The sequence below is a fragment of the Dioscorea cayenensis genome, chromosome 13 (assembly GCF_009730915.1).
Source record: "Dioscorea cayenensis subsp. rotundata cultivar TDr96_F1 chromosome 13, TDr96_F1_v2_PseudoChromosome.rev07_lg8_w22 25.fasta, whole genome shotgun sequence".
NCBI classification, from domain to species: domain Eukaryota; kingdom Viridiplantae; phylum Streptophyta; class Magnoliopsida; order Dioscoreales; family Dioscoreaceae; genus Dioscorea; species Dioscorea cayenensis.
Genome location: NC_052483.1, coordinates 7,968,313 through 8,040,401, shown reverse-complemented (window position 1 = coordinate 8,040,401; position 72,089 = coordinate 7,968,313). Strand labels below are relative to the sequence as shown.

Sequence of the window (72,089 nt, the reverse complement as noted above, 5' to 3'; positions counted from 1 at the left end):
GTCCCCAACAATGCCATTAGGTATTGGTTATCTTTGAATTCCTCCTCGACCATAAATACATGGGAGCCCTTCCATTAAGCCATCGACTCATTCCAAAATAGAGTCTCTGCTCCTCGTATTGATTCCATGCGAATGCATCCTCTTAGAGCTAGCAAACAACTAGAAACTCCTTTTCTTAAAAAGAAATCTTGCTTTGTTTGTCTAGGGAACATGTTCCATATGGATACGCCATAATTGAATTGGACCACCTCCACACCAAAACCAATTAGGATCCGCTATAAATTTCTACCACAATTTCCCCAGTAGCGCCTGATTGAAATTATGCAGATCCAAAATGCCTCAATCCCTAGTCATGAGACAGACAGATGTTCTTCCAATAAACTAACTGACAGCTTGGATGGTTAATATCCAATCATGACCACAATAAATCTCTTCTAACATGATCCATTTCCTTGATGACCTAGCACGGAAACCTAAAGGTGGACATCCAGTAAGTTGGGAGAGCAGATAGCACCGAGTTCACCAGAGTAAAATGACCTCCTAAAGAGAGATGTTGCATTTTCCAAGAAGATAGTCTTCTTCTCACTTTTAGAGCAAACCCCTCCCAGTCTTGCCTTCTGGGCCTTCTACCGTAGATTGGGATACCCGTAATTTCATCGGAAGGGAGCCAATCATGCAATTTAAAGTTTCAGCAGCCATCCGCTCCGAAAACTCTCCCAAATTACTTGAATACCTACAAGTTTTTGAGAAGTTAGTCTCTAGGCTTGTCATGTCTTCAAACAATTATAAGATCAATTTCACAATCCTAAGGTTTTCTAGACCTCCCGCGGTTAACACCAAAAGGTCATTAGTGTAGTAAAGATTGCATATACTACCAAACCTTCCAAGCCGCACACCGACCAAGACCTTTGGACCTTAGCGCTGTGAGAACATCGAACTCAACACATCTCAGAATTAACACAAACAACAAAGGCGATAACGGATCCCCTTATCTCAACTCTTTTGATAGAGAACATAGCCATTCAGGGAACCATTAATATGTATTGTTGCCTTAGAGGAAACAAAATGCTCTGAATCCATCCCACCCATCTTTCGCCGAAGCCCCTTGCTTTCAAAAGGTCAAAAAGGAAATCCCAATCAACCAGATCAAAGCCTTGGCAAAGTCGATTTTCAAAATGTGCCCTCAAGAATCGGTAGATCATCGGTGGTCAAACAGCTCAGAGCATAACTATGGGCTACACATTTTTAGACGATGTGCACGAAAGCTGTCTCCGTCACACTCATGGCCATAATTTCATGTCTGGGGTTGTTTCCGCGAAGGTGCCGAGGTGGCCAATTATAGAGCCATCCACGCCGGACGCCACCTCAAAGACCTTCACGGAAACAGCCCCCAAAACATGAAATCAGGCCATGAGTGCACTGCGAGACAAGTTTCGTGGCCACATCAGTATAACGATGTGGCACAAAGTTATACTTACGAAAACATTTAGTGGCCACCAAAGCTGATACTTTTCACCCCTCAAAGAACTCTATGCTTATGGATATTGAAAATTAGTTCTTCAAAGAATGGCTATGTTATACCGGATGCATCTTCTTTTCAAGAAAGTCGACTATTCATTGTCCACCATGGAATTTATGACGTTGCACGTACCACTCTGCCAACAGCCTTTTGAAATAATTTTTAGAGCGGAATTGACTCGACTAATGTGTCTGTAATCTCCTGGTAACTCAGAGGTATCCACCTTAAGAATGAGAGCAATACTAACCCAGTTAATTCTTTACAAGTTAACTCTCCTAAAATAGAAATCCTCACAAAGCTTTGGTGTTCTTGTGTCTGCAACTTTTATTTTTTTTATTTTTTAGTGAAAAGTTGGTGTGTGCTCTTGCATGCATTATGACCTACATGTTTCTCACCCCTAAAGCAAACTTGATCTTTCGAAAAAACCATGCCAGATTTTTGTTGGCCATATATATATATATATATATAAGGGCAAGAACCCACCAATCAAGTGCTATGCTACGTAGGGGTGTAATTGGTCAAGTTCAAACCGAGCAGCAAGCTACTCCAACTCGAGCTCGCTTGAAAACTCACTGCTTGATGCCTCGGCTCAAGCTCGATCGAACTCGAGTAGCTTTAGCAGTAGCAGCATGTATTATTTTACACCCTTAATGCTGGGTAGGAAAAGTGATTTCTTTCTTCTTTTCATTTAAATAATCTTGTATTTTTTTTTATTTTTCTATATATTTTCATATATTTTTAATTTTGTTGATGTGTGACTTTTTGCAAAATAAGTTTATTATACATCAAATTATGCAGTATTAACTTCGAAATTTCCATAAGTATTATCGGATGAAATTATGCGAGTTTTTATATTTATCCAAAAAGTCATCATTTGTTTAGTTGTAAACGTAGATTTTTTTATTTATAAATTTCTCAAAAACTATTTAATGTATAAACTGATTGACTGACAAGCAAACTACAACAACAAACAACAGAAGCGGACATAGAAAAAAAATAAAGACAAAACAAAATAACAAAATACCATGAGAGGCCACTAGGGATAGGGATGGAGAGCACAAGACTTTTAATTTCATGGAGTCTAGTTGCTTCTTTGGTCATCAGTAAATTTTTGTCCTACGTATAGAACTTCTCCAGTTTCTTTTCATTTTCCTTCTCAAATCCAAACATTTTATTGAACTTTAATTTCTTCTGGTTAGAAGACATACATATATGTAATTAATTAGGCTAGCTAAAGGTTTGGAACTTAATTATCAAGATACTGTTCCAATGTATCATTGTATTCAAACTTTTTGAAACAAGTTATGCTTGGCTTTACAATAAAGATGAGTGGCAATTCTGCAAATCAGACACATGTGCAGGCCATCAATTAACTAAGATATATTTACAGATTTCTTCATTATATTGAATGCGCTTGATGAATATGTATTTACAGAGTTCACACAACAATTCGTATTCCTACACGAAAACAAGAACAAATAATTGAAAGAGATTTGATTCATTTGAATTATATACTAGACCAAGTCTTCATCAAGAACGAAACATGCATATGTAAGTTGCATCTGTATGATATTTGGTGATCTCTAACAAATATCTGAAATTTTTTAGGCTTTTAATTTTCTTCAATGAATTCAAATACTGGTCGACCATCTTCATCCTTCTTTAAACTGGATATAGTTCCAACACCTTCAATCAAAATGGGACCTGCAAAGGTGTATAAGAATATCCCACAAATAAGTATTGCAAGATAGATGTCAGAAAGACCCTTCTCAATAGATTAGTGTGCAAACTGACATGTTCAAGTCTGGAAAGATGTTTCATGTATAAGTTTTCGTGTTTTACTGAGTTAGTTTTCATCATCAACTTTTGCAGAGTTTTATTTTATCTTTTACAAATATATATATATATATATATATTAAGTGTTTTTTTTTTCATTTACTTGATGAGTTTATATTCAGAAGTATGATAAATACATAAATAAATCATGTTTTATCATTGAATGGGAAAAGAAGGAAAAGAGAGTGAAACAATATATTAGGATAACCAAACTATTGCAGTAAGATTTCTGCATTCATAGCAAGCTTAGGAGACTTAGACTCATTTTAAAACATAAAATAAATCATAATAAATTAAATAAGAGTTTTTATTCATAGATATGTGAGTACAATAATCATGTGTCATTTCACTGAAATTTCAGATAAGAAAAATTGAATATGTAGATTGGCACTTGAAAACAAGATGCGAGATAGGCTCTATAAAATGCATCAATATTGGATTGGATAATTAGAAAGAAGACAGTACTTACAGTTGAGAGATAATGACTCGATCTCAATAAAATTGATGAATCTTGAAAGGAAAAGACTGGATGGTGTCATCTTCCCACTCCAATCTCTCCCACCACTCTTTTAACACAATGAATTTGTACAAATTCTTTGTTGACAATGTCTGGTTTGAATGCAAGCCTCTTTAAATTCGGACAATTAAAAATTGGAAATGAGCAAAGAAGAGGAAAATCCAATGCTTGATTGCTCATGCTCACTAAATTCGGTGAATGTTCGAGTGTCAAACTTCTCAGTCTGGGAAAGGAAGGGGCTTCGGATACTGCTGAATTTCTCCATCCTCCTCCTGTAAATAACTCTTTGATTCCTTCACACACTTGCACTGATAACTCAGTAAGAGAAGGGAGATGCATAACCCAAGAAAGACTGGATAACTTACGGCATTCATTTATCGTCAGAAGCTGCAGATTACAAAAAAACCGTTGAGGCGCCACATCCTTCCAAACAATATTCTTTAAATTCTGAAGATGACCCAAGTCAAGATGCCGGAGATCAGTGCCAATTCCATTCATGACTATCTCATCGAGCTGTGAACATGAACAGATTATTAGCTCTTGCAAGAATCCATTGCTTTTGCAACTTAAAACATCATATGAAAGTGATACCAAGTCATACAATCTTTCTAAACATATGTGCCATGTTGGTAATTCTGAAAGTTGTTGCAGAACATTTAGTGACGTTACACACAGTCCTAATGCTTTGATGTTCTCTTTCATTGTATTCAGCTCCTTTAGTTTTATCTCGCCATTTGGATATATGTCAAGAACCTGCAGGTTCAGCAATTTTGAGACCAATCCATCAGGTGTTATGTGATCCCACCACAAATGCTGACAGATCAAAAATTGCAGATCTTGCAAGTTTATCATCTCAGATGGTAGAACTGAGATTTCCGTCCTTGAAATGTTGGGGTACTGCAGATTAACCAAACATTTTACGTCTCTTGGAAGTTTTCTAAGTTTAGTCTCGGATAGATTCAAATATCTAAGATTTGACATGCGCAAGAAAAATCCATCAGGAATATTCTTCAAATTCAAATTATGTTGCATCATTAAGCTCAGGAGGTGAGAACATTGTTGAGTCAATTTCTGTAAAGTTTCTTAGCTGCCACATTTGATATTCTGTTCAATCCCATATTTGCATTTCGGTAAAGTTTCTTAGCTGCCACATTTGATATTCTGTTCAATCCCATATTTGCATTTGCTATCCATATGTTTCTAGCTTCAGACTTTGCCACTATCCACAGAGCCATATCACGAATCACATCATGTAACCTCAGATCTTTTTTGAAATCCATATATGCTTTCTCATAAGGCTCCAACAAACATGCTGCCTCTAGTAAACGAAGGATATACTGCCCATGACCATAAGCTTCCCTCAGATTATCAAATTCATGGATTAGTCCAAGACCTATCCAGAAGTCTATAATATCTTCATTGGAGATACCGACACCTCTTGGCCATAAAGAAATATATAGAAAACAATCTTTACAAAGTTTATTAGGGAGATTGTCATAACTTATTTCTAGAGTTGGATACAATGATTTCTCAACATCTTGAATTATACTAGTTTTGGACTTCCTCATAGACCTGAGTACATAGTCCCACTCTTCAAAATTCTTTTTGTTCGACATGGCTTTACCGATCAGTATAAGAGTGAGCGGCAAACCACTGCATTCATTCATCACTTTTCTTGCTATTTCCTTCATCCTCACATCGGATGCAATAACATCTAAGTCAACATTCTCTTTGAAAAGATCCCATGCTTCTTGTGGCTCTAAGCATTCCACTTTAATCTTCTCATCGGCCCTCATCTTAGTGCACAATTCTTCAGATCGAGTAGTGAAAATCACTTTCCGCTTGTATTGTTTGGTGGAGTTGTCATTACTACGAGGATGAGGAATCCCAAGTTCCACAAGATCTACTACAGCCCATATATCATCTAAGAGCAATACAAAATTTTTAGTTTTCAAGAAATTGGATATGCCTTCTTTGCTAGACGAACTGATCAATTGCAATTTTATAGCTATCTCTTCACAAAGCTTTTCCAACTAAACATCTTTTGTAGCCACAACCAATATTACATAATCGAATCCTGTGTTTTCATCATCCAGGACCAACAATGAGTTGTAGATTTTTCTCAATAGTGTGGTCTTGCAAACACCCCCCATGCCCCATATCCCCGCCATTCCGACTGTTTCATCTCGCTAGATAACTGCATGAGTAACATCAAGATTTGAACCAATTCCTCTTCCCACTACTTTTTAATGAAGCGAGACTGGTATAGGAGGTTGTTATTCTACAAATGAGACTTGTAATTGTTCTTCTTTCAACTCATTTATCTCATTCAATAAAACCATTGCATCTCTACTAGTTCTATACCTTGAATAACAATTTAGATAACAAGTACCAAAAGTGCATTCCTGTTTGCCAAATTTATCTTTCAACTGCTTTACCTCCTCATCTTTTTCACTAACCTGTTGAAATTTAATTCAAATCCTCTCAAAGAAAAAATTAATACCATCAAAATCTATACAAATTATTCCTTGAATTGCATGTGGGTTTGAAAATATTGTGATTAAATAGATTTCTCTTAAAGAGATGAGGATAGAAAAGCCCCCTTTTTCTAATTTCTTTTCTTTCTGAAATCTTCTTCAACTGGTCCTCTTCTCTTTTTTTAAAAAATAACAAATAAAAAGAAATACTCAGCTAGAAATGACAAATTCATGGAATTGAAGATACATCTTGCAATAATTATTTCAAGAAACGAAAACATATATATATATATATATATATATATATATATATATATGCATATATGAAAGAAAGAAAGAAAGAAACAAAGAAAAATCAGCTTAATAATAAGGGTAAATTACAAGATTAGTCACTAAACTATCCACTAGTTCCTATTTTGGTCACTAAACAAAAAAAAATTCTATTTTGGTCACTAACCTTTTTAATTGCTTCCAATTTGGTCACTGACTCCAACGCCGTTAACGGCGAGCTGACGTGGCTTAGCCATGTCAGTGAACTTAACCACGTCAGCACTGCTCTTTAAAAACGTGTCTTCTTTCTTCTTCCCCTTTTCTTTCTTCTTCTCCTTTCTCGTTTCTTTCTTCTTCTCCTTGCCCGTTTCTTTCTTCTTCCTTGCCCTCAGTCCTGTAATGGGAATTCCCATGAGATCAACATGTGGTAGATTTGGGTTGCAATTTCCAGTAATGGCCGAAAGCTATCAGATATTGATCATTGTCTCTTCCTTTATTGTGCAGAGAAAATGATGATTCATCAATGGGGAATCGATGGGCTTGTGATAATCCATCTGAATGAAACCTGCAGTATGAAAACAACACCATCTATTTCTAAAAACAACAGAAACCAATGAATGCTTAATCCTTGTTTATTCTGCTTCACAAATTCAATGAACAACTTGCACCTCCTTGAGAACACACACACACAAGTACTTAAAAATTAATTTTTGGCCAAACAAAAACAAGAAAAAAAACACAATACATGGAGAATGTCATTAGCAACACAGAATGTCATTATATTTTAATAATACACAGAATTCCAAGATGATACAGAATAACCAACACATAATTCTGCAGATGATACAGAATAACCAACACGGATCTGCATATAAACTGGTAATTTTGCAGATGATACAAAATAAGAAACATAGTCATCTGGTAATAACATAATGACATTCAGAATTCTGCAGATAATCTAGTAATTCTGCAGATGATACAAAATAAGTAACATATTAATCTGGTAACAACATCATGACATAATAATATTCAGAATGGTAATACATAGAATTCCGCAGAAGACATTCATTTAAAAAGAACAATGTGCACAGCCTCCCCAGTAGCAATCCTTCTTTTCATGTGTACCCTTGGTTTTTTCTTTCTTGTTTGCTAGAAGAGCCTTGGCAGACAATTGAGGCATTTTTCTTTTCTTTTGGGCATTGCTTCCACCTTGAGATAAATCTGTCAAATACCTTGAAGGGACTTGTCTCCCTTGCTGTCTATGTTGCTGTGTGTTTATAACTTGAGAAGAACCCTATTAAAAATCAGAAATAATGTAACTCATTAAAGCTGAAGACAATCATAGATTGGGAAAAAAAAATGTAGGGTTAATAAACCTACATCAGGTATCCACCTAATAGTTTGTGCATGTGGTTGAGTTCTTCTAGCTTCTTCAAATTGAGTAGGATTCTGAGTAGCCCTCTGAATTACATGAAAAAAATTAGTACCACACACATGACAAAAAATTTATTTAATTATATGTCTTGACTTACAATTAATGAGGAAGACTCCTGCATTGCTACTACATGTACATTTTGAAAACTAGATTATAAGCAACCTCTGATAGATTATGAGAAGAAGAAAGAAACGGGAAAGGAGAAGAAGAAAGAAAAGGGAAAGGGGAAGGGGAAGAAGAAAGAAGACACGTTTTTAAAGAGCAGTGCTGACGTGGTTAAGTTCGCTGACATGGCTAAGCCACGTCAGCTCGCCGTTAACGGCGTTGGCGTCAGTGACCAAATTGGAACAATTAAAAAGATTAGTGACCAAAATAGAATTTTTTTTGTTTAGTGACCAAAATAGGAACTGGTGGATAGTTTAGTGACTAATCTTGTAATTTACCCTAATAATAATATAGAAGCTTTACCTTTTCGAGCCAAAATTGAAGCTGATAGGTTGGTCTTTGTCTTGAGCTGCAGGGAATATCAAGCTTGGTCTCAAAGTCCCTCTTCCTGGCCATGAGAGCTTCCATGGGGATGTCTAAACTATCAAGTTTCTCTTTTGTGCAAAAGATATGACCCATGCCCTCACTCACAACAGGGCTCTGAATGCAAGAACAGACAGCCCCAATGCAAAGTTTCCCAACAAAGTCACATTTGCCTCTCAATTGTGATTTGTGAGATTTTCTTCTTTGAACACTCCAAATTAATGTGGTGTGCATGTAATGATATTTGTAATGTTATGCGAAGGAAGGCGGAACAAGATTTTTTTTTTTATGTTTTTTATATCCATGTATCTCTACTTGTGATGTTATGATATGTGAGCCCCACACCGGTCAAGAATGGTCAATCATGCTTTGCTTATGTTTTTTCCCCTTACCATGACCTGCCTCCACTGTAGAAAGATCACCCCCTCTTGCCCCATCACATAGCTGAACTTCACCTATTCACAATCATACTCAACCTCTCCTTTTGTCACAACAGAAGCCATTTCTTGGTATGAAAAATGTCAAAAAGTCCAAGCTTCATGAGGCCAAGATTCTCTTCATCATCTTCATCTTGCTACAACCTTGGAAAACTTGGTTGGTTGGAGGTTAGAGAGGAAGCTCTAGAGTGGAGTGGCTTATTCTCTATAGCTATTTGGTAAGCAAGCTCTCAATTTACTTTCAGCTGAAACCTTGTCCCTTGTGCTTTGATGTGTTACTTTGATTTGTTTGTCTTGAGTGGTGAGCCTTGTGTTGGTTGTGCATGTATTCAGCTGAAGGCGGAGTGCTGAAAGTTTCCCGTGGCTCTTTGGTTTTATTTTAAAGCTAACCGTGTCGGTTGCTTATATGTGTTGCAAGGAACTACTATTGCATGTTCAGCTTCTGTTGCTTCTTCTTTCTCTTCTCCTCATGATGATACTCAGTTGTGGCATATGCGTCTTGGCCACATGAGTGAAAAGGGCATGAATTTGTTGTCAAAAAGAGGATTGTTGGGAAGTCATACCAGTTGCAAGATTGACTTTTGTGAGCACTGTGTCTTTGGAAAACAGAAGAGGGTCAGCTTTGCCAGAGGTTCTCATACATTCAAAGGTATTTTGGAGTATATTCATTCTGATATATGGGGTCCTTCTCCTGTTCCCTTTCTTGGGGGAAGTTCTTATATGTTGACCATTATTGATGACTTTTCAAGAAAAGTTTGGGCTTTTTTCTTACGCTATAAGAATGAAGCTTTTATCAGATTCAAGCTATGGAAAATTTTTGTTGAAAATCAAACTAGTAAGAAGGTCAAGAAGCTTCGTACTGATAATGATCTGGAGTTCTGTAGTGATGAATTTAATCAGTTGTGTGCACAAGAAGACATCCCCAGGCATCACACAGTTGTTAGAACTCCTCAACAAAATGGAGTTGCTGAACAAATGAATAGAACTATTTTAGAGAAAGTAAGATGCATGCTTTCTCATGCTGGCTTGAGTAGAAATTTGTGGACGGAAGCAGCCCATACAGCCTGTTATCTTATCAACCGCTCTCCACATGCTTCTCTTGAAGGCAAGATTCCAGAAGAAATTTGGACAGGTAAACAACTTGATTATTCTAATTTAAGAGTGTTTGGTTGTCCTACTTATTCTCATGTAAATGATGGGAAGTTAAATGCTAGAGCTATGAAATGCATTTTTGTTGGCTATCCTGATGGAGTTAGAGGATATCGACTATTTTATCCAGAGACTAGGAAGATTATGAATAGTCGAGATGTTACTTTTAATGAAAATGCATTATTATCTTCTGGAAAGGAGTCTATTGGTGCTCCTCCTTATGCAGGTAGTGAAAAAGTTGAAATTGTGACTTCCAGTCTCAAGTCAGATGATACTCCCTCCTCTAGCACACAATCTGGTGATGTTCCAATTACCACTGCTGAGGTTACAAATCCACATCTCCAAGATTATTGTATTGCTCGTGATCATCACAGGCGAGAAAATGTTCGAAAGCCTGCTCTCTATGATGATGAAAGTCATTTTATTGGCTATGCTCTTGTTGTTGCTCAAGAGATTGAAGAAGTCACTGAACCTAGGAATTATACAGAAGCTATTACTTGTTCTGATTCCTCCAAGTGGCTAGCTGCGATGCAGGCAGAGGTTGAAAGTCTCCACAAGAATGATACTTGGGAGTTGGTGAAACTACCAACTGGTAAGCGAGTTATTACTTGTAAGTGGATTTACAAAAGGAAAGATGGCTTTTCAGGTGTTGAAGCCACTAGATACAAGGCCCGATATGTTGTTAGAGGTTTTGATCAATGAGAAGGTATTGACTTTAATGAAATTTTCTCTCCTGTTGTTCGTCATACCTCTATTCAAATGTTGCTTGCCTTGGTTACTCTCTATGATTTAGAGCTTGAGCAGTGCTTTTCTTCATGGTGATTTGGAAGAAGAAATTTATATTCAACAACCTGAAGGTTTCATGGTTCCTGGGAAAGAGAACCATGTTTGTCATCTCAAGAAATCTCTTTATGGCCTCAAACAAGCTCCCAGACAGTGGTATAAGAAATTTGACTCGTTCATGTTGAGTCAAGGCTATTCTAGGAGCCAATATGACAACTGTGTCTACCTTAAAAAGGTTTCTAATGGGTCCTTTATATATCTATTGCTTTATGTTGATGATATGTTGATTGCAGCTCGTGATATTACTCTAATCAAGGAGTTAAAGGCCCAGTTAAGCAATAAGTTTGAGATGAAAAACTTGGGTCCTGCCAAGAAAATTCTCGGAATGGAGATTTGTAGAGATCGTCAAGTAGGAAAGTTGATGTTGAAACAGAAGAATTATATTCAGAAGGTGCTTGACAAATTCAATTTGAAAAATGCTAAGCCTGTAAGTATTCCTATTTCTATGCATTTTCAGTTGTCATCTGATCAGTGCCCAAAATCTGAGGAGGACAAGGAATGCATGGCAAGTGTTCCATATGCATGTGCAGTTGGAAGTCTTATGTGTGCCATGGTTTGCACCAGACCTGATTTGGCATATGCTGTGAGCTTAGTCAACAAATACATGCACAATCCTGGTAAAAAGCACTGGAATGCAGATGAAATGGATACTTCATTATTTGAAAGGTACTAATGATATTGGCTTGATCTTTGATATGAAGAGGTCTAATGTAACCTATCTTGCTAGTTATGTTGATGCCGATTATGGTGGTGATCTAGACCGGAGAAAATCTATCTACTGGTTATATTTTCTCTTTCTGTGGGTCTTCTATTAGTTGGTGTGCTTCTCTTCAGTCAGTTACAGCGTTATCAAGCATTGAAGCCTAGTAGATCGCAGCCACAGAAGGAGTTAAAGAAGCAATATGGCTTCATGGGTTATTCAATGAGCTAGGTTTGTCTCAGAACATTCTTACTATATTCTGTGATAATCATAGTGAAATTCATCTTACCAAGAACAGTGGTTACCACAGTAAGACCAAGCACATTGATATTAAGCACCATTTTGTTCGGGATATTGTATCGGTTGGGAACATTGATGTGAAGAAGATTCATACAGATGATAATCCTGCAAATATGTTGATAAAATCACTTTCTATTCCCAAGTTCAACCATTGTTTGGACTTGGTTGGTGTTCTTCAACACTAACTGCCCTTCAGGGCTTATATGCGGCAAAGGCTTTTTATTCGGATATTGATGCAAGGCGGAGTTTGTTGAAGTTGCCTCATATCCTTATCCGGTTGGAATTCTTTCATCACTAAGGCATGTCTCGATTGGTGTGCCAAATGTTATCTAGAAGATTTCTTCATTATGAAGTCAACTTCATGGTTAAGAAGATTTCTTCATTGTGAAGTAAACTTCATGGTTAAGAATATTTCTTCGTTGGTAAGCAATCTTCATGATTAAGAATCCTCCAAGGCACTTCCCATAAATAAGCCTCTTTCATTGTATTTGTAGGTGTATCATCCATTCTATTTCCACAATTCTTGTAGAGAGAGTGTTCTTCTTTCATACCTCTTTGAGAGGGTTTGTTGTACTCTTTCTTATTTCTTAGTGGAATTTCTTGGCCTTTGTCGTTGTGGGTTTTTCTCCCGGTACTCGGGTTTCCCACGTTAAAATCTATATGTTCATCTTGCATTTGATTTCTCTTTTGTGTGATTATAAGATAAACGCTTCCGCATTCGCACTCGTACCATTTCTAACATGTGCCTTACTAAACACAAATTTATATAAAGTTGTTATATCAAAGTCATCAGTGGAAATAAACATAAGGAAACATAAGGGGGAAAACACCCAACAACCACCCCCCCAAATCCTTTTATTTTATTTTATTTTATTGCTGAATATAAATCTTACTTTTGTTCCACCTTCTTTTTTTGTTTTTTTTGTTTCCATCTTTACAATGCATTGATTTTACTCAGTATTGTCTTTATTTATAGTCTCCTCTCATTCACGGTGCAGTGTATATTGATTGGGATATATTTTTCTGGAAAATAAAAAAAATGAAACAAAAAGCCAAAAAAATTTCAATTATTTCATTTTCATTATATGATTATTAATTATTTTTCTTCATGAGACTAGAAGTCTGAATTTCTTTTGCGACTTATTTTATTTTGCTTTCACCTTTTCTTTCCAACTCCAAATATTTTGATGAACCATAACATTAATGTTCTACTTTCTATGCTTTGATAAGTAAAATCGTAATATTTAACAAAAAAATAATAATTATTCTTCTTTAGGACTAAAAGGATAATTATATTTAATTAATATAAATATTAGTCATATAAAGTAAATTCTAATGCAACAAAAACATAACCATATATTATAAAATAAATAAAATTAAACATATACTTAGTCATTTATTTTATAATTAATAAAATTTACCGAAATATTTTATAATTAATAAAACCTAATTAGATCACCGAGAATGAAAGTAACAGTGATTGTTCATATCTTCTAAATACATCAAATTAAACATATATTTTCCAAATCCAAGTCTACAACTCCCTCTAACAAAACGCAAAATTCAATAATCTTTCACTCCAAATACTAAACACATTCTCTTGAATCTTCAAATACAAAAATACAAAAATTTTCAAATGCACCACAACTAAAAAAATCTACTTTATCTAACTATAAGCTAATATCATCTCATCACTTCTCCATCTATTGTAGCTTTGGTTGCACTTTCACCAGCTATATGAACTTTGACCAGTGTTCCATCACAAGCATGGTCTTCCCTTTCATTAAGTATTTCAGAACTATTTCTCAGCACAATATTTTCAAACCCATAAAGATCTTTAAATACATGGAAAAATCCATGATTCACCTTGAATCTTCACACATATCTCAAGATTTAAAATTCAGACTATTTGGGGATTTCACAAAATATTAGGTTTTTTTATGTTAATTTAGAATTTCCTGGGTACCATCTGGTACTTCCCTCATAAAACAATCAGCATAAGTAGCATACCATATGAGACATGAGAAATTGCAAGACAATGAGGACTATTTCTAGACAAAGATAAACCCAAGAAAACACATTATGGATTTAGATCATAAATATTTTTTTTTCGGATGACAAACATGATCTCTTTTATGTCTTCTATCAGAGAAAACCAAATTGGTGTCTTAAACACTCACCAACGGTCACTTTGATGTCATGTGTGACAAAAATTTTACATTTGGTTAGCCTCATGATGATGATGGTAATGGCAATGAGCTCTCTTATGGCCACGTAGTCTTCTTCTGGATCGCTTGCTAACATTGTTTGAATGAGAGATTTCCTTGCCACTTTCCAAATCACCAAAGATGCAATCAAGAGGATCTGTGATCATATCACTGCCTTGGCTGCTCTGTATTCCAAAGGAAAGAAGTTTTAGTAAATGTTCTAAAAATAAAGTTAAACGTGTCCTGCAGGATCAGAGAATGAAATACTTACGATGATTTGCTTGTGTTGCATGTGAGGAAGCGCGGAACTAGTGTGGCAATTCGTCGAACACTTGGTGTGCAATATCACAATACCTAGCAATCATACAATGAATGGGCAATGCAAAGACAACATACAATCAATCTTATAAGAATAAAGTAAGAGACACCAATTTAACATAGTTTGGCTAAGAACAAGCCTACATCCACGGGAAAACAATGCTTCACTATATCATGGAAGAATAACAAGAGTACAAGAGTATAAGAAATATGCATAAAGCCCCAAGAGAATTACCAAACTCTAAGAACTAGCCTTACCTTAAAAACAAGGGTCTTACCTTGCTTTAATGAGATCAAGCAAGAACAAGAGTTCTCCTCTACACCACTCTTTCCACTCTCCAAATACAAGAGAACTCTCCCTCTCTATCTTTCTCTCATTTCTCTCTTTTTACAACACCCAACAAACATAACCCTATATAACCAATAGAGCAATCTAGACCGTTGGATTAAAAGAGATCAAGATTTGGCTTCATCCCAAGGATATCATGCCAATATTTAACAGCTTGGGCTGCTCCTTTGAGTTGGAGTTCTTATAATTTTTGACTTTGCTGTATTGGAGCTTTTGAACATCATTTCCCTCTACATACATGTTTCGGAATCGCCATAATGTTAAAGCACTATCAGGGTTCAGGTCATTGAATACCTCCTCTGCGTACATATGTTTACTCATAAGTTTCACACGTGATGGATTATACATATGCCTCTTCATGATTTTCTGCCAAAAATGCCATGCATTTAGTATCCAATAAACAATTCTTACAAAAAATATACTGAATTGAACATTCAAACATAAATGTAACACAGAAATTCAACCCTTCTTATGATAATACTTTACAGATATTCTGTAGAAAATAAGTCATAGTTTAAATCGGAACTGGAGTTATCGAGTTAGTGAGAGATAATAGAAAATCACAACAATAACCAAAATTTCCAGAATATCAGGAAGGTGCTGGCATTACATATTTACTGGTGCACAGATAGAGAAATCTAAGTGTGCCGCATGATGCATTGGAGCTCTCTACACAAGGGCACAGTTGCGTGTTGCAGAATGCGAGAACATATAAACATGTATACAAATGTATAAATTGAGAAGGAGAACCTACATGCCTGCCAAACCCAACTTCATGAGATCCTAATCACGCTGTAGAATTTTATCCACACAAGCATCCAATGAATGATTAAACCTCTACTATGAGCCCCAACCCTTAATCAAATCCTAGACATTGCTTTTATCTTTTAATCCTACCCGTTGGTTTTACTTTTAACCCTAGCCGACTCTTCACCTTCTACGGTTTTAGATCACCGTTAAAAAAAAAGGGGAGAGAGAGACTTGCCTCATCTCTTCCTCTCCCTATTCGCGGGTGATGTAGGCGACGAGGATGGGGAGAAGGGTCTCGTCATCACGGATTTCGTTTCTCTATCATTTTTGAGGAAAGGTTGTGAGTTATTTTGTTTTTACTCTTTCTTATGCTTGTTTGTGACGTGTTACTAGTTAGGGTTAGGGTTTGGTGAGAATTGATTTGATTTTGATTTGAGGATAAAATTCAGAAAGTTCATGTTAGCATAGTAGAGATCCCTAATTTATTTGGAAGATCTAAAGATAGAATTTGGAAGAGATCAGAATACAAAAATTGTAGACCGAGGTCTTGTTTAGCTTGCTCCCAAATGTCAGAATTTTTGGAGTAGTATCCTGCAAATTATAAATTTTCTAGATGCAGGTGACACGGACAGGATTTCTGTTCAGCCCTTGAACAATTTTGATTATTTTCATAATTGTAAACTCTATTTTAGATTTATATTTATATAAGAAAGTTATAGATAACGATGTTATCTTTGACTCTGCAAAATTTCAGAATTTTAGCCATGTAAATTGTGAGATATGATCAAATTTCTATAGATGTGCTCAATAATATTTCTGCAGAAAACATAAAGATTTCTTAGACAATTTGATGGTCTTGTACATGGAATTTGGAGAAGAGTAATATAAAAAATTATAGAGTTTGATGTTTGTTAGATACCTGTAGAAATATGGATTCTTTGGATGAGTCGTTTAAAAGTTATAGCATAATTAGTGTAGTTGTCCCGAATGATATTACTGTGCAGAATCTGAAGATTGTTTGGTGTTTCTCATGGTCTTAGATGTTGTATCTGGTATAGCATAAAATAAGAAAGTAATGCATTACACAGTTATCTGACTGCACGTAAAATATTATTGCTTCTGAAATTTTATATTGAGAGATATTTATTATTTTGTGAACATGAAATATTTTGACACAGTACTCGTAGTTCCCAAACTAACTTTGTAATAACCCTGTCACTGGGGGTTAAACACTGACCGTGTCGACATGTACTCTGATATATAAACTATAGTTTCCCACCGCTTTCCATCGGTGAAGAATAACGGCCTCTGATAAATCTGGCTCGGGTCACAGAGGGTAAAAATATGAGTTCTGATAATTCTGGCTCGGGTCACCGAGGGTAAATATATGAGTTCTATTTTTTTTTGTTTTGGCAATAGTTGTTTGAGGGACCTATATGCTTGGCTTTGACATCTGTGCTTATTTGAAATAAATTTGATTTCTGATTTTGATTTTGATAATTTATGATTTTCGTAAATGATCCCTATAATTTTTTAGTGGGTGTTTACTGGGCTATCAAGCTCATAATTTGTTGTTTAATTTTTTTTTCAGATCAGGAGCTTAATAGATCACCGCTTGAGAATCAGATTTTGAGGCCTTGCACGTCTACTGGGTCTCACTCTTGTAAGTATGCAGCCATTTGTCGACGCACCGGATCTAGCGAGCTGGGTTTGGGGCGTGATAAATTTAGTGGTATCAGAGATTTAGTAAAATTTTGATGATATTAGTGTGTCCGATAAAAACTTTAGGTTTGTAGTTCAATTCAACCTGTAGCTTTGATTTGCATCCTTGAACTTCTATCTTTGATTAGTCTTTTGTTACTAACTTGGTGTTTTTATCACCCTTCGAGGGAAGTCTACTAGCGACCCTCTTTATTCTTAGTAAAGAAAATCATGTGGTCATGGATTGTTGGTAATTAATTAGCACGTGTATTAGTTACCTCCCTGCATTAATTTTCTTCGACTTCCATAATCTTGTAGTTTGATAATTTTTGACTTTATGGGACTATAAAAGGATTGGTTGTAGCTATATTCCTCTATATGCCATTTTTTTTTAATTTAATTTGTTGTTTAATTTTTTTTCATATCAGGAGCTTAATAGATCACCGCTTGAGAATCAGATTTTAAGGCTTTACACGTCTACTGGGTCTCTGTCTTGTAGGTGTGCGGCCGTTTATCGACGCACCGGGTCTGGCGAGCTAGGTTTGGGGCGTGACATCCACATTCCTGCCAGCATACCAGACCCTGCACCATTTACAGAATTATTTTCTAGTAGCTATCACATATTAGAGAATCACACACACACAGAATGTAATTTTTAGGATAATCCATGAACCCAATTATTTGAAGCCATACACAGAAAAACACAAATTTAACTATTTTGACAATTAATGTACTCAATTCATTGAAACTCCACACACACACATCACACACTGAGAACTGCAATACAACTGTAAACAGAAATGTAAATATTTTTTTGATAATCCATGCAAACAATTAATTGAAGCTCCAGATGCGCACACACTAATGTAATTATTTGAATGATTAATAGGTCCAATTAATTGAAGCTCCACAAACACATATCCAACTTCATGAGCTCAATTGATTGAAGGCAAATATAAAATGTAATTTACTTGGGCACTTCATGAACCACAATTAACAGAAGCTCCACACACACACAAATCCAATTCCATGAGAAATAACTCGAAGCTTCACACGTACAAAAATTAAATTACTTGGATAATTCACAAGCCCAATTAATTTAAGATACAAGATAGAACTACAAAACCAATATTTCAGCACTACTAATCAGTCTCTTTTCATTTTAAAAAAGGTGGTTCTCTTTTCATTTTAAAAAAGGTGGTGAATTTATGTGTTTGAATAGAAAAGCATAGAGAAAATGAGTCAATTTTAATGAAACAAACATAAAATTAGAAGAATGGTTCATGAACTCACCAGCTGAGAGGCTAAATCTATGCCAAGAAACCAAGCTCCTAGATGCTGCATTGCATACATATTTAAAAAGATAAAATCAAATTTTGGAGATATCATAGATGGTCATAACATTAAGTATTATAGAAAGGAAAGATTTTTTTTTTTATTCATCCAGAAACTATATATAAAGCCTATACCAATCCAGGCAATGGCTGAAGAAGCACAAGCACCAATAGTGAAATCCTTCATAGCTCTATCCTTGCATTCCTTGAAGAACACAACCTCCTCCCTCGTCATCCCTTCCTGCAACATCCATCCATCCATCCATCAATCCATGAAAACAAACCACCAAAATCAAAATTCATAAAAAAAAAAAGGAAATCCACATCTAATAATTGTGAAACATTGAAACCCTAAACATCAAATTATGAGATTTTGAGCGAAATCTCTCTTACGGATCGGAGTAGATGCTCCAGCTCTGCAAGCAAATCCATTCTCTCTTCACCTAGAGCGAGAACGAACCCCAAAGAGAGAGAGAGAGAGAGCACGAGGATTTTGGAACTTATCGGGTAAGATCCTTAAAGGCACGTGATCCGGATCCATTATTTTTTTCTTTTTATTTGATTGATTACCTTTCATTTCCAAGCATAAGTTAAATTAGAAAAAAATATAAAAGACTTATCTATAATTTATTATCATCTTTATTAAAAAAAATAATTTATTATCATCTCATAAATTAACTTAAAAATAAAATAATATGGATTTTTATTTTACTCATAGATCCACCTATAAATCAACAATTATTCTATTTTATAATCTATATCTAATAAAATGGTTGCACAAACCATTATTCATTGAGCTATAATAAAAACCAATAACATTTGATTTTTTTTAAGGCTTTATATAGATAAATTGATAGTTTATTGACTATAAAAAAACAAAAAATTAAAAAATTAAAAATAATAATTATAATTAACATAAAAATGAGGTATGATGGAAGCACGAAATGAAAACAAAAATGAAAAGTATATAATTTATCATTAAATCAAAATATTACAATAAATGCACACACTTATACAATAATGACAAATCAACTCTTATAAACTAGAATACTTCTTAATATAAAATGTTGTACAACAACATAATCTAAAATAGAGATTATTTTCAACTAACAATAATTTGAATGTAAATTTTCATAATATACTATAATATTGACATGAGTCATAATGTCTTAGAGAAACTTCGCGAGGTGAGATCGGATTGTTGTGTCCTCCCATTCCAAACTCTCCCACAAGTCACCGTCAATGTCCACATTTTTGAATTTATTATTGACAATGGATGACTTGAAAGGAAGTTTCTTCAGCTTTGGACATCTTTCCAACGTAAGTACAGACAAAACAGGGAAATCCAATGAACATGTGCTTAAACTTACTAAGTTGGGCATGCTATATAAAAACAATAAATGTAGGTTAGGAAAGGTGGGAAGGCCTAATGAAGCTTGTTGCATCTCTCGAGGGTCAATCAATTCCTCTATTGCTGAGCAACAACATGCTTGTAATATCCTAAGGCATGGGAGATGCAAAACCCACGAAAGACTCCTCAGAGAATCACAATCACTAATGGAAACATATGTCAACTTCGGGAAACATCCACTACGAAATGCTTCTGCTGGCCGAGTGATTTGCTTGAGCTTTGCAAGACCACTCAATTCGAGATGCTTTAGACTGACCCCACTGCCATTTATCAACAAGTCCTCAAAGCCACAATCACTGATTTGTAACTCCATCAAACCCTCACCATCACGTTTGTAACTCAAGTCACAAAGCTGGAGGGTAGGCATATCATGTATGTTTTTCAAATTTATTTTCCAAGTCGGCAAATCTTTAAGAAGTCAAAGAATCTCGACTGATTCCACATCCATACTGATCGCTTTAATCCTCTTCCTATCCATCAATATCCTCAAGTCACCTGCTTCTAAACAAGTATTTTCATAAAGATCAAGCACTTGCAACTCGGGCAACCTTGATAATGCAGACAACCCATCGGCTTTAATTGGAACAGGTTTACCTTTACTTACAAAAGATGGACGTCTGAAGAAGAAGTATTTTAATTGCTTGAGCTCTTCTAGTTCAGGTGGAAGTGACCGAATGCTTGTGGCGCTGATGTTGAGGTATTGAAGATTAACTAGAACTCGAATTTCTTTTGAAAGACCCGTGATAGGTGCCCCAGATAAGTTCAAATGTGTGAGAGATGGCATATGAGGGAAAAAGTTTATAACCACCTCGTCCCTTTTATCACATCTAGAATATCCAGCCATAAATAAATTCTGGAGATTAGGATATCTAGGAGAAGTTGCTGCAACAGAAACTTGGCCCTTTTCGTCAATATTTTTATCACTTAAAAATTTCGGGAGACTATTGCCAAACAAAGTACCATTGAACGATATTAGTTCTGTCTCCTGCCAGTTGCCTGCTTCCCACTTTGAAAATTGTCTTAAATCATCATCACTTCCACCAACAATCCATTTGTTCTTTTTCTTCCCACACTCGGACACAATCCACAGTGCCATATCGTGAATCACATCATGTAATTTGACATAATCTTCAGTAAAGTCATAATCCAACTCCAACAAACATGCTTCATTTAATTTTGCAATGAGAGAAAATCCCTCGTCAAAGGCTTCCCCATGTTTCCAAAAGTCACCGATCAATCCACACCCAATCCAAGGCTCTATGAGATCGAGACTTTTAATGTCAAAATCTTCACGCCATTGAGCACAACACAAGAAACATTGTCGGAGAGTATCACTGGCCAAATTATCAAAACTGACCTTTAAGTTGTGAAACAATGATTTTTCGATACCAGTAACAGTCCTGACATCCATCTTAATTAACGACCTTAGTATGTGACGCCACTCTTCAGGTGTCTTCATATTCGACGTGGCTCGACCAATGACTTTAAGGGCAAGTGGTAAACCTGAGCACTTCTTCATAACTTTCCTTGCTAGTTGTTCAATAATAGCATTGGAATTAATGATCTCTTCATTTGCGAACTGCTTGAAAAGATGCCATGCTTCTTCTTCACCCATACATTCAACTTTGATCTTCTTGTGAGCATTCATATGAGCACACACATCATCATCTCTGGTTGTGAAGATCACCTTGCGCTTGTAGCTTTGACCTCTATTTTCAAAATTTTAGCTTTGACGGAGCGGAAGTGGAATACCAAGGTCTTCAGGAAGGTCCACTCTCTTCCATATATCATCTAATAGCAGCAAAAAGTTCTTCTTTTTCAAAAACTCAAATATGTCACTTTTCTGGGAGTCAGAAGGTAATCCTAACCTTTTAGATATCTCATTTTGAAGCTTCTCAAATTGAGGTTCTTTTGAAACCACCAGAGAGATGACATAATTGAACCTCCGATTAGTATCACCATCAAGTAATGAGTTATTGATTTCATTCAAGAGAGTTGTCTTTCCAACCCCTCCCATGCCCCAAATCCCCGCCATGGATACATCGTCATCTACCAAGTAACCACGAACTTTCTCAAGATTTAGCTTGATAGTGTTGCCCACAAGAGTCACTGAAGTAGCGATCTCCAAAACTGCTCTTGGAGGTTGTGTCTCTGCTATTTCTTTGAAAGCATCATGTTCAGTCTTCAAGTTATTGATCTCTTTATATAACTTGATTGAACTTTGGCAAATTTTGTAGTTAGCCCACAAATTGAGAGAGCAACTTCCAAGAAGATAACCTCTATTGTTATAGGCAACCTTCAATTGATTCACTATATCTTGTATCTCCTGGAGTCGTATCTGGTTGTTGGTGTGATTGATGAAAGTAATCAATAACTCTAAAATAAATAAATAAGTGATGTAGATCAATAAATTTTTGATTGATGAAAAGAATTAGTAACTCTGTAATAAATAAATAAATAAAATAAGTAATGATCTAGATCAATAAATGTTAGAAAACTAAATATAATAAACTTGATAGGGATGCAGCTAGTGTATATGAAGGATTTGCACAAATTGAATATCGATTAAATTTTTATGCATACCTCTGATCAATTTCGTTAAGGTATAAATATAATTTTTTTTAAAAATTCAAAAACCAAATTAGTTTTTTTTCCTAATTTGAATTAGATAAATAGCTTAGCAACGAAATTACTCAACAAACACCAATGTGTTGTTTTAATAAAACAAAAACATAAAATATATTTTAAAATCGACTGAATGTTAAAAAAAAAATAATTTGATGGATAATAAATTTGAAGAGTTTTCGCATATATACAGTAATTGTTTGGGTAATAAATTTTATTTATAGTTTTGCATTAGGAGAAACCAATGCTTATGTAAAAATATAGGTACACAAGTAACGATAAATAACTAAATAGTTATAATCTTGTAAACAGGTCAAATAAGAGAAGAAACATTTGATTAAATCCTCTTAAATTATTATCTCCTTTATTACTTAATTATCTAGCGAGTTGTTTGCTAGTGCATTTCACATTTATTTTCAATTCAAACAAAATGGTATGAGATCTAGTTTTTAGTGAAGGAAGTGATCTAGCAAAGTTTCATTTTCTTTACAATACCCTTATCTGACAAGGAGAAATTTAAAAGTTGAGCTATTCATACAAGGAGTTTAAGAGATCATTGCTATCAAGCATCCCAAGTAATTAAGGAATGATAAAAGCAACTTTGTTGAGCTAAGCTTAGTGAGAAAGTCAGCTGTGGCATTATTACTGAAGATTTTTTGAAGTTATATATATATATATATATAAGAGGATAGTGTGTTTGAGCTTTTAAATGTATTGCAGAAGATGGGAAGTGGACTAGTTAAGTGGATGAAAAAAAAACATTGCTATCAAGCAACTCAAAAGACGATAGAAGTAAAATGGCTTTTCAAAGAGCCAAATTTGAAAGAGTTATATATGTGGCCTAAAACTAGTACCAAATGTCTTGGAATACCCTCTCAATTAATGTGAAGGCATGAGAAAATTAAAATCTTTTATTTGCGTTTCGATGTTTATGATCATATCTTCATAGAAAGAATCCAAGATTACTTGAAGATTTAAAGAAGTCTATGGATCATGAATTTGATTTGAAAGATATTAAACTTATGTCATATTTCCTTTGTCTTGAAGTTAAATCGTTGGAGAAGGGCGTATTTATTGTACAGGATAATCATTGCAAATGAATTTTTTTTAAAATTCAAGATTATAAATTACATTAATTTTTGACAATATATAAACACATAAAATGTCGGCCAAACAAAGGAGGATGAAGGAGACATGGTTGACTCTAATATCTTTAAACGTTTTGTTACAAAACTAAATACCTTTTTATCATCATATTTGTGAGTAGCTATATTTAGAAGCTCTTAACAACTATCGACATGAAAAATAACTAGGTGTTTGTCACTAATTTGTCACACATGAAATCAACTACGAGAATATTTTTTATCTGGAAAATAGATTTGATTGCGGGTTATTTTATTTAGGTTTAATTGCCGTATATGTCTCTGTAATTGTGTACTTTCTACCCTTTTAGTCCGTGTAATACTTTTAGCTACATTTAAGTCCTCAAATTTGATCGAGTTGGGACTTTCTAGTCCGCGGCATAGATGACGTTAACTTTGCAGTTTCTTTTACGCCGACGTGACTTTTTTTATTACGAAATTGGGGGGACTAAAAAGTCCCAAATCGATCAAATATGAGGACTTAATTGTACCTAATGGCGAATGTGACTTTTTTATTACAAAATAGGGGGATTAAAAAGTCCAACTCAATCAAATATAAGGACTTAATTGTACCTAACAACGAATATTTAAAGCCATGCCAGCTAAAAAAAGGCAAAGATAACGCCATCTACGCCTCGGACTAGAAAGTCCCAACTCGATCAAATATGAGGACTTAAATTTACCTAAAAGTATTACAAAGACTAAAAAGACAGAAAGTACACAATTACAGGGACCTGTATGGCAATTATACCTTTTATTTATCTAGAAAGAATTTTAAAATCATGAATGTTGTAACCATGATTTTGCTGAAGAAATGAAATTTAGAAAAGTGCTACTTGCTTAGTGTTTTCCATGGATTTTAGTTAGATGAAAGTCCATTTTTGGGGGGTTATTTCACTGGTGGCCACAAATGTTTCATCATTATAACGGTATGACCACAAATATTTTTTTTATAACGTTGTGGTTGGTCACAAATATTTTTTTTGTAACATTGTGGCCACAAATGTTTCATCATTATAACGATGTGGCAACAAAGGTTTCCTATGTGAATCATGTGTTTTGTGGCCATGTCATCACATTTGTGGCCATCAGTGTAACCGGAGAATAGTTTTGTGATCATAACGTTACAAAAAAAACATTTATGGCCATCAGTACAACCGGAGAATGTGCAACCGGAGAATAGTTTTGTGGCCATAATGTTAAAAAAAAGCATTTGTGACCATCAGTGCAACCGGAGAATAGTTTTGTGACCACCACGTTACAAAAAAAAATATTTGTGGCCACAGCGTTATAGTGATGAAATATTTGTGGGCACCAATGAAACTAAACCCTTTTTTGTGCTCAAACTATGCTCAAAATTCACTTTGGTCGTTAATCCTAAATTGATTTCAAATTGGTCCTCAACCCACTATGTCATGGTCACTATTTTTTATTAAGCTAACACACGGTCAATTCCTATTAGTAATTTATTTTTTATTTTACAAAGCAAATTTACATGCAGATCCCTTAAAAAAGTTATTTTTGAATTATATATATAAACTAATATGGTCAAAATTCACTTTAACCAATATACCAATAAAAGCAATTATGTTATTTGTGAATTTTATATATAAATTAATAAATATTATATATTGTCCATGCTTAAAGTGCACTATTAATTTTGAAACATGCAAGTAGTGTATTTTGGCCCTTCTCTTTTATGTAAGATCCTTATAAACCCTATATTATGTACACACATATACTATATATACACCGGCTACGATACAACCATTATTTATTTCCTTAAAATTTATTTAATAGTAAGTGAATTAATATAATTCAATGATGCGGTGCCTCACATGTATTTGATATGTGAAATATTGTCACATTTTCAACCTAAAAAATATTATATATATATATATATATTTTATAACATGGTATAACTTCGATATCAATTGCCTCATTGTTCTTCCCCCAACTCCACCTAGGAAAAAAGAAATTATTTTTTAATTATAAAAATTTCAAAATATCTTTAAAATTTCAAAATTAATACGAAATATTAAAAAATTATTTGTTAATTTGTAAACAAAATAAAATTTATAAAAAATATTTAAATCTTTATTTTTTAAAAATATACAAAATTAGTTTAAAGAAATAATTTATAAAGTTTTTAAACATTAAACTTTTCAAAACTCTCTTTATCACATGAACAACAAAATAAAATTTACAAAAATTAAAAACAAGATAAATAAATATAGGTTTTCTTATAATTTTTATAAAATTTTAAAAAACAAAAAATAAAAGATCTGTAAACATTTTATATATAAAAAATTTATATTTTATCTTTTTAAAATAGCCCTATAGCAACTTGCTTGGCAAGTTATGCCTTTAGTTTTAAAAAATAATTTATATATTTTTTTGAACATTAAAGTTAAACTCTTCAAAACTCTCTTATCACATGAACATAATAAAATTTACGAAAATAAAAAAACAAGGTAAATAAATATAGGAATTTTTATAATTTTTATAAATTTTAAAAAATAAAAAATGAAAGATCTATACACTTTCTACATATAAACAAAATTATAATTTAATCTTTTTAAAAAAGCCCTATAGCAACTTGCGTGGCAAGTTATGCCTTAGTTTAAATAATTTATATATTTTTTAAACATTAAACTTTTCAAGACTCTCTTATCACAAGAACAACATAATAAAATTTCCAAAAATTAAAAAAAAGATAAATTAATACAGGACTTTTGTAATTTTTTATAAAATTTAAAAAATAAAAAATAAAAGATCTATAAACTATATAAAAAGTTTATAATTTTATCTTTTTTAAAAAAAAAGCCTTATAGCAACTTGCGTAGCAAGTTATGCCTGAGTTTAAAAAAATAATTTATATATTTTTTTAAACATTAAATTTTTCAAAACTCTCTTATCACGTGAACAACGTAATAAAAAAATTTACAAAAATAAAAAGCAAGATAAATAATTATAGGATTTTTTATAATTTATATAAATTTTAAAAATAAAAAATAAAATATCAATAAACTTTTTTATATAAAAAATTTATATTTTTATCTTTAAAAAAAAAACCCTATAGCAACTTGCGTAGCAAGTTATGCCAGAGTTTAAAAAATAATTTATATATTTTTTTAAACATTAAATTTTTCAAAACTCTCTTATCATATGAACAACATAATAAAATTTACAACAAGATAAATGAATATAGGATTTTTTTATAATTTTTATAAATTTAAAAATAAACAATAAAAGATCTATACACTTTTATATATTATAATTTTATATTTTTATCTTTTTTGAAAAATACCCTATAGCAACATGCGGAGCAAGTTATGCCTTAATTTAAAAAAATAATTTATATATTTTTTTAAACATTAAAATTTTCAAAAACTCTCTTATCACATGAACAACGTAATAAATAAATTACAAAAATAAAGAACAAGATAAATAATTATAGGATTTTTTGTATTTTTTATAAATTTTAAAAATAAAAAATAAAAGATCTATAAACTTTTTTTATATAAAAAATTTATAATTTTATCTTTTTTATTAAAAAAACACATAGCAACTTGCGTAGCAAGTTATGCCTTAGTTTAAAAAATTAATTTATATATTTTTTAAACATTAAAATTTTCAAAACTCTCTTATCTTATCACATGAACAACCCAATAAAAAAATTTATAAAAATAAAAAACAAGATAAATAATTATAGGAGTTTTTGTAATTTTAATAAATTTTAAAAAACAAAAAGTAAAAGATCTATAAACTTATTTTATATATATAAATTTATATTTTTATCTTTTTAAAAAACCCTATAGCAACTTGCGTAGCAAGTTATGCCTTAGTTTTTTAAAATATATATATTTTTTAAACATTAAAATTTTCAAAACTCTCTTATCACATGAACAACGTAATAAAATTTACAAAAATAAAAAAAAAAAGATAAATAAATATAGTATTTTTCTTAATTTTTATAAATTTGAAAAAATAAAAGATCTATAAACTTTTTTTATACAAAAAAAAATTATATTTTTATCTTTCTAACAAATCCCTATAGCAACTTGCATAGCAAGTTATGCCTTAGTTTAAAAAATAATTTATATATTTTTTAAATTAAAATTTTAAAAACTCTCTTATATACATGAACAACATAATAAAATTTACAAAAATAAAAAACAAGATAAATAAATTTAGGATTTCTTTTATAATTTTTATAAATTTTAAAAAATAAAAAAAAAAACAAAACAACTATAAACTTTTTTTATATAATTTTTTTTATATTTTTATCTTTTAAAAAAAGCCCTATAGCCACTTGCGTGACAAGTTATGCTAGTCGTAGACATGTCAAATGTACATCAACTGTGACATCATTAACGGTATAATACACTTCAATATTAAACAATATTTGTAAGAAACATCCAAGTGGGAGTCATATAAGTGATACAAACCAAAATGAACTTCGTATCTTTAATTATATATATATATATATGGCTAATTCATTAAAATAATGATGTTTTATTAATTAATTTTTAAAATGCGTATTTCCGTAATTATTTACAGAAATGAGCATTTTATATTTTTTTTATTATTTTTTTAATTACCAGTCCCACTGTGCTTTTTTAATATTTAAATTTTATTTTAAAAAAAACAGAGGGGGCGTTATTTTTTTAATATTAAGTTTTATTTTTTTAAAAACTACGGGTCCAGTGATTTTTTAAATTAAAAAAATTTTACATCCAAGCCTTTAAAATTTTTATTAATTTTTTTTATAACTTATTTTTTTCACTTCTACTATATTATTTCTACTTTTACTAGTTGTAACCTGCTGTTAATAATTTAAATAAATAATTTTAATATTTTTCATAATAAGGGGGTTGTTGGGATGGATTATTAGTGGCATGTGGCACCTACCCCATTCATGAGAGCCATTGGATGAAATTGATCTTAGACATCCATTTGTTAGGTGGAGACATATATAAACCCTCCAAGTTCCTTTTCTAAAACACACAAGTATTTCTATAAGAAAAAAATTATCAATATAGAGAGAAGCACTTCTTTAAAATTTTTATCATTGTAGTCTTTTTATTTTCTTGCAAAGTTATTTTATTTTTTTACATTAAATCTAGCAAAATTCATATTCTTGTTATACTGACCGAAGGAGTCACCTTGATTGAGAGGAACACCGACCAAGGGCCGCAGGAACTCTTGACGAAAGAACAAGCTTCCACTACGGTTGCTAGTTACTCAATTTTGATCAATGGACTTAGGTATGTTTTTTTTTATCCGTGTTTACTAGTTGACTTTCATATTAGCTTCATCTTTTTTTTTTTGCTTTTTATTAAAATATTATTGTTTTTTAATTATTTACTGAATTATGTATTTCTATAAGTATTTACGGAAATATACATTTTATATTTTTTTTTAACTTAACTGTCCATTCACATTTTTTTTTTCATTTTCTACAACAGCAGAAAAATCACTTGCTTTGGTTTACTATAATGGTTCAATCACTACAAGTGAGGAGATGGCAATATTTTCATCGGATGATCACTACAAGTCGTATGCCATAATATAACTTAAATATTGTATTTATTGAATTATTTTATAATATATGTAATTGATTTAGTTCATTCAAAATATCAAGTGAGTTTGGTTTAGTTATGGGTGTAATTTTTACATGTGAAAATTTTTTAATATTTAAAATTTTATTATGATGAAAAAATATTAAAATTTTTTATTTAAATTATTAACAGCCCGTTACAATTAGTGAAAGTAGAAATAACATAGTAGGAGTGAGAAAAAAATAAGTTATATGAAAAGTTAATGAAAATTATAAGGGCTTGTATGTAAAATTTTTTTAATTTAAAAACCACGGGACCTAAACTTAATATTAAAAAAATAACTGGTCCCTCTGTTTTATAAAAAAATAAAATTTAAATATTAAAAAACACAGTAGGACCAGTAATTTAAATAATAATAATAAAAAAATATATAAAATACTCATTTTCGTAAATAATTTCAGAAATGCGTATTTTAAGAATTAATTAATAAAACATCATTATTTTAATAAATTAGCTGCCATAATACTTTTTATCTAAAATATAAACACGAAGTGCACGTACCATACATGTTGGACTAATAGTGCACTTAAGCCTACTTAAATTTTGCTAAACATGAATGGACTAATATCTCATGCTTTCTTTCATGTTTAAACTATTCCCACAATTATAAAACAATTAGTCATAATTTTTTTTAACAAATACGATAAGTACAATTAATCAGAGATGTGAGCCTTCACCATGTAAATTAAACCCACATCTACTTTAGGACCTATCACCACCACATACGTCCATTAAGACTTGAATTTAAGATTTTTTTTTTTTTAATATCACCATGTCAATTTTTCATAGTGTGACCACTACAGCTGAATTACGAATATTTTAGTGCTTTTATTTTCACTCCATCTGTGTCATAAATACTTCCTTCTTACCCAAAATAAGATTATGAATTTTTTTTCCTCTAAATCACTCTCTTTAGATTTTTGGATAGCATGACGGAAGGTTTATTCCTATAGATTCCACCGTAACTTTGTTTGAGAAACATTAAATTGGAAAGAGATGGATGGGTGTTTATTTATTTATTTATTTATTATAATTTTTTAGTGCAACAAGGAGCAGAAGCTAAAGAAAAAAAAAAAGAAAACAACTAGAAAACAAGATTAAACCAAAGAGAGAAAGAAACCAGGGAGAGAGAAAAAAAGAAATGAAATTAAAAACAGATGGAAAATCATTATATCAGGCCAATTTTGAAGTATACACAAGAAGCAAAAAATAAAAAAATCTTTGTAATCACTGCATAAATAGTTGAATATATGGAAAGAAAAGACTAGATCATACCTTGTTAAGCCATCTTTGAACCTGATGTGTGAGTTGTTTTCCAGTCCTACTAGCCTCTTCCTGTGTGTGACGGACATCATTCTCCTTGGCAATGAGATCTTCCAATTCATTCTCCACATCAACCAACAATTTGCTTGTGCTTGCGCTTGTAATGATGTAACTAAAATTTTCTTGGAAGGCAGGGAAAGCATCAAGTGCCCCCAAAAATGCATTCACAAAGTCCATTTTTCTCACAGCTAAACCTCACTGATTTGTGGATGGCTGAGAATATGAACATGAACTTCAACATTTAGGTAGGGTCCTATATATGTAATACAGAGTACTCAACAGAATAAAGGAGTTTTTTTTAAGGGATGTTTTGATTTAGTGTTAATTTTTAGTTTTATACTTTTAAAATCTTAAAAATGGCATTTGCATAAATGGTAGTCTTGAGAAAGCATTGCTCAGACAACAAGACTTTGACATTCATCATTTACTTCCCAACCAATGTTTCCAAGAAGAAAGAGACTCGTAATTTCTTACGCATTTCCAAGCAAAATGGTTAACAACTTCATCATAAGTCAAATTTAAGCCAACGACCATTTGATCTATTGGCATCGGGTCCCTTGCGTAGGGTGTTTGCCTCGACTGTCGAGCGCGGCTCTCCGAGTTCGATCCCTATCTCGCTCAAGGTGAGAGCACGGTTCGGTGGTGAGCGCTACTCCCCCACATGTTCCTCCCTAGGTTCCGGCGTTTGTCGCCTTTCTCAAAAAAAAAAAGTCAAATTTAACTGCAAAGTATGGCATGGTGCTAAGGAACTTTTCGCAGAAAATCATGATTGTTAGTGCAACCGTATTATTATTGGCATGATTTGACACATAGTCAAGATGACGTGGCAATCTATGTGACATGGTAAAATTGATGACATGGAGAGTATGGTGACATGGCAAAGAGTCTTGGCTCGCAAGACAAGACATCTTCAAGATCTTGGTGGAGTTATTCAAGACCATATTTAGGAGATATGATTGAAGACTAAATATCGAATGAAGACTAATTGAAGATATAATTTGAAGAATCCTTGATGAAGATTGATTGAAGTCTATTGAAGGCAAGATTTGAGGACCAAACTTGGGTGAATTGAAGATCAAGTTTGGAGAACCTTTGAAGACCAAATTTAGGTGGATTGAAGACTAAGTTTGGCAAGTTTCATGAAGACGCACAAGGACGTGCGCCCCTTTGCGAGGGGACTCGCGTGATGAGGAACCGATAGGCTAGTTCTGCGGCGATCGGGATCGGGAGATTTGATCGCATCGACTCGGACTAAGCATGACCGGGAAGTTGATGGGTCTTGAGGTCGTCCATAGCGTAACTGTAACTCCGGTCAAGTCGCTGATCGGGAGTCATGTTGCAACTTATGTTACTACGAGGAGTTCGCAATGACTAATTTCGGTGAGGTTTTTAAATTAGTAGCCGCGAAGATTCTAAAAAGAGGTATGTGCTATATTTGAGACGTTGAGGCGTCTATATAAGCTACCTTGCTTGTAGATTGTAAGTGTGACTCGTGGGTGTCTCTTGGAGGAGAGTGGGCGAGCACTAGACAATCTAGAGAGGGTAGTGATCTTCATTATTGAGTGAGTGAGTGACAAGTGTTTGTACTCATGTATTTTTATCTCTTTTAGTGGATTGTTTATCTCCGGGCTTGGCCCCCCAAACGTAGGCGAGTGGACGCCGAACTAGGTTACAAATTTTGTGTCTCCTTCTTGTTTTGATTGTGTGAACTTTTTCTGATGGTTTGTGTGAGATCTATGAGTGCTTGAGTGAACTAACAATGATAAACCCAACCTTATCAATTTCGATGGTATTCTTAGTTTAAATGATAAATATATATATATATATATATATAAGCAGTATAATGGAAAAATTTATCTTAATATGTTATAAGTTTAGTGTTAAAGCCAGCATTAACTGATAGGCCCTTACCTCTCATAAGTCTAATTTGATGGCTAAAAATGACATGGTGCTTAAACATTTTTGCAAAAAATGATAAACCCATACCCTTGTAAATTTTGATGATATTATTGATTTAAATGATAAAAATAATCAAATTTTTTAATTAGTATGCCTTCTTACACATAGCACTCGTCTCAATTGATATGAGCCTAAAATAGCAATTAATAATGGAGAAAAGATTGCTCAACGCATACTGTTATTCATCAATGACTTGATGCGCCCTGCGCCCACCTGATTTGATGCGCCCTACCCCCCACCCCCCCAGCAACGGCATACTGTTAGTCATCAATGACTTGATGCGCCTTGCGGCACCCCTGTTAGCCATCAAATTTGACTTATTAAATGACGGATGACAATTCTACTCTAACAACTGACACTCAAAATTATATTAAAAAATATATATAAATTTTTAAAAGATATTTTGATTTAATGTTAATTTTCAGTTTTACACTTTTAAAATCTTAAAAATAATATTTGCGTAAATGGTTAAGTCTTGAGAAAGCATTGCTGAGACATGGTAACCACCACCACCACCACCACTGTTGGCCATCAAATTTGACTTATTTAAGTCATGCTATTCCCAAATGCACCATACTTTCCATTGCCAGTCTACAAGATTTTGATCTTTGATCATTAACTTCCCAACCCACTCTTGTTTTCCAAGAAGAAAGAGCCTCTTAATCTTCAAAATATTTAGTTACAATATTATAATTAAATATTGTAACTAAATATTTTGAATAATATTTATGTTATTTATTATGATAAACTATTTATTTTAACTAATATCCAATTTAATTATCTATTAAATAAAAAATACGCTACAAGTTAAACCTCGTATTGAAATTGACACGTAGGCTGTTGCCTCTCACAAGTCAAATTTGACGGCAAAAATAACATGGTGCTCAACAAGATTCCCGGGAAGAAAGTGATAAACATAAACCCAACAATATGAATTTCCATGAGATTGCATTATACATTCTTGGTTTACATGACAAAGATTGTTAACCTTTAATTAGTATACACACATCTCAAAGGATGAGAGCGTAAATGATAATTAAGACTGGAGAAAGCATTGATCATGACATGGTGTCCACCACCACAACCACTGTTAGTCATCAAATTTGACTTATTTAAGTCATGCTTTATAGTATGCCATTCACAAAAGGCACCTTACTTTTCCATAAACTGCCAATCAACAAGGACTTTGACCTTGATCATTTACTTCCCAACCCTTGTTTTCCAACTAGAAAGAGACTCGTAATTTCTTACCCATTTCCTAGCGACATGGTTAAGAACTTGATCACATTCATTCCTTCCTTGTAAGTTCTTTCATGGAATCATATTTCATATATAATTAATGAGATATAAAATACATACAATCGAAGAGGATTGTGCGTAAGTCCTTGAAATTGAGTAGTATCAACCGCACAGATCATCAAAGTCTTTTTCCTAAGAATTTCCGTGTACGTAGTCATCAATCTATCTGCTTTGAAGGAGAAGCGGAATCGGAGGGGTAGCAGTGGCTGAAGCCCTCCCCAATGCCGGAGGCCCCACTTTTCAAGTAATATAAGATTTTATTTTTTCAATTTTTTATACTTAAATTAATGTAAATAGACTACTTAGACACATAAAATTATGTGATGTAGATGTGTTTTTGTGGTTAGTGGGTCTAGCCATGTAGCACGTGATCCTAACCCACCCAAGTTCAAATCCTCCTTGGTGTATGTATTTTTTTTACATTTTATTTTTTAATTTAAAATTACTAAGATTTCAAAATTTTAATTAAAAAAATTAAAATTTCTTATAAAAATATTAGTAATTTTAAAAAAAATAAATTGATCATTAGACCTAGCAAATATATGATGTATACCTGATAAAAAAAAACCTTTATGAGTTTTTGCTGCAGTATAAAGTATATGTGTATGTCAAATTTACTTCTATGCATGTCAGTAAACACCAAAATAAATAAATAAATCATTGTTCACGTAAGTTGGCTTGCAATACATCAAACTTCCATATAAAAACAATAAATACATCATATTTACGTAATGGCGGTTAAAAACCTTATTGCAGTTAGCCGAGTTACATTTTCAGAGTTGAAATTTATTTAATTAGATGAAGTAAACTCATCATATAAACCATCGTGTAAAAGACAATTAAAAATCAAGTTTCCATCTTATATATATAAAAGTGCTAAAACAATTGTTTGAATTGATAACATGGAGGTTGTGGACATGGATCAACATACAAATCGAGTTGATGATTGAGTTTAGTAGATGTTGTGTCACTGGATGTTGCTCCCTAAATATTTATCCAAGATTAAATGCTAGCAGAAAAGCAGCAAAATTAAAGAAAGAAATAGAGGAATTGATGAAAGAAAAAATTCATCTAAGTGTTCTGGCGAAGAGGAGGCCTTCCCCAATACGGTCATAGATATGCCAATCTCAACCACAATTGTTGGCATAATGATTGGGTCCAATTTGCGTGTTGTCCGTGATTGCCTGACAGATAAAAAATTTGGGATACTTGGGATTTATGGTATGGGAGGGGTTGGCAAATCTACTCTCTTGAAAGAAATTGAAAGGTCCATAGATGATTGGAATATGGGTTTCGATTATATCATTCATGCTAGAGCTTCATATGAACTTCATGTTGAAAATCTCCATGATTGTATAGCTGAACAGTTGCCATTGTGCGAGCCCAGCAGAGAAGCTATTTTCAAGTTTTTGAAATATAAGAACTTCTTATTGTTGCTAGATGATTTATGGGAGGAATTGGACATCACAATTCTTGGAGTTCCTGATCCACATGATGAGAGTGATGTAACAACTCTATACAAGCACAAAGTAGTTTTTACCACTCGATCAAAACAAGTATGTCACTACACTATATTTGGGCTTTAGAGGCAGTTAAACAGAGGGGTTTTAAAAAACCACCTCTATAATAAAATAGAATATTTTTTTTTTATATTTTTAGAGCTGGTTTAGTCCAACCCCTCTACATTAATTTTGTTTTAAAAAATAATTATAAACCCCCCCCCTCTCTCTCTCTCTCTCTCTCTCTCTCTCTCTCTCGCTCTAATTCCTCCGCCCTCTCCTCTTCGAACCCGCCTCCCCAAACCCTTTCCCCCTCTCTCTCGCTCGCTCTAATTCCTCCGCCCTCTACTCTTCGAGCCCGCCTCCCCAAACCCTCTCCCCCTCTTCGTGCCACCCTCAAACCCCGGCCCCCACAATAACCCTCTCGGAACCCTCATCCCTTGGCGGCACTGCAGTGCCTCTCGCCCTCGTTGTCCTCCTCCGCTGCCCTCTCAAGCTAGCCCTCGCCGCCTCCCCCATCTCTTAGTCCGAGGCCCTCCCGGAATCCCTCACCGATGATGAGAAAGTCTGCACACTCAAAGACCACCTCACCTCTGATCCAGACGACATCAAGGAGCTCCGATCGCTACTTGAGCTCAAAGTGAAGACCAATCTACTCCCCGACGCTATCACCATCATCGACCGCCTCATTGCTCTGGAACCTGACGACAAGGACCTCCCCCTCATCGGTCTCTTCTCTCTTCTCCTCCCCCTTCTTCTTACTCTTCCATAGATGTTTATATCCTTGTTCATTGGTAGTCTACTACAAATCACTCTCTAATATGCACTTTTTTCTATCGAGATATCAATGCTCTCGAAGTGAACACTCCTGGAACAATGCATAATCTGCTGAACTACATTAACAAATTAGTGACAATGGAGTTTGTGGGCAATGTTCTCTTTGATGCATACATCAGTTACAATTGACTTGTGAGGAAATGTTTTTTAAGTCCATAATCTATCCACATTATTGTCATTTGTGCTCTATATTCTATTGAATCATGAAATTCTCTCTCTTTTGTAGAAATTATAGTTTTGAGTTAAATATAATAGGTTTCTTTTGGGGGTGTCAATATTAAGATTATATTTAACCTTCACACACACACACACAATATACCACATTGAAACTGTTATTGTTCAACTGATTATTGAACTCAAGCCTCTTGCTTTTTTTGTGAAGTATCATGATGATTGGTATGCCTGATTCTCACTTGCCATCTGCTAAACTTTATAACTTTTTGTGGTACCCTCGTTGACAGCGCCTAACCATCTCTATCTTCTGATTTTTCTATTAAGTAGTTTGTACAGAATAGTTTCTAAGCCTTTTTTTCTTTTTGCATGGCTGATATATTAATCTTTATTTCATGAATTATCATTTTGTAATTGTATGATTTATTTTTGGTTTGATGAGGAGAATAAAGAGGTACAACTTTTGGCTGATGATTTAATGTGGATAGGCTTTGGTTGAGACTCGAGTAGTATTAATATAAGACTATACAATGACATATATATATGAGTTCTGTTTTATGACAGGGTGACTCTTTGATTTTATATTTCTCTACTCTAAAGGATAGAACAAGTATATTTTATTTACTTGATGATGTTGGAATAAAATAAAAGTTTGCTTTGGTACAAAGTTCGAGTTTCACCTAACACTGAAGTTGTAAAATACCAGCAAGTTACTAATTACATTATTCTTTTTAACTTCTATAAAGTGCATGGCTACTTCTGGATGCAATTGGGAATATTGATCATTGAATAGTAGCTAAGCTAATAACATCTTTCTCCTCCATCAGTTATACTTCTTGATATCTTTATCTGGTTTTCCTAGTCTTGCTTCTCCATTCCAACTACTATTTCTTACATTATATTTGGCTGGATGTATCCTCTTATAAAGCAAAAAAGCTACAGGTGTAGTAGCCTCCCCACGGAATGTGACTCCAGAGAAGTCAAAAGGCCAGGGAATGTTATGACCAAACAAGAAAACTGTTGAAGGATGGTTCAATAAGTTGCTGTAAATGGTAAGTACTGTTGCAATATGTAGTTTAAGCACCTAAAGCATAAATACTCATTGTTGGTATATCTTATTATCCAAAAAGATTCTAACCGAGTTCTGTTAGTACAACTTGTTTTTGAGGATTTAAAAACTACTTTCTAAAAAACTCGGCCGGTATAAAATTTATCAATGCTCTTGCCCATTTTTTTTTAAAGTCAGATCTCATCAATAGAGTTGGATGCCCATTGTTCATAACTTATAACAATGGGCATCCAACTCTTTCTAGTCACACTTTGCTAAGTACTCCTCTCTAGTCACACTTTGCTTTATTTCAACTCTTTCTCATAATTAGATAATTGAGATTATATTGTGAATATTTATATTTCATTTTCAAGATATTACAAACAAATTTTAAAAAAAATAGAAATTTGCTGGGAAGTTTGCGAAGGTTGTAGGTGCCCAGTACTTTTAGTGCAGCAAGATCATAGCTCTTGCTGCTGATTCTTCTTCATCATAAGCACCAAGATAAACTTAAAAATATCACTGAATTTGATTATATATATACAATAAAAGTGTAATTAATTAGTACCTTGTTTTCCTTCTTTTGTGTGTTGCATTCCAAGAACCTTTTGTCCCAGAGGTGTGTTTCAAACCTACCTGTCCATCTATGTCTGCAAAAACAAATTCAATTCCCATTTTATTCAAAATTTAGCAAATAAATTCTTTGTCTTCTGTTTGTCTTCTTTTTTATCAAATTCCCATGCAAATTTGATTCCCACATGGCTCACATTCCCATGAACCATGGGAACGAGAAACCTTCCGAGTCCACTTACAGGCAAATGCAACAGAAAATAAAGTTACCATTATAACCCATCATTTTAGAATTCATTCCACTAGTTCAAATATTCTTTACCATTATATTCCAACCTTAGATATTTCACTAAAATGACAAAATTCCCTTGCCTTCCTAAAATGACCAAACTACTAAAATGCATTTATCTTTTACCCATGGAAGTTACCAATTTTATGTGTTTTATTATCATTCAAAAATTGTATACAAGGGTATTTAGATAATTCACAGATTAGTAATATTATATTCGGATCCAAACAAGTTACTGTAACACATCGATCATAGTGATCCCTGTATTTCACATTCCCAAGAATGTGTATCCATGTTACGCCACCACATTCCATGAACCAAATGAGCCTTGTTGTATATAATCTGAATGATTCCTTCCACTAATTCCTTCTCTTGTATTTTTGCAGCTATTACCTGATATGGAAATCAATCTCCTTGCTCAAGTCATGAGCCTTGTTCAATAACAGCTCAATCTCCTGCCTTCCAGACAAATTAGCCAGGGCAGAGCTGCTGAAAGAAATGGTAACTAACAAACATTGAGAAATTGATATCGGATTGAACCACAGCTGAATTTATAAACCTACTTTTGTCTGGCGGTTGTAGTTCTGCTTGCAGTTTTTCTCAATGTAGATCCTCTGGTAATGTAGATGAATTTGTTCATATGATCTGCTTCAACAGATGATGATGCTTTCATTTCTTGTCTTCTTCCACCAGTGTGTCATGGAATAAGAACAATTACTTTGAAATGAAACTGCAGACGTCTGACTTCTTCTGCAGGTGGTGATGAGTCAAGAGTCATGTGCATGGGCACCTACAAGGGATACTAGAACTGCAAAACTACATTAATAAGCATAGCAAATATGATTTATGTGTGGGTAAGTTAAACTGAATACATTGATTATTGGCGTTTCATTAAACTGACTTCAGTGTACAAAGATGCAGATCCTTGATTGATGATGCTGATTTGGTAAACTGAATCCAGTTTTAAAAGATAGAAAATGAATGTGCTTATTATTCTTTATTCCTCTGCAACTGGTAAATAGAAATGTATTCTTGTTTCTAAATGGTAGCAGAAATAGTGATTATGATGAGTTGACTAGATGCTACCGTGTGCTTGGAAACTTGCTTTTGATTAATTTGATTACAATAAACTTTCCCATTATGCAGAGCATGGAACTTAAGATGATTGTAGAGTACATTATCGCAGATGGATAGGTTTGAGTATTTGTTGCAAGTAAGCGAGCGTGGTAAGTCTCTTCTGTTATTTTCTTCCATAAATTGGCATGCATGTGATCTGAGAAATGTTGGCAAAGATTTTTCAGGTTTTCATTTATTAGCCAACACATCACATTATTTGATTCAAGGGGTAATTGATTGACTCATCAGCTTCTATTTAATGGCATGCATATTTAAACAGGAAAAGCTAGAAATGTTAAACAAGTTGCGTATCCACTGTTGCAGTCACACTCATGATCAAAAGCCCCTGTTTTTATGCAGTCACCTCCTCTAGAGGTACTCCACAAACATGAATTAGAGAATGATATTGTTGCTAAACAAATAAACCCCACATTGTTGCTGCTATCAATACCCCACATAGTTCTAAAAAAAAAAAAAATGAGAATGATAATGCTCATTTTTTTGAACTAATTATGATATGCTTGATTATCAAAATAGATTACTAGTTGTTTTTTGTTCTCAAGTTTCTCTGCTTGTTTGTTGGTTGATTATTGTATTTGGTATTCATATTACGGCCAAAATGTGATCTTTGTGCTCTTATTTGTTGTTGTTCTTCATTGTCAAGTTTCTATTGCAGCCAAAATATTATCTTTGAACTTGTTGAAATGTGTTGTTGATTTTAACTCTCTATTTGTTTGTCAACATGGTTTTCTAATTTGGTATTGTTAATGGTAGAGAAAATGTAATCTTTTGTGCTTTGATAAATTGTTAATTCTTCAGTGTCAAGTTCCAATTCCAGTGGAAATATTATATTTGAACTTGTTGATATATGTTCTTGTTTTTTACTTTTTCTTTATCTTGTCAACTTGGTTTTCTTATTTGGTATTGTTATTGCAGTCGGAATGTAATCTTTGAACTGATTGATTTGTGGTCGTATGTTGTTCTTATTGATTCCCTAATTTCTATGGCAGTCCAAATTTTATCTTGTATTGATGTTTGCACACAATTATTTTACCCATGCTTGTTAAGAAGACTTTGAATTCCTAATGTTCTTGACTTCCAAAGCCTGCCAACTGAACATTATTTATTGGCAACCATTTAACTTCTTGTTACTGGCTTTCATGATGAAGCAATGATTAGAAACAAGTAGCTATTCTGAATTTGTTGCCTGGAATAAGTAAGCATCATTTTGCATAAATTTTGCAGAGTAGGATGATTGGGATGATGATGATGATGTGAATGATGACTTCTTATCTCAGTTGAAGAATGAGCTTGATAGCAACTTTGAGAAGAAATAGACTGGAGTAATGAAGCCTGAGAACTGATGAATCAATTGCCTGTCTTCTTAGCAATTCTCTCTTAAAGATCAGTTGTTGTGCCAAACTAAGCAGTTCTTTTTATGTAAACCAGAATCTATAACATGTTTTAGGTTTCTAATCAAGAGATTCCAAACCCTTGGGCTATGGTTTAATATAGCTTATTTATCAAAGAATCCAGAGTTCGTATTTTATTTTCCTTTTTAAGCCGGTGGGTTGAATTAGTAGTTTATTTTGTCAAAAAAAAAAAATCCGAATTTATGTGTATTTTACTATTTATTTTGTAAAGTAAAAATAAAATGTGAGTTTTTAATGGGTTAAAAGCAGGTTTTTAAATGATGAAATAATATTTATTCAATTAAAAACTAATTATTAGGCATGTTTTTGAGGGGGTTATATTTTAATTGTTGAGGTGGTTATAACCGCCTCAAGTATGAGTGTTGGTAAAACTTTATTAATCGTAGAGGCGGTTATAACCGCCTCTAAAACTATAGCTAGAGTTTTAAAATTTTAATTGTAGAGGCGGTTATAACCACTTCTAAAACTATTTAAATTAGATGCTCTTATAAATTGTAGAGGCGCCTCTATAAGTAAAATATCTTTCGAGGCAGTTAAAAACCACTTCCTTACCTATTAATTTACGTATCAAACCCGTTCCGGCTTAATACGAGCCGATTTAGAGACGGGTGAAAAATTCACCGCTAAAGCTATAGAGACGGTTTTAACCGCCACTATAGGTCTTGAAAACCGCCTCTACAACTATTTTTTAGTGTAGTGTGTGATTGCATGAAAGCTCACAAGAAGATCAAATTGGAATGCTAAGACAGAGATGAAGGGGGGCAGCTTTTCAAAGAAAATTTAGTGATGGATTTGGAAGGTAAATCTTGTATAGAGGAAGCAGCAAAAGAGGTGGTCAATTTATGTGGTGGTTTGCCACTAGCTCTTATAGTGGTTGGGTGGGCTATGTCAAACAAGACAGCAACAGCAGAGTGGAATCTCATGTTCGATCAGCTGCAGGGTAGGCTTTCCTCAAGTTTATGTGAATCAATGTTTTTATATTTGAAAGGCAGTTATGACAGTCTACACTACGTCATTTATGGGCTTTAGAGGCAATTAAATAGAGGGGTTTTAAAAAATCACCTCTATAATAAATAAGATATATTTTTTTTTAATTTTTAGAGTCGGTTTAGTTAAACCCCTCTACATTAATTTTGGTTTTAAAAAATAATTAAAAAAACCATCCCCTCTCTCTCTCTCTCTCTCTCTCTCTCGCCCTAATTCCTCCGCCCTCGCCTCTTCGTGCCCGCCTCCCCAAACCCTCTACCCCTCCACCCTCAAACTCCGGCCCCACGACAACCCTCTCAGAACCCTCATCCCCTCCGCCACTGCGGCAACTGCTCTCTCCCTCGCTGCCCTCCTCAGCCGCCTTCTCAAGCCATCCCTCGCCACCGCCCCTATCTCTCAGTCCGAGACCCTCCCGGAATCACTCACCGACGATGAGAAAGTCCGCGCACTCGAAGACCACCTCACCTCTGATCCAGACGGCAAAACTCCCTACTCTTCTGCCTCACCTCCGGCGTGAGAAAGGGTTAGGGTTCCGGTGAGCTACATCAATGAGGGTGAAGAAACAGAAGAGACACCGCAAGGCGGAGAGGTTCTACTCAGTGCGCTTTGGATTCTGTGAACCCTACAAGGTCCTCTGTGATGGTACCTTCGTTCACCACCTCCTTCTCCATAGCCTCGTTCCTACGGACAACGCTCTCCAGCATCTCCTCGGAGCCCGTGTGCTACTTTTCTCCTCTCGCTGAGTCGTTGCTGAGCTCCAAGTGCTTGGTGAATCCCACTCTGAAGCTCTCAATGCCGCTCGCCAGCTTGTCACCATGAGGTTGCCCTCTTCACAGGATTTCTCTCTGTTCATGCCTTTTTTATTGTTTTGATACGATTAAGGCATATGTTGTGCTGGTTTTGTTGTTCCAGATGAGACCATGAGAAGAGGGTGAGCGCCACTGCGTGCATAGAATCGATCATCGGAAAGTCGAATCTCAAGCACTTCTTTGTGCCCACGCAGGACGCTAATCTTCGAATGATTTCTTGTTGTCATTATTTAGACCTCTTTGATTTTTTTTTTTATGTTAATTGCAGATTTTGGTGGAACTATTCTTTTGATTACCATATAGTTTTTTTGGTACGAGTTTGCAAATCTACTGATATGATTTTATCAGGAACCTTAGAAATATGCCTGATTTTTCATAATTGTTATTTCATATTGTGTGTGTATTATAAATTGATAAAATTTTGTTAAGAAATCTCTATAGTATCTGTTTGTATGTATTATAATAAATTTTAGCAGGTTTTTGCAAGTAAGATCTTTGAGGACACATGATTCATTGATATTCTTGGATTTTTTTGGTCTTTGAAGTTTTTTTCATATAAATTACATGAGATTCTTTGGTGTGTGATGGTTGTATGTTTTTTTACTCTCTATGCATCTTTGCAGGGTGCTCTTAAGCATTCATTCGGGACATGCTAAGCATTGGTGGAAGGGTGCATGGTTTGGGGAAAAAAATTGCTCCGATGAAATTTATTTGAAGCTACGCACTAGTACATGCAGTTGATAATTTATATTTTTTTATCTTCATTTTGATTGTCATAATTTATTCATTAGCTATTGTGAAGTAGGTTATTAATGAAGATCTATATTTTTTTGGGTGAAGAGATACTTAGCAAGCGAGTGGTACATTTGTGGGAATGTGTTGGTGAAGGTCGATGTCCGCTTGTTTGTCACTCTTATAAGATTTGATGAGGTACAGTTCATCTCTTAAGTGAAGAATATATTCTTTTTTTGGTCACGATGACTTTAACCACATTTTGTAATGGTATTTCGAGGGCCTTGTACAATATTTAGTTTTTGTAACTGGAAGCAAAATTTTTTTCAATTCTAAAAGAAGATGCAATTTCTAGTATTCAAATTAGAAGTGTCTTATTAATTGTAGCTTTACATTAAGCAAGTATATCCTAGAAACTAGTATTCAAATCAAATGTAGCATATTGGATGCACTGCTTTTCCTTTGTTTAATTGCTAACAAAATAAAGCACGGCCGAAGTCAGAATTTGATAATAATTTTTCAGTCAATTTCCAGAATTGGCATTAAGAATTACTCCTCTTAAGTCTTAACTATTTTACTTTGACAAAACTCAATTTACTGAGCCAGTTTCCTTGCATAATTTTGTTGATAATGCTTTAGTTGCTAACTCGCCTCATTCTTTCATATTTCATGCAGGTTTATGTTGATCATTTCAAATGCAACAAGAAGCTGATACGAGAGTATCCAAATCTGTTCAACTACACCAAAGACATATACCAAACCAAAGGCATGAACAGCTCCGTTAACATGGAACACATTATGTTTGATTCCTTACTTTCCAGTTTCAGTTCATCCATTGCCATGGTCAATGAGGGTATATAATCTTAGGCATGAGAAAAAATAATTGGCAAAATTTATTCTAACTACTAAACTCTGTCATCTTTTTTGCCTTTTGAAGTATAAACACCAGTAATGAAAAATTTGACCATCTTTCTCATCATCTTCTTCACACTAGAAAACTCATTAACCTGTGCATTGCTTGAAAGGGATATTGCCAACCTCCATGTCCAAGACAAGCTCCTTCTCTCATCAGCTTTGGCCCCTGAAAGCATCACCTTCGACACCGATGGCAAAGGCCCCTACACTGGCATCTCTAATGGCCATATACTCAAATGGAGAGGCTGTAGTCTTGGTTGGCAAGAGTTTGCCACCACTTCAAACATCAGGTATATATATATATATATATAATACAGATACATATATAACTACTTAAGATAATATCTTATGAATTTTTTACTATTGTTTTAATTACTGTATTTTCAGGACAAGTAACTATGATAGCATAAAATATTTCCATGTAAGTTTAGAGAGTAAATATGGGAGGCCATTGGGGTTGCAGTTTAATAAAGGCACCGGTGATCTTTACATCACTGATGCTTATTTTGGATTATTAACTATTGGACTTGAGGGAGGAGAGGTAGCACAGGTTGCTGTAGCTACTATGGCTGTTGATGATCAACCATTTGGGCTCACTAATGGTTTGGATGTTGATCAACAGAATGACATGGTTTATTTCACTGATAACAGTACTCATTTCCAAAGAAAATGAATTATTCTAATTTATGGTTTTCTTTTTTTTTTCTTTTTATTATTAATGCTGTTAGCTCTTTGAAAATCTTCTTCATTATTCTCAAATTAAAGAAAATAATATATGTGATATGAAAAATTAAAACCCAAGTGCACCAACTGAATCATTACTTGTTGCATCTGATTCAGGTCATCAGCTTATAAATGGGGTATTGTTTCAGTTTCCTTACTTTCCAGTTTCAGTTCATCCATTGTCATTGCCAATGAGGGTATATAATGAAAATGAATAGGGTCCACACTTGATCACATTCACAAGTCAAGATTCTGAGACCAAAAATACAATGCACGGGCATTAGCTTTAACATGTGACACATGCCCATCAACCTCAAATTTGGATCCCATTATATGCATGCATCTTTTGACCCTCAAATAGTTATCAGTTAGCCCTACCATGTGTCTCTCACTTGTTTATTTTCTTTTCTGCAGATAAACCTATCATGTGCAGTAAACTTACTAGTATATTTTGCAATACTTTAAATGTCTACATTAAACTAGTTATACTAGCCACTAGCTTATGTTAAAAGGTTCCTTATCTGTTGTATGATCATTGTTATCATTAAATGTTATGACTTCTACCAAGAAAAAAAAAATTCGATTTTTTTTAACTTGCGAGTACAGAATTTAGGTTTTAGCTTGGTACTATTTTTGGGTTTTTCATCTGAGATATGAAATTGGAGAATCGGTATCGGTATGATGCTTTATGAGGAAGAGGAAGTCCTAATTGTATTTTATTGTTGTTTCTTTCTTGATTTTGATTTCAGAGAGCAATCCATTGAACCCAATGAGCAATGGAGGTGAGAGTGTTAAAGAAGAGGTGTCCCATGAATCTTCTGGAAGGCCACCATTTGCTATCCCGCAATCGATGAGGGAGGAGCAAGTGCAAAATGCTGTCAATTTTTTATCTCATCCCAAAGTAAAGGGCTCTCCAGTGATTTTCCGGTGTGCTTTCCTCGAAAAGAAAGGCCTTTCAAAAGAGGAAATTGATGAGGCCTTCCGCCGTGTTCCTGTAAGCCTTATATCATCTGACAGTGTGCTTGTTTTTGGTGGTATAATTCTTCATGGTTTTTATAAGTTCTTACTATTGGATTTGGTTTTGTGATGACTTGCAGGATTCAGCACCTTCAAATGCCGCAGGTGCAGGGACTAACACCACAAACCAAGCTAATCAAGGTGATCATAAGTGTTTCTCTGTTTGCGCATAACAACTATTGTTGCTTAAATTTTGGTGGAAAAAAAACAGGGTTCTTTTTCTATGGATTTCAAATTTTGTTTATTTGTTTCTCAATATGTGACATAAAATTGATGCATTGAATGCATATAATGTATCTGCTTGCAAGGTTGCGTTTATATTGTAGCTTCTATTATTTTAACATTGTCTCTCCATGAGTAGTTTTCTTCAGAAATATTTAGCATTTATCACGCCTTTCTTGACATGGAGGTCTGTGGATTATAAATTCTGATTTTCTATTTCCTTACAGTAAGCCAGCCCAATCCATCTCCAGCCTTGCAGCCTGTTGCTGGTGGTTCTTCTCTGGGTGCTAGTTTGCAGCAACCCCGGCTTCAGTGGAACCATGCTTTGTTTGCAATAGGTGTTCTTACTGCTTCTAGAGCAGCAACTGGTGTTCTTTTTAAGGTATCACATAACTCTTTACCCAAAAACTGCGTTCGCATTTATATTATCTTTGTGGTCTATCCAGCAATTGCTTCTGGAGCAGAAACTGCTTTTGCATTTATTCATCTTGTGCAATTTATGACAGTTTGTTTTGTTTATAATGCATTGTGTTCCTTGTTTTTTCCTTGTAGAAAATGGTTGTTCCTAGGCTGCAATCTTTGGTTCAGAGGGTTGTTGAAAAAGATAGAGAATCCAAAAAGGAAGTAGAATTGAAGAGCAGCCTTGCTGAAGAAGCTGCAGAAGCTGCAAAAGCTGCAAAAGCTGCCGCTTCTGCAGCTGCTATTGTGGCTAAGGCAGATCAAGAATTAGTAAATGCAAAAAATGAAGGTCCTACATTTTTTTAATCTTTTTGGTTCAATCATATATTTCTTATATGGCTTTTAAAAAAAATTTATCATTTTTCATTCCATGTATCTGTAGAGAGGAAGCGTCTTGAACTTTTTATGGAGATGATGGATATGCAAATGAAGGAGATGAAATCCATGTCCAAATCTATTCGAGAATTGGAAATGAGAACAGAGAATGGCCGATATGAGGATAAATCGATAGGAGTGCATTCAATGGGCAATGGTATGTTAATCAGATAGGTATATAGGTATTCATCTCTGCATCTTGATATGCATCTTGCTGGGAAGTTTCCCTCCTATCTGGGGCCCTTTCTTTGGGTCTCTTTGTGTTGGATGTATTTTCTTTATTTTCAGTCATGTGTGTAGGTTTAATGACTTCCAAAAATAGTACCAAGCTAAAACCTAAATTCCGCTTAGTATAGTTTTGTATTGTGTGTATGTTTTATTTGGTCATTCTAAATACAAGATTGGATTTTGATTGAATAAAATTGGATTTTGTTTAATATTTTTGCAGATTTTGGAGAATTTATGGTTAAAGATCAAGAGGGTTCAAGATGAGAGGATACATGAAGCTTTTTTACTTTGTGTAATTAACTCAAAAAATATTTTTTAATGAAAGTACACAAATAGTGTAAAACACTTATATTTTGTTATTACTCAAAATACATTACACTTTAATTCATAACATGTCAATAATGGTCAATGAAATTGAATTTAGTATATTTTTGTATATAATGAAAATTTTATGTTTTTAATTTACAGGTTAACAAATTTATTTATTATTAATTGGAAAAAAATTAAAATTTAATTCAATTCAATGAACAAATTTAGAGGTGATTATAACCACCTTTAAAAGTATGAACATGCAAGATATTATTAGCTATAGAGGCGGTTATAACCGCCTCTACTAATAATTTTTAGAGGTGGTTATAACCACCTCTAAAACGATTAATGAAAAATTAGTAACTATAGAAGCGGTTATAACCGCCTTTACCACGTATAAGAAAGTAATGAAAACTTAGTAGTTATAGAGACGGTTATAACCGCCTCTATAACTATTGAAAGGTAAAGAAAACTTAATAGCTATAGAGACGGTTATAACCGCCTCTAAAACTATTGGAAGGTAATGAAAACTTAGTAGCTATAGAGGCGGTTATAACCGCCTCTACTCTTGTTATTAAAAACCGCTTCCGTAAATAAAACTTACCCCAACGGTTGGTACAAACCGGCTCTAAAGTGTAGAGCCGGCTTGATACGAGACGGTTTAGAGGCGGGTAAAAAAACCAACACTATACCTATAAAGGCGGTTATAACCACCTCTATAGGGCTTTAAAACCGCCTCAAAAACACTTTTTTGGTGTAGTGCTAGTCAATAAAACCCTTCAACAGTGTTTCTTATATTTCTGCTTGTGGCCTAAAAAAAAGCTCATCTCAACTGAAGATATAATTAAATGTTGGTTAGGGTTTGGACTGATCTCCTGCTTTGATTCTTTATCTGAAGCTTACATGCATGGATGCTATATCCTTGAAATCTTGGAGGATGCAAGTTTGGTAGTAACTCATGATAATAAAAGAGTAGCTAAGGTACATGAAATAATACATGGCATGGTCCAATGGATAGCCATAGGAGTTGGGGGTGCTAGCAACAAGCCATGGTTTGTTAGACAAAACATTAATGTAGAACAGTTATCATTGGAGGAGGTGGAGACATGGTTTGAGCTGGAACGAGTGTCAATAGTCAACTGTGATATGAATTGTTTGCCTCAGTTGCAGTTTGAGTGCCCAAGCCTCTTGAGTTTGAACATTCAGCATAATCAAAGACTAGAAAATCTGCCAAAAATCTTTCTTAGACAAATGCCAAATCTCACATACTTGAATATATCTTCCACTAGAATTCATGAGCTCCCAATTGAGATCATCACACATTTGTTTAACCTTGAGTTTCTTGACATATCACGCACAAAAATCAAATCACTTCCGCAAGAGCTGGGAAATTTGAAAAAATTGAAATACCTTTTTTGTGGATATCTGTTTCTAGGCAAATTACAGGCTGGGCTATTATCAAATTTGTACAGTCTACAGGTGCTTGACCTATATCCATATGGGTATGTAGAACCAAAGGAATTGGAGATACTGAGAGGCTTGAAAGGTATAGGAATGTGTGCATCTTCTTATGAGATCCTCCAACAACTCTCCCACCTGCCAATTGTCAATATTAATATTCAAGAAATTGAAGGCTTGCGGACACTTCAACTTAGTAGTTTAACAATTGAAGGTCATGGGTGGCCGAAGAGATATCAAATCAGATCATGCACTACCATTCAAAACTTGGTGATTACTAATGGAACTAAGATAAATCTCAAGTTTCTCAAATTATTTGATCTCCCAAAATTGAGAAGTTTTGTATGGAGGATTGAGCCGAAAGAAGGTTTTCCAATGCTTCAACTTGTCCAAATTGAAGCATGCCACACCTTGACAAGTCTTCATTGGGTCTTGCATCTCCCGCTCCTCTGTATTTTGGTATTAAAAAATTGTAATGCGATGGAAGAATTGGTAGATGAAGAGGTGGGAGAAATTGAAGAAGACAGCGCCATCACTATGTTCCCCAGATTAAAGTATTTGACAATAGTTCATTTACCAAAGCTAGTGAAAATAAGCAGTTGTGCATTAGATTTCCCTCATCTTTCAAAGGTTCACTTGGAGGACTGTCCAAATCTGAAGAGGCTTCCATTCAAGCCCGATATCACCAATAACCAAGGCCTATTAATTAAATGTGAGAAGAAATGGTGGGAGATATTAGAGTGGGATGATGCCAGTATCCAATCCCAATTTTGCTCAAATAGCACAGAAGAGGAAGAAATTGCAGAATTTTCTGGTATTTTTCAAAATCATGAATTATTCTATTTTAGTTTCAATTTTCGTGTTGTGGTGTGTGTTGCTAATTAATAAAAATATTCTTGTTACTTTCATTTGCACTTGGCAATGTTACTATAGAAGATGAAGAAATTGCAGAATTTTTTGGTATTTTTCAAAATCATGGATTATTCTATTTTAGTTTCAATTTTTGTGTTGTGGTGTATGTTGCTAATTAATAAAAATATTCTTGTTACTTTCATTTGCAGTTGGCAATCTTCTTATAGAAGACGAAGAAATTGCGGAATATTTTGGTATTTTCCAAAAATAATGGATTCTATCTACTTTATTTTCAATTTTTTATTGTGGTGTTTTGCTAATAAAAATATAAATTCTTGTTAATTTTATCCCAGTTGGCAATGTTCCCACAAAAGACAAAGAAATTGTGGAATATTTTGGTATTTCTCAAAATCATGGATTTTTCTATTCATTTTAAATTTTTTATTGTGAGCTATTAAGCTATTGTAACTAATGAATTCTTATATTCATATGTTGTCTTAACACTCTTAAATTAGAGTGCTTATCACTATTTGTCAATATTGTGGTGTGGGTTCTAATAAAAATATTTTTGTTATTTTTATTTGCAGTTGACCCTGCTCCAACATCTGGTCATGATGGTTCTCCAACAATATCTTTGTTTGGTGAGGTAATCATCGAAAGTTTTGCTCATTTATTTGTTTATTTTCATGGATGGGAGGTTTGTATCAATTCTAGCCATATTTCTCTATCTTTTGCTATCTTATTTTTTATTTTATGTGTTTAAATGCATTTTTACATACTTGTATTTTATCATTTTATTCAATTTTGGTTCTATAATTTTTAAATATTGGATATAATGATTAGATAGCGATCATTTTTATTATAACATCTACTCAGTATACCATTTAACAAATGAATGATTTTTAATTATTATTTCTTCATGCATCATATAATATACATGCAGTGGTGCATTTGACCATATTGATTGATTTTGCTATGTCAGCAACGTCACACAGTTTTTATTTAACAATAATTTTTAAAAATATTTTTTTATTATGTTAATATGGATTAATATTTTGATGAATCCACTCCAATGGAAAAAAATAAAAAATAAAAATAATGCAGATACGAACTCTGAGGCTAGTTCGTGCTAGTTGCCACATAAAGAATAATTAAAAAAAAAATAACACATGAAATATTATTGATGGGAGAAAATGACCATTTTTTTTTTTTTGGAATAATAGGCGACAAACGCCATTTTTTATGAATATAAATAGTATTAAATAGTACTGGAGCACAGATGTACAGTGTATGTTCAGTAGAAGAATAATATAAGAATCCTGGGTGAACCGTGTATAAACAGTATGTGAAACAGTACTGCTGGGGGAGGGATTTGAACCCATGACCTCCCCTTTACACTTTGGTGTCATACCATTGAGCTATCCAATGGTTGACAAATGACCATTTCTTATGTATGGGTCGCATTGAAATATTTTGCAAATATAAGAAAAAGGGATAATGTAGTTAAACAGTAGGAAAAAATTATTATATAGTCAAACATGTTCTTTCTTTTGCTGAATCAAGATGATTCTTTTCTCAAAATCATCTTATACATTTTTTGTTTTGGTTTGTGTTTTCAAGTTGTTATAATATAACAATATGTATATGTATATATTGGTTTCACAACATCTGAATTGATTTAAACAGGTTAGAGAAAAAGATGAGAAGGTAACACAATTCGTTAATGTATTAGATGAAATAACTCAGCTGAAAGGAGAATAATCAGAAGTCTCAGTCATAGAGCAACGGTCTCCTAAACCAATCCCTAAATCATATAAAACAGTGGGGGAAAAAATCAGCTCCGACGTTGATATTGCTCGCAGTTATCTGGCAGATGAAACAGTCGGTATAATTGGCATATGGGGCATTGGAGGTGTAGGCAAGACTACACTCTTGAAAAAAATCAACCAGTCATTATCAGGTGATGCAAACATGGGATTCAATCATGTGTTATTTATCGAAGCTTCAAAAGATATTCAGTTGGAAGTGCTTCAAAAACAGATTGCTAAAAGGTTCAATTTGCAGCGTGCTGGTACAGAAGAGATCTTCACTGTTTTAAAAATTAGCAACTTTGTATTGCTCTTGGATAATATATGGGAAGAAGTAGATCTTATAAATCTTGGAATTCCATGTCCTTATAGCGATGATAATTCCACCAAACAATACCAGCATAAAGTGATTTTCACTACTCGATCAGAAGATGTGTGTGCTCGGATGGAAGCAAGCAAAAAGATTAAAGTGGAATGCTTGGAAGATGATGAAGCATGGGCTCTTTTCAAGCACAATGTTAATCTAGATGTTATTGAGTCAGATGAAATGTTTAAAGAAATAGCATGGCAGGTGATGAGAAAGTGTGGTGGTTTGCCACTTGCTTTGAAAGTAATTGGTAAGGCCATGTCAAACAAAAAAAATGTCCAAGATTGGGAATTTATTTTGATCTCGCTTAAGAATCCAGGTCCTTCCAAAGTTCAAGGTGTGGAGGATTCATTACTTTCGATTTTGAAATTCAGTTATGATAATCTACCTAGAAATATTCAGGAGTGTTTCTTGTGTGCTTCCATTTTGCGATGGTTATCTAAAGATGGTTTGTTAGAATTATGGATGGATTTAGGCTTGATCGGTGATTTTGTCAATTTACAACAAGCTTATGGCACAACAAGGCATATCTTTAAGAATCTTGAGGAATCATGTTTATTGTATTCTTTTGGTAATAATTCTGTGATCGTACATGATGTAATTCATGAGATGGCAGTGTGGATAGCATCAGATTGTGGGATGAACATGAATAAATGGATAGTGAAAAAATATCCATTCACAGTTGAAATACCATCAATCAATGCAGAAAATTGGAGATTTGTGAACCGAGTGATTATAAGTGGTGAGGTGGAGCTTTTGCCAATTTTGTCTCATCAGTGTTCTGATTTGTTGTGTTTAATGATACAAAATAATTCTTGTTTCACAAATATTTTTGAAGGATTTTTCAGACAGATGCCAAATTTGACATATTTGGATCTTTCATACACTGGTATCGAAGAGCTTCCAAAGGACATCCAATGTTTGGTTAATTTACAATACCTAAACATTTCATTTACGAATATCTCATCACTTCCAAAGGAGTTGGTATATTTGAATAAATTGCAATTTTTGATATGCAGAAATTCGAGAAAGCTTAGTAAGGTAAAGGATGGTCTCATGTTAAGATTACAGAGGTTGAAGGTCATTGACATTTATCCATATGGGTGGGTAAAACCAATAGAATTAAAGAAACACATGAACATCAAAGCAATAGGAATGCGTGTAGTATCACAAGAGGTTCTCCAACAACTCTAATGTTTGCCGACTACTCGGCTTTGTCTAGCCAATTTGGATAACATGATCTATCTTTCATTGGATACTTTAAGCTGCAAAGATCATGGATTCTTGCTGGAACTGATAATTCGTTCATGCCAAGAGCTTAAGGAGCTTGTGATGAATGGAAGTGAGAGTCATCTCAATTACCTCAATATCTCTAATGTTGAAAAACTGCAGAAAATTATTTGGAGAGATCTATCGCCTCTAAAATTTTTTCATGTGTTGAAGAGGTTATCTATATCAAGATGTAATTTGGATAATTTAGCTTGGGTCCTCCATCTCCCATGTCTATCTCTTTTACTTATAGAAGATTGTCCAAAAATAGAAACATTGTTTTACATCGACAACAAAGAAATCCAACAACAAGAAGTCTCGGAATGCGGCCCAACATTCCCTGCATTACAATCTTTAGTAATATCTGACCTACCAAAATTGGTGAGCATAAACAATTTTGCATTGCATTTCCCTCAACTTACAAATCATGTTGTAGAGGATTGTGAAGAGATAGAAACATTGTTTTACATCGAGGAGAGAGAAATCCAACAACAACAAATCTCCGAACGCCCAATGTTTCCTGCCCTGCGAAATTTAGATTTATATCACCTACCAAAATTAGTGAGCATAAGCAATTTCACATTGGATTTCCCTCGACTTTCATGGCTTCGGGTGCCTCAATGTCTTAAGAAGTTACCCTTCAAGAGTAGCATTAACAACAATCAAGGAATGACAGACATTTATTGTGAGAGAAAATGTTGGGAAAGCTTAGAGAGGGATGATGCCACCATCCCATCTCACCTTCGGCAAATTTTCTATCTAGTGAGTTTCATGCTTTGCTTTTATTATTTCCTACTTCTTCATATGTACTGTGGATTCATGAATGTTAAAACAAGTTATTAATATAATTTTCTATTCATTAATCAATCACTATTACATAACAATTTTTGTAAAAATTATAGAATACTTTTTTACTATTCATGCTGAGTTCTTTTAATATATATATATATATATCAGGAGCTTTAAAATTCATTATTTATGCATTATTAACTCCATAAGATTTTACTTTGGAAGGGGCATTTTATTAATCGGGCATATGTATGCCTTTTTCTCTGCCTTATTATCATCTTTGAATGTTAGTATTTATATAGTTTACCAATATGCACCCACTATAACACCAAGAATTGGATTATTATTAAATGCATGGACATTGTTTGAAGCATGGAAGGATATATATGTACAAGTATGTAACTAAAATTAGTAACATCAACTTATTAAAAATGATTAATTTGTTGAATATTCTTGTCTGTGAAGTAAGACTCAGATTAGTTCAAGCCTAGTAAGATGCCATTTTTTTCATTTGCTCAAGTTAGAGATTATCTCATGCTCAAACCAAGTAAGATCATTTGGAGAAGTTGTTCTTTTCTTCTTTGTTTTCAAATTCAATGTGCAACTTATAACATTGTGAAATCATGTCATCCCTTTGACAGGTCTATAATTTATTGGGTTTTCCATCTCCAAAAGCTTCTCAGAACTACAACTTCTCTTTGCGATTGCGATTAATTAGTGATCTACCAAATTTACTGTGCAATTATGTTCTGGATTGCTCATATTGTTTCTGGGTTTTTTTCTCAAATTTGAACACTTTGATTGGTTTCTTATTTATGTCGGTGTGAAGACATTATTATTTGGTTTCCAAGTTTGAGGTCTGTTTACAATTACTATCTTATGTATTTTCTAAGTTTAGTGTGGCTTGAAAGTTGATCGATTGAAGACATTAATCGTTGGGTTGTATCTTCATTCAAACTATATTTTCAAGTAAGTTGTGCTTTGTTAGCATGTTGGGATTTATTTGGAAGCACATATATATATATATATATATATATGTAAAATATTGTTTATTTCTTATTTTCACTTACATATTGCCAAGAATTACTTATGGACTTTGTCTAACTTTGAAAGTCTTTTCTTAATGCACCGAATAGTCTAAAATGAGGGCCCTTCAAATTTTTTAGTAGGTCACTAAACTTTGGCTCATTTTCACTTTGATCACCGAACTTCAATTTGCATCAATTTGGTCACTCAACTTTAATTTTAATTAACCAGGTAATAAATCAAGGATTTCAACCTCCAATTGATTACATGGTTGTCTGAAAATCAGAGTCAACCCTCCCCATGACACATTATTAAGTCTATTATAGGTGTACATGTCATTGAAAAAGAGCCACATCATTCATTTGAGAGCCAAAATGCTTTGATTTACTGGCCAGTGAAATCAAATTAAAGTTGAGTGACCAAATTTATACAAATTGAAGTTTGGTGATCAAAGTAAAAATGAGCCACGTGACCAACTAAAAAATTTACCCATGACTTTGTATTTGGTGCTACTTTTGTGATTTTTGTGTGTTTTGCTTTTGTATTTTTTTCCTCTCTTTTCTTATTTTGGCAGGTTAAATAGCAAAACAAAGGCAAAAGTAGGTGTTACTTGGTAAATGTGTTGCTGCTATTGGTAAAGCTATATATGGAGAGGGAGGCTTTGGCACTTCAGAAAAGAGTTTTCATTGAGATCAAGATGAATGGAGTTTTTAGATGTATTCGGTAGTGATAGCAAGAATCTACTCATCAAGCCAAGGCAAACCTGTTCGAGGATCTAAAGTTTAATATCGAAATGCTGAAGAAGTATTAGGTCTTTTATTACAAGAGTTTATGATAAGGTAATGTTTCCATCACAATTTTATGTTGTTTTGTCTATATAGAATTGAATTATTTTGTTTAGATATTCATGACACATTTCTAATAAGGGTGTTATGATATATTATTTATTTATTTTTCCTATGTTATATATTTATTTATTTTCTTTTTCTGCAAGTGTGGGCAAATGTGTTGCTAGCTTGCTAGTTGGAATGAAGTGCATGGATCTTCCTTGAGAATAACAAGTATTCAACAACTTGAGGATAACAAGGACCGGGTCACTGATACTCTCCTTTTTATTTTTTATTTTTTTATTTATTTTTTTTTTTTGAAAAGGTGGATAAACCACTTCAATTAAACGAAACCGAAACAGGAAACAGAACTACAGGTCTTCCACTATTGGCACACAAACCGCCATAGGGGAACAAAACAGGAAACAACAAAAAAGCCACAAGGAGTGGCACAACATAGAAAGATGACAACCCAAAAAGACATCACGACACAGGCTACCACTAAGCGGCAAAAAGCAAAGCTAACACAATCGCCCGTGATGCGAGTCGCGAATCTCCTCGGAAAGGAACAACGCCTCCCGACTCCTCCACCCTCGGGCCTAAAAATCCGGACTCCGTGGATGGCAACAATGGAATCCCCCATCTTCTCTCTTGGACCCTCAGCAACTGTAGAGAACCAAGATAACATCATCTGGTCAATTTTAATGATAATAGCATGCACAGACAAGCAATTGGCATTAAATATGCAATCATTCCTAGCCAACCAGATATTCCACACAATAGCTTTTACAACAAGATCACCCACATCCCTGCAAGCCGGTCTCACAGTAGTTCTCCAAGATCCCCAAACCAAGGACAAGAAAATAGGAGGATCCGGGAGACAAAGTACCCTCACGAAATAATTCAACACCTGTTTAGCAAAAGAGCACTGTAGAAACAGATGATCCACCGTTTCTATCCCCGCATGGCACAACACATAGGTAGCAGAAGGGAGCAGATTACATCTTCTATTGGCCAAGTTCTCAAGTGAGAGAATCTTATTATGCCAAGCAAGACAATTGAAGATAGAAATTTTTTTAGGACACCCCTTACGCCAGAAAAATCTCACAATCGGGCACCGCAGACCACCATCGTTTAGGAAATTATAAAAGGATTTAACGGGGAAATTACCATTTCCTGTCAGACTCCACCATTTCCTGTCCCCCAAGCTTTCCAATGGCCCCTACAGACGCAACCCAATGGACCGAATATCAGCATTATCAGAGAAGGGCACCTGATCTAAAAGAGATCTCAGTTCTCTAATCATGCCATTGGGGGCCGGAGAACATCTGAATTCCTCAGGCCAAAGGTACATAGGGGTACAACCATTCACCCAACGATCTTTCCAAAATAATGTCTCCAAACCCGTACCAACCCCTTGTAAAATACTCTCCTTTTTATAGAAATTACCAATATCTCTAGTGCTTGGCTAATATTAATTCTCCTAATGCTATCAAGATGGCCTCCATTATAACTGCTCTTTGGAACATCTGGAAGGCCAGATGCAATTTTATTTTCAAGAAACAGGCCATGGATACAGATTGGATCGCTAGCAATACCGTCAATCAAGTTCAGGAGTATGCTTTGAAGGCAAATTATCAAAGGGAGTTATTCTTTCTTAATATTTTTAATACTTATCCTACACAGGCATGTTTGTTTACTGATGCTTCCTGGAATGCAAATAATCTCTCAGGAGGCGGTGGCTTCTATATCACCACTGGTTTTAAAAGAATTGCTGTTGCTGGCTGCTCTCTGCTTTCTAGTGTTTCAGCATTTAATGCTGAAGTGAATGCCTTGGAACTAGGCTTGATGACTGCTGCGGATTGGGGATACAACATCATCGTCATCTTCACTGATTGCCTTGGACTTCAAAGAGTCTGGAATCTCCCTGAGAATGCGAGCACAGAAAGAATACATCAAAAAATTCATAACCTGAAGCATCTGTTTTATCTTCACAGGATTTCCATTTAAGTTATTCCCAGAGAATGGCTAATAAACTCGCTGCTTGTGGAAGGTCCTGCCATGAATTATCTCTTTTTCATCATGGCGTGGATCTCCCTAGATGGTTGATGAAGTGGCTTAACCAGAATTGCTATTCTTTTGTTTAATTGTTGCTTGCTCTGGCTGTATTTTCCTTTTTAGTCTGTCTCCCTTCTCTTCTTTGTCTTTAATGTTTAGTCTTAGCCTGTTTGGCTTCTTGTTTTAATTTTTTCTTTCTTTTTCAATAAAATTAGCTACACAGTATCTCCTTTTCTTAAAAAAAAAAAGGGATCGGGTCATTGATCTCTACGAAGATCCAACAACCTTATGATCAATCAAAGCTTTGATTTACCAATGCTGTTGAATTCAGGTTAGGGAACAAGATAGGATAAGTTTGGCAAGGCATAACTTTGATCGAGTGAATAATTATAAGGCGAAATTTGGACAGCTGAAAGAGACTCATCAATATTTATTATATGATTGAATTGTTCATCACACATTGAGTAGTTTTTCTCAAACACAATTCTTCACTTGTCCGATCATTAAAGACTGATGTATCCCTGTTGTCAAATGTCACCTCCGTTCTCCAAATCTTTGTTTAACCATTTACCAGGTGTTTTTTATTTGTAACACTATCGCTTTTTTTGGATAGATGATAAATCTATGAGACCTTTCCATTGCTTGGCAGATTTTCCTGTTTTTAATTTTCCCTGAAGACCTGAAGGTGCAAACATTTTGACAAAACACAACAATAAAAACAGAGTAGACAGTGTATAAGTTTTGCATGGAGCTTAACAGAAACCATTGTCAGATGAAAATATTCACAAATCAAATGGCACAGCTAGAACACTAACACTTTCATATATATAGATATAATTCCATCAACAGTACTGCAGCCACCTTTATAACAATGTCATATTCTCTTTTTCATTTCCTCCATTCATTCAATCAATCAGGAAATGGAATCAAATTCTTAAAGATTCCTAAGACCACATTCTTCAATAACTCAAAGTATCATCACTATTATTTACACAACTTAATTACACTCAACCCGGGTGCCACTCCCTTTCGTCACAATCAGCCATATGATCTTTCCATTTTTGTCTATATAATGTCCCTGGTTTTCAATTGGGCACAAAGCAAAGAAAACACCTTAAGAAACTTCCACCACAAGCCACTACAAGTTCTTCGGACTTGCGAGAACCAATATATACTGAATAGACATAAAGAGCATTCATGTACAGTCTCCACAAGGAAAACATAAACGCAGGCCAAGTGGCCATTACTTTTTGCCCTTGCCCAAAAGGGAAACAAAACTAGCTAGCATTTCACTTCATATCTCCTGATTTAAGGGCAATACTAAGCACTACAAAAAGTAATAAACAGGATGGATACTCTTAGCTTATTTACCGTTTAGTATGTTCAAGGCGTTGTGTTTACTGGTATTTCTTGTGCCAAAGGTGGGTTTTGCGCATCCTGATAAGCAGGGACAACAAGCCGTTGAAAAGACTTGAGAGTTGTTGTGAGATCCACAAAGGAAGGCCGCAAGTTTAAATCTTTGCATGTTAATTGCACAAAAAGCAAAGGTTGAGAACAAAACAGAGTTAGCACAATTCTACAATACCTATTTACATATAAATATATCAAAAAAACTTAGGTGTTATGTATGAACAGTTCATATCATTATGAATATATAGTGAGCTTACATTTGCCAGCACTGCCAGATTATTTTGGCTATGAGGGGATCAACCTATTTTGGAATCTCTAGCCAGTGATCCTGGAAGCCAACAGCACCCACCACCTGCATTAGGTTCATACCAAACCAAGGCATCCTCAAAGTTGAGGGTTCCCATAATATCCCTCTAAAACTGTACAGATCACCCCCGGGATGGGAGGACATCACAAGAGAATGGCCTGTTAGTTTACTCCTGTGATAAGGTGCTTAAGTATAACTATAGATAACTATAGATATATCATAGATAATATAACAGAAGTAAACTATAGATAATTCATTTTTAATTTATCATATGTTGTGTTTAACTTGTTCGTTCTCTGGTAGTTTACTTCTATGTCCTTAAGCTGTGTTGTTCCCGTCTTATTAGCTGTTGTGACACCTCTCTTGCCAACAAAAAAACAAGAGGGTTTTAATATAGAAAACTCACTTCTCATTTGATGGTTCATTGCGCAACACCTCTGGTGCCATCCATTCAGGCTGAAATAGAATAAGGACAGAGATTTAGACAGTTAAATATGAGAAGTTCGACCGACTAGAAATAATAATTTACTAAATGAAGTTGAGCAAACACTAGATCTCACCGTTCCGGCGGTTGACTTTGATGATAAAAATGTGTTGTGCTTCAACCTTGAGAGACCAAAATCAAAGACCTGCATTACACTGATATCAGAATGCTATCAATGCCAACTAATAGAGTAATAGTTGATCAAGAAAATTAATGATGATATCCATTTATTATTCTATTCCAACATTTAAAAGATTACCTTTCCCAAACATACGTAAATAAATTTGTTTGGCATGGATGTCTGTATGTGACATTAGATTATATATATTGGCTTCCTAAATAGATCACACTGCATAAAAGAAAACTAAGGATGATGCTATGGCCAAAAGGTACAGCTTGAACTTGCCCGATATTTTGACCAGCATTCATAGGAAAGGGCTATACTCATAATTTAGAAGGACCTCTTAGCTTTAACTAGGAGCATTACCAATCAACCAACACTAGTAACCAATCCCAATCAAGAAGGCAACATAGTGACAACACTAACAAAAAACCACAAAGAAAAACATGCATATACACATAAGCATTAGACAAACTAAGTTTTAGAATGAGAACATGGATATGGACATCCTACAAGTGTAATTATTCAAGCATATGAACATATAGCAACACATTTAAATACATTTTTGAAACAAAGAAGGACTAGTTTCGATTGGGCCCAAGCGGTATGACAATGATTGAAAGAGTTGAGGTAAACAATGATCAAAAAATTTGAGATGTACTCACTTTTAACATAGGTCTTATTGACATCTAATGAGACTGGAAAGGCACACATATTTGAAGAAAAAAGCCCATTCATAGCAACATACAGCTCAACCGAAAATGATCACCTAAAACAATTAAATGAGTGATGTAAACCAAATGATTAATATTTAATATAATCATGATTATAGGCTGAGTGATGCAAGAATCGTTGGTCTGAATAGCATATTTTCAGCATATTTGTAAGTTGCCTTGGTAGGCAACTTACAAATAATGTCTTCCAAAACAAGTTCTATAGTTAGTAGAAAAGTAATAAATCATATAACCAATTTTCAAATATATGACTAATTAGAATTGGGATTATACCATCGTGGATATTCCATTTTTTTATTATTAATTAAATATTTTTTTATTATTAATTAAATTTAAATATTAATATTTAATATATAAAATATAATGATTTTAAATTTGACGTAGTCCATAAAAATTATTCAACAGGCTATAGAAGGGATTCCGGGAGGGCCCTATGAGAATTTGGAAGTCCGACGCTTTGATTTTGATAGAGCAAAAAATTCTGAATGGAATGATTTGGAATATGGATTCATTAGTAAAAAACCTTCACCCAATTTTGAATTGTCGAAACAAGAACTTTAATTTGTTGACCGGCTCGACCTTTAACTACCAAAGCATTATAAATATTAGGCATCTTTCCTGGGGAAAAAGGGCATCCAGTACTGGGCCAATAATTTGAACAATACGTCCTAAGTTTTTTTCTTCAAGTGTGGAAATCATAGGACAAGAAGTAGTAGGATTGATTCTCACATGATACACTTTTTATTTATTGGGAGAACCCAAGTACGCTCTTGCGGATCCATGAAACAACTCTCAGAAATCTTTTTCCTTTTTGGAAGATACAGGAGAGAAACAATCAACCTATTGATATTGGAAGACCAAAAAGATTCTTCCAATGTCTCATTTCTGGGTCCAATGGAATTCATAGGATCAATTCAAGAAATGCCTTTTTGGATCTTCCTCAATGTCCCGGCTATTCACGGAACGTGAGAAGCAGATGAATAATCATCTGCTTCCGGAAGAAATCGAAGAATTTCTTGGGAATCCTACAAGATCAATTAGTTATTTACTGTTCAAAATCCAGGACTTCAATACATCCCAGACATTGGGGTAGCAAAGCAACCAAACTCTTCTCTCAGTCTGCCACCATAATAGAATGCTAGAATCCTTCTAAATTTTCCACATAAATACTTGTTTTCCATACAATAGCTTCAAAAAGAACCCACCAAGCCCACTTTCTGCAGGCTGAAAATGTTACCAGCAATCAATTTAAGATGACACAATAAACAAACATCCTATACAAATCCAAGGAGAATTTCTCCCAAAACAGTAGTAGGAACCCAAGTGATGGAAATTATGATTTTTTTTTCCTTTTGTTTTTATTATTCTACCAACTATGACTGCAAGTGCACAACTCAATCAGTTTGAGCAAAGTTTTAAATTTTGGACAAAGAACATTCTGTTGTTACTTTTTGAATTATCTTTGCAGCTTTCCTTCATATTAAAAGCAAAACAAGTTTAAAAACCTTTCCATATATTCGAGGTTAGCAAAAATAAAATACCTTCACAGTCTAATTCTTGTCAACCAATAGATTTGGTGATTTTAGATCACGATGGACACTTGTTTGTATGCTAGTGTGCAAACAGTTCATTCCCTTGGCCTATGAGACAACACAGAGGATCAGTTCACACTAGACTTCCAACCAAGAAATTATGAAAATAAATTTAAACATAACACATCAAGAGCCATTTTGATTCTTTGCTTCTCCTCAATTTGACTATTTGGACGATGAAGAATTCTGTACAGACTTCCTCTGATAGAAAAAGACTTTTCTAGAATCAAAAAATATTGTGCTGGCACAATTGGAAATTTTAAAAGTAAAATCAACAAATAATTTCTTTTTTACATCTCAAAATTCCATAAATACCTATGTATCCTTATAAATATTGCATTAAACTTTATACCTTTAAAATCCTTCATTATTTGCTCCCCCAATTTTAAGTCAACCAGCCCATGCACATCAGATGGCTTCCCTGATGTTCAATTCTTTTTATATAACACAAATAACAAAAAGCCCACACCTAGTACCTGCTCTGAATGGCATGGAACCTAATAAGATATGGCTGCTTATATCATTAGGTTTGGAGAATTACATACGTAAAACTTTAGGCTCAAGATTGCGTTGTTCATGTAGAAAAAGGTGAAAAGTTAAAAATTTACATTGGTCACCTAACTAAATACAGTTCCTCTAAAACCCCAAAGTGCAAGAATTTATGGATATACACAAGGAAAGGATGGGCTTGGTCCATTGGGCACAAAACCAATGACAGGATGAAGCTCAATTCCTTCAAACAATAGATGTTGAATACAACTCTGCTTCAAGTTCATTGCTAGATTCTGCCATGAAAACTAAAATGTGGAGGTGGGAATGTTCTGTTAGTGCTTTCAAGAAGATGGTACAACCACTTCTTTCAAATTATCAGTGTACAGATGTGATATAAGGACCATTTTGGACAAAGTTTATATAAAACCAAAAACCAAAATACAGTCCAACAAATGCTTTGCAATCAATTAGTAGGCACACAAACAATGTTGGAACATATTAAATCTGAGTTCATGCCAATGACTACATTGCAACCAATTTAACAATTGCTAATTTTTTTTGAAGTAAGAATATGCAAATTGATTTCTTTCATATTACTCACTGGTTCAATTTAAAGGAAAAGAGGATTCTCTTTTTTCATCGAAGAAACTTTGAAACAATTGATAGGTTGGGAGGGCGAGTCACATAAAAATCCCTTGTCAAAAGATAAAGTGGCAATATAAAATCATGTAATGATTACTCTAGAAAACAAGTAACTTACTTTTCTCCGGAATTCATCCAATGCATCTCCATCAAAATCCTGATCCATGAATTTCTTCACGGTCACTTCCTATTATTCATATACAGTACAGATAAATTATAACATTGTTTTTACCAAAAAGATGTCCAGATTTAAAATCAAACAAGATAAGAACACTAAAGATATACTAAATAGCATAATAAAGCAAAGATCCTTCACATAAAAATTAGTAGGATCACCTAGAACATCTTTTAAACACAAAAATTGCCCAAAAATTTTATAAAGCAGCTATGTAGTCTGTTAGGTGGAAAAGGGGGTGGGGGATGTGCGTCACTGGGTCTTTGTCACTGAGCCCAGCTGAGCTTGCGACACTCGAGATCGAACATGGCCAAGAGCATGGCGATGAATGACACCGAACTGACCGTCGAGGAGGGCACTACAAACCGGTCCCTCGAGGACCCGAGAAAGAGGACGGACAGGAGCGCTAAGGCCAGGAGATGTCATCAAAGGAGCAATGGTCGGCACTGGGTTATGCTGGGGAGCAGCAAGAACAAAGTGAGGAGCAGCAGGTGGTGGAACCACATCTAAGGACCGAAGATTAGTCTCCTCAGCAAATACATATGCCAGAGTATCACTAGGAGACAGAGGTGTAACCCGGTGCAGTAGCTGAGCCCGAACGGCCTCGAACTCAGGGCGAAGACACATAAGAAACTCATAAATGCGGAGATAATCAAGATCCTGAGCAATGGCAAGACACTGAGCACAGGTCGGAGAAGGAGAGGGGGCCATCTCATCATACTGACGCCATAAATCACTGAGCACGGCAAAGAAATCTGAGAAAGAGTTCTCACGTTGATAGGTAGAGGTGAGAGTCTGTAGCAAGGAGTAACGCAACACCTGATTGGAAGGAAGATAGAGTGCGCGCAGATGATCCTAAATCGCCTTAGCTGTAGAAAGATCACAAACAGCTAAACGAATGGGAAGCTCACAGGACTGATAGATGATAGCAATGGTATGGGCATCATACTCAGTCCACTTGAGCAAGTCAACAGACGGAGAAGAGGACGCGCTGGTAACTGTAGACGAAGAAGGACTGGAAGAGACGACAGTAAAAGAAACCGGAGGTGGACGGGTACCATCAACATGATCCCAAAGATTAAGTCCGCGAAGGAGTACACGTAAAGTGGAAGACCATGCTTTATAATTCTTTCCATTAAGCATGACGTCCGCCTTTTGTAGATAAGAAACCTGAGCAGAAGCCATGAAGCACCTGCACAAAACACAAGGTGCATGGGAGAAGAACTTAAGAGAAAAATACCGCAGGGGCCGACGTCGCACAAGAGCCGAGGGCGCCCTCATGGGGCGGCGGACGCGCGGGGGCGCGCGCTGAGTGGCTGGGCAGTGTGCGCTGGGCGGCTAGGGGGGCGTGCACGAGGGCCGAGGGGCAGCGGGCGACAAGTAGAAAAAAAAAATTAGGTTTAGGAGAACCTCTCTGATACCATGTTAGATGGAAAAGAGTAACCAATTTTCATTAATTAAAACCTACAATGTACAAGGTATATATAGATACACAAGTATATATAAATATGGTAGCTATACAAATATAGATATACAGCTGTATACACAGCTGTATTCCCTAACATAGTCAACAAAATGAATGACAATACAGTATTCTATAGCTAGTTTGTATGACCTATTAAAATGATCTCTTCTCACTAAGACAAGCTTGTCACACTTGTTTTATGGCTTCACTTGTGATCACCGCCAAAGGACATGCTATGAAGGATACGGACCAAGAACAACATATAAGAAAAAAAAACTAAGCAAGACTTGAACTATTAAAATAATCATAATCAAGAAGCCTCCATCCTTTCTCAATGATTACATCAAGTGTACTCTATTACCAGTTAGAAACCAACATATGCCAAACCCCAATGAACATTTGCCCACAACCCATATCATCACTAGTATCAATCTCTTGCAGCAATTTTTAGACTAAAGCAAAATATTCCTTTCAGATAGATGCACTACACAAGACTCAAACCTATAAAAACAAAATTCTCTCTTTATCATCTCTGAATAACTAAATTAGGTACTACTTTCTCATAAATTATAATCAAATAACTTCATGACGGATACTCTCAAACAATAGGACTCTATCCCCATTTTCTTACATGCAAAAATAGGAACATAACAAAATCAGTCAATATATAAAAAAATTTAATAGAAAAAATTATTTGTCAGTCATGTCAAGTTTGGTGATTACCATCCTCAACTCAAACCATCAAGCCCTACTATGAAATTCCTCACATTGCACATCTACTACATGTTCAATTGCAACCATTGAGCATTTTGCTAGAAGTAGCTCATAAAAACCATAAGTTAAACATCAACATCCTACTTAAATAAGGCAAACTATTAGAAAAAAGGCCTAATAGTCAAAACACTTCTCATCCTTAATATTACCATGATATATCATAGTAATAGGCACTCAAAGAATCAAAGATAAGAATGCTTACATATTAGACCCAAAATGTCATAAATCTATTATACAATAAAGTTGGAAGATAGTCAACCATAAGACAAACCCAATTAATAATTGGGGGAAAAAGCAGAAAAGAACTCTACAAATAGAACTGGAAATAATGAAACAGTTTTTATTTAACTCAGAAGGTTTCTAATAAAATGTGCAAGTGATATCGTAATTAACAACTCACCATGTCATTCCAATCCGTACAGTATACTTCCCCATAAGAATCTGTTCAATGAAACAACAACAACACATAATTAATTCTCAAGCAAAATATGTTGTACATTAAAAGACAAATATTGCTAGAAAATGGTCTCATCTGCTCCTTTTCAGTAAACAATGTGAAACAACCAATCACTGATAATAGAAAATTAACAATTGTAAACGTAAGGGCTTCATGATTTTATTAGATCCTAATAATAAAATGATACATATGAATGAAATTAGCTGCATTTAACCTGATTAGGTATCTATCAAATATAATTTGATGGTGCTTTAAATTGCTAAATATGAGCATCTGCCCATCTATGTAGAGAGAACTCCAAAAAAACATTAATTTTCAACAAGAACACGGTAAATAATCCAATCCTTTCCCCAATGACAAGGTGTTCCCATGGGATTTTTGGTTCCACGGCATCATCAAGCATTCAATCAAGCCTACTTGACCTCACTTCCGAAGGAGAGGAAGAGGATTCTGGGTTCTTCAATGTCATGTCTGTGCCCATAAAACTATCACCCAAGTGTTTCTTCCGATGATGTTTTTCAATGTCATTTATTCGTTCATTCATTTCAGCAGAGCATTGCAAAGCCATCTGGTCTTCATTTCTGTCTTTCCTTTGTGGAGATTGATTCAGTTGTTTATTAGCTTGTGAAGTAGTTTGGCCAAGATACATCTTACCATCTTGATGTAATCCAGAGGAAATATTCGAATTTGTTGAACTCAGAAGGACGACCAGCACTGGAGGCACCATTCATTTTAATATCAGAAGTATCTCTACAGTGGCAAATGAGCTACCAGTTCCATTAGAACCATCAAGCAAGCCTTCCCCTCTGCAGTTGAATGATGAGAAAAGGAAGCATTAAGATCATTCACTCCTATCTCTTTTCTCGGTAAAATTCATTCCACATATTTATATTGCTTTAGTTTTGGAACCTCATTGCAAGCAGGATGATTTTTCCAAATCAATGGATGTTGAGGTCTTGTAGGTAATGGGCCAACGCTTTCTCTGCGCCTTTGATACTCATGTTTTTTTATTATCAGTAACTTGGGTAGTCTAGAAGTTTTTCTGACTCCAATTTCTTGGAAAGAGTTCAGCTCAGCAAAAAAGGTTTCTAGAATCTTCAGCATTCTGGAAACTTGGTACTATGGTGAGTTTCTCACTAACCGAATTATTAACATCCAAAGGTGCTATAGCACTGCCTTTCTGCTTTAAAGGGAACTGATTTGGCTGATCCAATAATGTAGCAGCCTGAAGCACGAAGACTTTGAAGAAATCCTAAGTTTGGAAATCCTCACGGGTAACCTCACGGCCGGGAAGTCAACCACAAGGAATTTTGAGTGTCGCAGTAATGTAGCAGTTTTACTGTAGCAACTTACTGATTTTTCGGCCCATTTTCTTAGAAGCTACAGTGCCCGCATGCTGACCGTGAGCCACCCCGAGATCATCTTTAAAATGGGGGTTAGGGCATTTTTGAAGGGGACTTTTGGCCACCATTCTCCACCATCATCATCTAGAGCTTCAAGGAGGCTGGAGAGGGCAAATCTAAGGAGCAAATCCAAGGGGAGAAGAGGAGTGCTATCAAGGAGAAGATCTAGGAGCTTGTTGGCATGGATCCGACAAGTTCTCATCACCACCTTCTAGTCTTCATCTTAGGGGAGTTTGCTTTGAGCTTTGTATTGTATTTCTTGTTTTCTATGCTTTCTCCTTTATTGATGTTGAACTAGACTCCCAAGGTCACCGGGCATCCGGTGAACCTTGGGATGAACTTGCATATATAGATGCTTTGATTTACATTTATGGCATTCGTGTTGGTTTGTGATCCTTGCTTGGTGCTCTTTGATGTGTTGTTTTGCATGAGAACTCTGTGATTCAACTTCTAGGTTGTACTTGGTGCGTGACCATCACCCTTGTGCTAGACTCACTTTACTTGGAAGGGATATATGTATGAATACACCATGACCATTGGGTATTTCATACCCCTCTAACTATTAGGGCTATACCTAGTTGAGTATCGGCCTTAATTAGAGAGATCCCGGCATTTAATGCAATCATAGGAGGATTTGGGTGGAAGTGATTCCGACCCAATAGTTGTATGGGATTAGGGGTTACCGCCGTGACCATCGGGGTAACTTATTTTCGGATGTCTCTTGGTCCATCCACCATTGCCTGTGTAATTCTAGCATCCATCTAGCTTTAGTAGTCCTGAGGGGATCCTCGCCCGGGGACCTCACACTTTCATTGTTACTTGCTTCTTTAGTATGTTTATGCGGTGAGCCTTAGTCCATGTGTTTATAGTTTTCTCTTTGTTATTTTTCTTATCTTGTTTTAGTCCTATATTTGGTAGACTAGACAATGCCGTCTAGGGGAAAGTAATAGTAGCTCTTGGGACCCCAGGGAATACGACCCCTGTGTCACGTATAGGGTATTATTTGATGACCCATGCGCTTGCGGACTCATCAATAGTTATTATGTTTTTTTATCTCATTGTAATTAAAAAGTATGTAAGGGTTATATTAGGATACTTTTGTATTATCTATTTATGGTTTAGTTGCTTTATATTTTGTTTAAATATTATACTCTTCAGATTGAATAGAAGTTGGATTCTTTTGGAGAAATCTCTCTCGACGTCTTCCTCTTCTCCCATCTTGCTTCTAAATCCTTAACAAAAGCTTATAAGTTTCAATCAAGTCATTAGGGAATCTTAGTCTTTGAAAAATATTTGCTTAGTGGGAAATTTTGATTTTTTGACGTTCATTTTCTAGGTTCATTATTATTATTATTATTATTATTATTATTATTATTATTATTATTATTAAAATCTCATATTTGGATTTAGTTTTGAATTTCGAAATAATTTTTTTTCCTAACGATCTATATGACATTCTCAAAAATCCACAAAATTGCTCATATATGCTTCTATTAAACCAAGTTAATAATATTAAAACATTTTAAAAAACTTGCAGCAACTCTAGTTAGGTTGTTAAGATATATATAGGTGTTTTTGATAATTCTATATTAAAATATTAGTTGTGTGTACAGTATACGAATAATTAAAATATTACTTTTAGACATAAATAGATAATTAAATGTATTTTCAAAGATATAGATACAAATAAACGTGTTGTGTCGTGTCGACACGGCTAAAAGCCATGTTGTGTTCGTGTTCTGAAAAAGGACTCGTTTAATAATTGTGTCATGTTCGTGTCATGGGTAAACGTATCATCGGTCAACACGACATGAATATGACACACCAACCCATTCTTCCAGCCCTAGTCTTAGCCTAAATCGAACCTGGGTCTAAGTGAGATTCAATATGTCTTGACATTTAATTTTGAGTTTGATAAGGCACCACTTGGCAATCTTCTTCATCGCACATGAGACAGCTACAAAACGTTAGCAAATGGTCATTTTATTTCACTAGTGGCAGAATATGACTAATTAAAAATTAATATTTTCAATTATTCATATTTTATTATAAGCTATTTAATCCATCTCCATGTGGATTTCTTAGTGGTTACCTTGTAATAGAATTTGCAGTTTATCTAATTTTTATTATACTTCATCCAATGGCCACCCTTTATCTATATATTTATTTATTCATTAATTATGTGTGTGAGTGCCTTGAGTAGAGAAGGATGCGTATGCAAGGGATTAATACCTTGATGTTTAAGAAGAAAATAAGTCTTTGGATTGATGTTAAAAGGGACATGCTCAATAATATATGTTGAATATTCATATACATACAAATGATGAATTAATTAGCAAATTCAACATTTTCACATATTTAATATGACTAATCTAAATGCATAAAAGAAGCAGGTGCTTAGATAATTATTAAAGTTTTATATTATATAAATTAATATGGAAGAGGAGTTGTCATTGCTTAATTTACCCACTAAGCCACCTTCTTTTCTCAAACCACCACTACACCAATTTTAATTTTTAACGGCAGATTTATAGAGGGCCTTTTTGAAAACCGCCTCATTAACCATGAAGTTTTTTTTATACAAACCTATACAACCGGTTTATCAAAAACCCTTCTACATTTAAAATTAAAAAATAAAAATGAAATAGTCACTCACTCACACACACTCTCTCAAGCACTCACTCACACCCGCGAGATATGCACCGTCTCTGACCAAGAGCTCGTTAGACCTCGTTCGAATGATGTCTCTGACTGAGAGCTCATCTTCTCTTATCCTCCCAATTTCTCTATCAATCTCGCGATAGTAGGGCCAGAGCTCGAGCTCGCTGTTCTCTCTCTCTCTCTCTGAAAACCTCCTCATCTGCAAATCTCATCGCTATTCAACGCTGGAATCCAGACTATTAGATCTCCTCTCTGATTGCCTCTCGCCGTTGGAGACCCTTCTATCATTCTCTGGTGAGTCCTAAACCCCATCTAATCTCCTGATCTTTGATTTTCCATCAGAACCTTGTTTGAATCTCGTGTTGGTGTTACCTTTTGCTTGAATGTACAGTCGATTTGGGGATTCTAGGGTTCCTTGATTCCTTGCTAGAAATGTATAGGGTTCCTTCGATGATAATGTTTGTGAACTCCATCTGTTCTTTTGATTCAATGGATGCTCGATTTTTTTTGTTCGTTTTGTGATTGTGAAAATGGAGATTTGGGGATTATAGGGTTCTTTGATTCCTTGCTAAAAATGTATAGGGTAGATGATAATTATTGTTTTTAGACCTCTAGATATGAACATTTGAAATTGATTTAAAATCTTAAAATTTGTGAAATTTGAGAAGAACAAAACCAACAACCAAAACTAGATTCCCAAAATAAGCCGTCCTATTTTCTAGACAAAATTTACAATTAATTTTACATTTATTAATTAATCATAAATTTAACATAATAAATTTAATTAATTAATGTTAATTATATATTTTACATGTGTAGGGTTCCTTTCTGTACTTATTTATCAATTTGAAGAGGACCCCCAAATTTACCCATCATTTGGAATACCTGCTACTATCATCCACATATGCTTTTAATTTGATATTTAGAAGTTGACTCTTCTTGATTCCTGAATCTGCCTCTTCTGCATTTGATTGCTAATATCATTTTATCATAATTTGTGACAAAGGAAAGCAATGAACAAATTGAGTATGTAATCAGAAATTAGATGACAGACTTTTAAATTACATTTCCATATCTATATTTCAACTCTAATGCTTGCCTAATACATATTTTGTTGGTGGTCTAA

The 72,089-nt window shown here is 34.4% G+C and overlaps 4 protein-coding genes and 3 long non-coding RNA genes across 13 annotated transcripts in view; 4 read left to right on the top strand and 3 right to left on the bottom strand.

The window, feature by feature from the left end:
* Positions 1 to 3,890: 3,890 nt before the first annotated feature.
* Positions 3,891 to 4,904, bottom strand: LOC120274671 (disease resistance protein RPS2-like). The gene has a single exon (XM_039281200.1). The coding sequence runs from the start codon at positions 4,902 to 4,904 to the stop codon at positions 3,891 to 3,893; it is 1,014 nt and encodes a 337-aa protein (XP_039137134.1).
* A 32-nt stretch (positions 4,905 to 4,936) lies between these two features.
* LOC120274670 (disease resistance protein RPS5-like) lies at positions 4,937 to 8,175 on the bottom strand. The gene is made up of 6 exons (XM_039281199.1): positions 8,152 to 8,175; positions 8,000 to 8,080; positions 7,745 to 7,913; positions 7,434 to 7,537; positions 6,265 to 6,331; positions 4,937 to 5,796 (listed from the first exon to the last, which is right to left on the bottom strand). The coding sequence occupies exons 1-6, from the start codon at positions 8,173 to 8,175 to the stop codon at positions 4,937 to 4,939; spliced, it is 1,305 nt and encodes a 434-aa protein (XP_039137133.1).
* Positions 8,176 to 19,853: 11,678 nt separating this feature from the next.
* Positions 19,854 to 22,284, bottom strand: LOC120274669 (disease resistance protein RFL1-like; the record flags this gene model as incomplete). The annotated part of the gene is made up of 2 exons (XM_039281198.1): positions 19,854 to 21,802; positions 21,950 to 22,284. Coding segments are annotated over 2 exons (1,638 nt in total), but the record flags the coding sequence as incomplete, so codon positions are not given.
* Positions 22,285 to 34,168: 11,884 nt separating this feature from the next.
* On the top strand, positions 34,169 to 41,113 carry LOC120274749. Of its 7 annotated transcripts, none has more exons than XR_005540985.1 (7): positions 34,169 to 34,297; positions 37,489 to 37,612; positions 38,854 to 38,968; positions 39,224 to 39,321; positions 39,614 to 39,693; positions 39,864 to 39,958; positions 40,829 to 41,113. It is a non-coding gene; the product is annotated as an uncharacterized LOC120274749 (long non-coding RNA). The 7 variants fall into 7 exon arrangements; XR_005540986.1 differs by lacking the exon at positions 34,169 to 34,297 and adding an exon at positions 36,021 to 36,280 and having other exon boundaries at positions 37,503 to 37,612; XR_005540981.1 differs by lacking the exon at positions 34,169 to 34,297 and adding an exon at positions 36,021 to 36,280.
* Positions 41,114 to 42,188: 1,075 nt separating this feature from the next.
* LOC120274748 lies at positions 42,189 to 43,490 on the top strand. The gene is made up of 3 exons (XR_005540980.1): positions 42,189 to 42,823; positions 42,916 to 43,123; positions 43,436 to 43,490. It is a non-coding gene; the product is annotated as an uncharacterized LOC120274748 (long non-coding RNA).
* A 53-nt stretch (positions 43,491 to 43,543) lies between these two features.
* LOC120274668 (peroxisomal membrane protein PEX14-like) lies at positions 43,544 to 47,871 on the top strand. Its single transcript, XM_039281197.1, has 10 exons — positions 43,544 to 43,548; positions 43,631 to 43,742; positions 44,220 to 44,397; positions 44,570 to 44,749; positions 45,932 to 46,176; positions 46,280 to 46,340; positions 46,649 to 46,803; positions 46,974 to 47,169; positions 47,263 to 47,412; positions 47,704 to 47,871. The coding sequence occupies exons 1-10, from the start codon at positions 43,544 to 43,546 to the stop codon at positions 47,745 to 47,747; spliced, it is 1,326 nt and encodes a 441-aa protein (XP_039137131.1). The 3' UTR covers positions 47,748 to 47,871.
* Positions 47,872 to 70,954: 23,083 nt separating this feature from the next.
* The window catches only part of LOC120274489, a 2,909-nt gene continuing 1,774 nt past the window's right edge, over positions 70,955 to 72,089 (top strand). The window contains exon 1 of the long non-coding RNA XR_005540938.1: positions 70,955 to 71,257. This is a non-coding gene — a long non-coding RNA (uncharacterized LOC120274489). The remainder of the gene's footprint in view (positions 71,258 to 72,089) is intronic.

Bases quoted from the DNA above. Each gene is read 5' to 3' on its own strand.
- LOC120274668 (XM_039281197.1), top strand. The intron at 43,743-44,219 runs GTACAGTTCATC...TATTTCATGCAG, and splicing joins CTCTTATAAGATTTGATGAG to GTTTATGTTGATCATTTCAA. The intron at 44,750-45,931 runs GTATATATATAT...TTTTGATTTCAG, and splicing joins GCCACCACTTCAAACATCAG to AGAGCAATCCATTGAACCCA.
- LOC120274671 (XM_039281200.1), bottom strand. From the start codon at position 4,904: ATGCAACATAATTTGAATTTGAAGAATATTCCTGATGGATTTTTCTTG.
- LOC120274670 (XM_039281199.1), bottom strand. From the start codon at position 8,175: ATGCAGGAGTCTTCCTCATTAATT. The intron at 7,914-7,999 runs GTAGGTTTATTA...GATTTTTAATAG, and splicing joins CTATTAGGTGGATACCTGAT to GGTTCTTCTCAAGTTATAAA. The intron at 6,332-7,433 runs GTATCATCTTGG...AAATTTCAACAG, and splicing joins AATTATGTGTTGGTTATTCT to GTTAGTGAAAAAGATGAGGA.